This window comes from Triticum urartu, chromosome 3, assembly GCF_003073215.2.
Source record: "Triticum urartu cultivar G1812 chromosome 3, Tu2.1, whole genome shotgun sequence".
Lineage (NCBI taxonomy): Eukaryota > Viridiplantae > Streptophyta > Magnoliopsida > Poales > Poaceae > Triticum > Triticum urartu.
In genome coordinates this window covers 289458224-289530312 of record NC_053024.1, presented here as the reverse complement: position 1 = coordinate 289530312, position 72089 = coordinate 289458224, and positions in this window count along the sequence as shown.

Genomic DNA, 72089 nt, shown 5'->3' with positions numbered 1-72089 from the left:
AGTGTGACGTAAGAATGAAGTATCATCTATCAAATGTCTTTCTCCAAGATCTGTCAAAACCTTTTCATCGTTGGTTCAACCTTTCTATTTTTCATTTCGGAGTATCTCAACAATTCACGGTGGTGTTTCTCGTCGTCATTCTCAGATTTTGAAGACCGAAGAAGAGTTTTTCCTCCATATCTTATCCGTTCTCTCAAAGATTCGTCATTCTAGCTTGTTGCCATCCTCTCATAGTTGTTTTTGGATTGTGAGAATTCTTTTCACCTATCCAGAGCAATTCAAGATTATTTTTAGTTTGTTTCTTCGGAGCCCATCATCTCAGAATTTATTCATTCTCAGCTTTCAGCTCTCGTTCTCCAAATTTTTACTGGTGCATCATTCAAGTGATCTCTAATCAGTTCGTGAGCCCTTCGTTCTCATGTATTTAGATTGTCCCAAGTATGTTCGTTCATTTGCTAATTCTTACCCGGTGATAAATCCCTTTTGAAAAGGATCGATATGGTTGACTAGAGGGGGGTGAATAGGCAACTAACAATTTTTAGCTTTTCTTTAACAGTTTAAACTTTGCACCAAAGTAGGTTGTCTAGATATGCAACTAGGTGAGCAACCTATATGATGCAATGAGGATAGGTACACAAGCAAGCAAGAGATATGAAACAAGTAAGCTTGCTCAAATAAAGGCACGAGATAACAAAGAGTGGAGACGGTGGAGATGAGGATGTGTTGCCGAAGTTCCTTCCCTTTGAGAGTAAGTACGTCTCCGTTGGAGCGGTGTGGAGGCACAATGCTCCCCAAGAAGCCACTAGGGCCACCGTATTCTCCTCACGCCCTCACACAATGAGAGATGCCGTGATTCCACTATTGGTGCCCTTGAAGGCGGCGACCGAACCTTTACAAACAAGGTTGGGGCTCTCTCCACAACTTAATTGGAGGCTCCCAACAAAAACCACAAAGCTTCACCACAATGGAATATGGCTCCGAGGTGACCTCAACCGTCTAGGGTGCTCAAACACCCAAGAGTAACAAAATCCACACAAGAAAGTATGGGGGAAGCAAATATCCTTTGGTGGAAGTGTAGATCTAGGTCTCCTCCTTCAATCCCTAGCAAATCAACAAGTTTGAGTGGCTAGAGAGAGAGATCGGGCAAGAGAGCTTGAAGGGCATTAATGGTGGAGTGAGAGAGGTCAAAGGTAGGAGTGGTAGGTGGGAGAAGCCTCCTTAAATAGTCACCCACATTTCCAACCGTTACTGCGTTTTTTGCACTGCAGCGGTACAACCAGTCCTCGTCCCGGTACAACCGGGACTCACGGTGTAATTGCAGAACCCTACCAAGCGGTACAACCGGACATGCAGGCAGTAGTACCGGCTAAGAGAAATAACCAGACTAACCGCCTGGCTACCGCACAACCACCGCATCAAAACAGGAGCTTGACCGGTACTTGGGCGGTGCCTGGCCGGAACAACCGCATGGCCTTGAGCTCTTGGGCGGCTAAGTACTGAGCGGAAGAACCGCTCGGACCACCGGTGGTACCGGTCATCGTGGAACGACCGGACCAACCGGGCCACTACCGCCCAAGAACCGCATCAAACCAGAAGCGAGAGCGGTACTTGAGCGGTGCATGGACGGAACCACCGCCCCAGCTATTGCAGAGCATGGTGGCGGTACCACCGCCCGGAGGCAGCGGTACAGCCGCTCGAGCAAAGTTAGTGAGCGACAAGACCCAGCGGTACAACCGCTGGGCAGACACAGTGAGCATAAAAGAGGGGAAGAGGCAAGGAAAACTCCCTCTCCCACACACACCTGAGGAAGGCAAAGAGAGGGTGAGAAAAGTGTACGTGAACTGATTCCCCCAGAGCTTCCTAATGAGGATTCCCTCTTGATAGTACGGGTACTCTACGACGAAAGAAAATAAAAGCGTAGAGGACACGTCTTCGATCTTTTCCTTCGAGAGGCAATAGGGTAGGATCTAGAAGTAGATGTGTCTAGAGGGGGGTGATTAGACACTGTGCTAAAGTTGCAATTTTTAAGCTTTTTCGGTTTGAGTGGAGTTTAAGCACAATTTCAATACACACAATACATATCAAGCAAGCATGCCAAGAGTATATGAGCAGCGGATTGTAAAGCATGCAACTTGCAAGAATGTAAAGGGAAGGGTTTGGAGATTTCAAACGCAATTGGAGACACAGATGTTTTTCCCGTGGTTCGGATAGGTGGTGCTATCCTACATCCACATTGATGGAGACTTCGACCCACGAAGGGTAACGGTTGCGCGAGTCCACACAGGGCTCCACCCAAGGGCAATGGTTGCGCGAGTCCACGAAGGGCTCCACCCACGAAGGGTCCACGAAGAAGCAACCACCCACAAAGGGTCCATGAAGAAGCAACCTTGTCTATCCCACCATGGCCATCGCCCACGAAGGACTTGCCTCACTAGCGGTAGATCTTCACGAAGTAGGCGATCTCCTTGCCCTTACAAACTCCTTGGTTCAACTCCACAATTTTGTCGGAGGCTCCCAAGTGACACCTAGCCAATCTAGGAGACACCACTCTCCAAGAAGTAACAAATGGTGTGTAGGTAATGAACTCCTTGCTCTTGTGCTTCAAATGATAGTCTCCCCAACACTCAACTCTCTCTCATAGGATTTGGATTTGGTGGAAAGAAGATTTGAGTGGAAAGCAACTTGGGAAGGCTAGAAATCAAGATTCATATGGTAGGAATGGAATGTCTTGATCTCAACACATGAGTAGGTGGTTTTCTCTCAGAACATATGAGTAGGAATGGTGTGTGTGTTCTGATGGCTCTCTCATCGAATGAGAAGGAGGTGGAGGGGTATATATAGCCTCCACTCAAAATCCAACCGTTACACACAATTTACCAATCTCGGTGGGACCGAATTAGAAAACTCGGTCGGACCAAAATGGTAAACCTAGTGACCGTTAGGAATTTCGGTGGGACTGACATGCAACTCGGTAGGACCGATTCGGTTAGGGTTTGGGCATAACGTAATCTCAGTGAGACCGATTACACAAACTCGGTGAGACCGAGTTTGGTAATTAGCTAACCAGAGAGTTGGTCAGGCAAACTCGGTGGGACCGATTTGCTCTTTCGGTGAGACCGAGTGGTACTCGGTGAGACCGAAAAGTTACAAAGGGGAAACACTGAGTTTACATTGCAATCTCGGTGGGACCGATTACACAAACTCGGTGGGACCGAGAATAGTGCAATGGGTAACAGAGAGTTTGCAACCCCATCTCGGTGGGACCGAGATCCTTATCGGTAGAACCGAATTGCTAGGGTTTGTCAGTGGCTAATGACAAGTGAAACTCGGTGGCGCCGGATAGGAAAAATCGGTAGGACCGAGTTTGGCTTAGAGTTTAGGTCATATGTGGATGTGGGAAAGTAGTTGAGGATTTTGGAGCATATCATTAAGCACATGAAGCAAGAGGCTCATTAAGCAACACCTCATCCCTCCTTGATAGTATTGGCTTTTCCTATGGACTCAATGTGATCTTGGATCACTAAAATATAAAATGAAGAGTCCTGAGCTTTTGAGCTTGAGCCAATCCTTTGTCCTTAGCATTTGAGGGTTCCACTTTCACATCCATGCCATGCCATTGTTGAACTTATCTGAAACATGCTAGATAGAAGTGTTAGTCCAACAAGAGATATGTTGTCATCAATTATCAAAACCACTTAGGGAGCACTTGTGCTTTCAATCTCCCCCTTTTTGGTAATTGATGGCAACATACATCAAAGCTTTAGATAAAGATATAAAGAACAACAATTAAAGCTTTGGAAGGACATGTAACAAGCATAGGCTCCCCCTACATGTATGAACTCATGTAAATATGAAATATAGAGGCATGTGAGAGCATAAACATGACAGAGCAGGCAATGTGTTACATGTATCTTGGCCATATGCATCAGAGCAAAAGATTATCAAGAAAAATACCTTCATGCTCATGAGTCCTTCTTGCAAACAGTATGTACATAAGCAAGAACTCCTCATACTCATGATTTTGATGCATATACTTACCTTGTGGTCTCGAGTTGGCTTAGAATGGAATGAACCTGCACAAACAAGGTTAGATAACACATGTACGTCCACTAGCCAGAGCAAAAAAGAGAAACCACAAGAATACCAAGATTGGGATGACATGTGGAGAGTGAGTACAAGGTACCACATTGGATTCAACATGTCCCCACGAATAAAGATATGCAATGAATTTGGCTGATTTCTTCTCCTTTAGGTGTCTTGCTCCCCCTGAATCTTACATGGGATATTGGGAGAAGATAGGAGACAGAAAATCAGAGCTGAATAGAACTAAATTCAAATGAGTTCATATGAACATGTCTTTCCCCCAAAAAGACATGTGGCATCTCTCCTCTTGAACATCTAGCATCTGGGATCCTTGAGTATTTTTCTCTCCCCCTTAACAACATCTGGGATCCTTGAGACTTTCTCTCCCCCTTAATACTTTTTCCCTCTTGATGTGATCTCTCTTTCCTACAGGCTTTGATGTGATCTCTCTCTCCCCCTTTGACATCAATTTCCAAGAAGATTTTTCCTGGAATCCGTCGAATAGGTTTGGTCCTTGAGATTCAGCACAAAGCAGAGGATAAAATTGTGATGCTTGTAGAGGACAAGATTCATTGAGTGGAGCTGGATCTGAAGAAATGTAGAATAAGTGGCAAAGTGGCTTTCTGATTGCAAAGTCGGTGGCACCGAGTGGCATATTTCGGTGGTACCGAAATATTCGGTTGGACCGAAATTTGCAAGTCGGTGGTACCGAGTTTACGCATAGAAACACACTTGTCACCTCAGCTCACTAGACAAGTAAGATCTCACAAAGATTTGCAATGAATTACCTGAAGGATTTGCAAGGAATTAAATGCAGAAAATGCAGAACAAAAACAAAGAGAAAAGAGAAGAAACTGAAAGATCTAGATGAAGTTTTTTTTTGTTAAAGAAAAGAAACTTAAACATGCATGAGACAACTGCAATAACACAGAAAGGAACACAAGAGAACTTCATCTAGAGTTGGGCAGTGACATAGTCACCTATGTTAGAGTATATTGACTTAGGAGTCAAGTGAGGACACTTGATCATAGGTCATACTCATCGTTTAAGCTCAAAATGGGGTTACCATTTTTCGTTTAAGCATCTTGATGTATTCACATCTTGTTGAGTTGCTTTGACTCATGTCTTGGAGTAAAGCTTCTCTAAGATGGAATAACATACCTTGGGTGGTGGTGTGGTTCTTGCTCATGTAGTTGAACTTGTGTGGGTGCTCAAGGTTGATGTAGCTCATCAAGAGTTGGGAGAACCACTTGGAGTTTGAGTTCATCTACCTACATGGGTTAGTTCTTGCAAGGAAGAGCACTTGTGTATCCAAAAAAATGACAATCATGAAGCTCAACATAGAATTTGTCAAAGGATATGTTTGAATGGTTTTGTGCTTCCTTGTCTTCAACCACCATTGTGTAGAGTCTTGGTGATATAGAGGTTGCTCAAGATGTGAGTGAGTCGCAATCTCATGGAATTAGATTCAACCAAGCACCTACATGGGTTAGACAACATGCAAGGTACAAATATATCCAAGACATAAGATAGTTATCATAAGAGATATATCATGGATTAGTCATAAGCTCATGTCTTGCATGTATCCAATGGAGTTTCTACTCCAAGTTCGAAGCATCAATGATGTTCAATTCTCCTCTCAACCTGCAAAACACTTTCTCATCAAGCGGTTTAGTGAATATATCCGCCAATTGTTTATCGGTGCGAACATGCTTAAGATTGATGTCACCCTTAGCAACATGATCTCGAATGAAATGATGACGAACTTCAATATGCTTAGTTCGAGAATGTTGTACAGGATTATGACCAATTTTGATAGCACTTTCATTGTCACAAAGCAGTGGAACATGTTTCACATAAATCCCATAATCTTTAAGAGTTTGGGTCATCCAAAGTAATTGAGCACAACATGAACCAGCGGCAATGTATTCCGCTTCGGCGGTGGATAAGGATACCGAGTTTTGTTTCTTGGAAGACCAAGACACAAGAGATCTACCAAGAAATTGACAAGTACCCGAAGTGGACTTTCTATCAACCTTGTCTCCGGCATAATCTGAGTCGGAATAGCCAACAAGATCAAAAGAAGACCTCTTAGGATACCAAATGCCAAAATTTGGTGTATGGATTAAATATCTCACTATCCTTTTCACAGCCTTAAGATGACAATCTTTAGGAGCAGCTTGATATCGAGCACACATGCACACACTTAGCATAATATCCGGACGTGAAGCACATAGGTATAACAATGAACCAATCATAGAGCGATAAACCTTTTGATCAACGGGTTCACCATCTTTGGTCAAATCATTATGTCCACTAGTAGGCATTGGTGTAGACATACCTTTGCATTCTTGCATGTTGAACTTGTTGAATAAGTCCTTGGTGTACTTTGTTTGAGAGACAAATGTACCTTCTTTAGTTTGCTTGATTTGCAACCCGAGAAAGAATTTGAGTTCACTTATCATAGACATCTCAAACTTCTCTGACATTAGCTTTCCAAACTTTTCACTAAAGAGAGGGTTAGTTGAACCAAATATGATGTCATCAACATAAATTTGGCATACAAAAAGTTCTCCATTAACCTTTTTAGTGAAAAGAGTAGAGTCAATTTTACCAATTTCAAAACCACTTGTAGTAAGGAACTTGGTCAAGCATTTATACCATGCTCTAGGAGCTTGTTTAAGACCATAAAGGGCTTTGTGAAATTGTAAACATGATTTGGTTTCTTAGGATTGACAAAGCCGGGAGGCTGTTTGACATAAACTTCCTCCTCTATTTCTCCATTTAGAAAAGCACTTTTAATGTCCATTTGGTACAAGGTGATATTATGGTGATTAGGATAGGCAAGTAAGATGCGAATGGACTCAAGTCTAGCAACGGGAGCATATGTCTCACCATAGTCCATACCTTCGACTTGTGTGTATCCTTGGGCGACGAGGCGTGCTTTGTTACAAACCACTTGTCCATCTTCATCTTGCTTTTTGCGAAACACCCATTTGGTACCAATGATGTTGTGGTTGTTGTCGGGCTTCTCAACCAATGTCCAAACTTGGTTTCTCTCAAAATTATGTAGCTCTTCATGCATAGCGTTTATCCAATCCGGATCTTCCAATGCTTCTTCAACCTTCATTGGTTCAATGCTCGAGATGAATGAATAGTTTTCACAAAAGTTAGCTAAACGAGTTTTTGAGCGAGTGATTCTCCCGGTTTGTATATCATTGAGAATTTGCTCGACGGGATGATCTTTGGCAATTCTTGCTCGAACTCGTGAGAGCTTTTGCTTGGGTCTTTGTTGAGCATCTTCTTCATCTTGTTCTTCTTCTTGGCCTTCTTCATTGTTGACGTCGTCGTTCTCTTGTCGTGGTGGAGAAGGAGGTTGTTGATGTTCATCTTGACGTACTTCCTCGTTTTCTTCATCTTGGTGTGTCCCACTTGTGGATGCTTCCGTGTCGATTCTTGGTTCACCTTGTTGTGAAGTAGAAGCTTCCACTTGGACGGATGAAGTACTCTCCTTCACCTCCATTGGACGAATTTTGCCAATGGACAAATCTTGAATTTCTTCTGAAGGGTCTTTGTCTCCTACATCAATTGGCAATTGCTCTACTTGCGAGCCATTAGATTCATCAACTTCACATCTACCGTCTCTTCAACCTTTCGGGTGAAATTGTTGTAGACACGATAAGTGTGAGAGTTTGAGCCATAACCAAGTAGAAAACCTTCATGAGATTTAGGAGCAAACTTTGAACGACGATGCTTATCAAGAATGTAGCACTTTGAGCCGAATACTCGAAAGTATCCAACTTGAGTCTTGTTACCGGTGAGGAGCTCGTATGCTGTCTTGCCGAGTAGCTTGTGAAGGTATAAGCGATTTGTTGCATGACAAGCTGTCTCAACCGCTTCTGCCCAAAAGTGCTTTGGCGTCTTGTATTCATCAAGCATTGTCCTTGCCATTTCAATGAGCGTCCGGTTCTTCCTCTCAACAACTCCATTTTGTTGAGGTGTGTATGTAGCCGAGAACTCGTGTGAAATCCCTTCTTCGTAAAGAAAGGAGTCCACATTTGCGTTCTTGAACTCTGTTCCGTTGTCACTCCAAACCTTCCTGATCTTCACATCAAACTGATTTTGGGCTTTCCTAGCGAAGTTTCTGAAGATCTTCTGGACCTGCGATTTTTCATTGAGGAAAAACACCCACATATATCTTGAAAAATCATCAACTATAACTAGACCAAAGGAATTTCCACCGAGACTCTTGTAGGCATTGGGACCAAAAAGATCCATGTGAAGTAGCTCAAGTGGCCTCCTTGTGGTCATGATGTTCTTCACTGGATGTCTTCCTCCAACCTGTTTACCTGCTTGACAAGCACTGCAAAGTCTATCCTTATCAAATATGACATCGTTAACTCCAAGGATATGATTTCCTTTAATAAGCTTGTCAAGGTTTCTCATGCCAACGTGACCTAGTCGTCTATGCCACAACCAACCTTTTGAGGATTTAGCAACAAAGCAAGTTTTAGGTTGTGCCTTTTTAGAGAAATCGACAATGTAAAGATCACCTCTACGCATACCAGTAAAGACCATTTTATGATTGTCCCGACGAAATACTTGGCAATCTACCTCGGTAAATAGGACATTCAAACCGAAATCAGCAAGTCTAGATACAGAAAGTAAGTTATAGCCAAGAGATTCAACGAGCATGACATTTTGAATGGAACTATCATGTGAGATGGCCACCTTACCAAGGCCAACCACTTTACCCTTTGAATTATCACCAAAGGTGACATATTTTCGAGGGCCGTTGTTTTCAGCAAGCTCACGAAACATCTCTTCATCTCCGGTCATATGATCATTACATCCACTATCAAGAACCCATTCCTTTCCTCCTGATTCATATCCCCGAAGATTTGCCATAAGACCAAAATGTCTCATTGCATCGTCGAGATCGAAGTCACTATCATCATCATCATAATATTCATGTTCATCATGATCTTGTGACTCGTCATTTCCTAGAGAGGGCAATTCATTAGATACATGATCAAAGTGGTTACTTTTATGAATTCTCATAGCTTTGAGTATGATATCATTAATGATTCCAACATCCCCTTTAGCATGCTTAAGATTGGCGAGTTCAAGAAGACATTTACCAAAACTAGGATCACTAGAGTTCATCTTACTCAAGGCAATGGATTTATGGAGAATTTCATCTAAAGTTTTCAAGGAGTGATTGGGAAATCGTTCCTCAAGAAATTTCCATATAGTATAGGCACAATCTTGAGTAGGCAAACTAGCAATCAGATTTTTGGGCAATCCTCTAATGATGAGCTCAATAGTTCTAAGATTGCGAATCATGTCAATATCTTCATCTAGGGTAGGATGCAAGGGATCAATATGGGGTGCACAAGGGCTAGCAATATACTTGTTCAAATGATATTGATTGAAGATTACAAGCATCTCATTTTTCCACTCATGAAAGTACTTTCCATCAAAAATAGGCACTCTATGTCTAAGACTCCCTAGAGTAGACACATCCATCTTCCTCCAATGGTGATTAAACCAAGGCAATGGAGACCAAAGCTCTGATACCACTTGTAGGATCTAGAAGTAGATGTGTCTAGAGGGGGGTGATTAGACACTTTGTGCTAAAGTTGAAATTTTTAAGCTTTTTCGGTTTGAGTGGAGTTTAAGCACAATTTCAATACACACAATACATATCAAGCAAGCATGCAAAGAGTATATGAGCAGCGGAATGTAAAGCATGCAACTTGCAAGAATGTAAAGGGAAGGGTTTGGGGATTTCAAACGCAATTGGAGACACGGATGTTTTTCCCGTGGTTCGGATAGGTGGTGCTATCCTACATCCACGTTGATGGAGAATTCAACCCATGAAGGGTAACGGTTGCGCGAGTCCACACAGGGCTCCACCCAAGGGCAATGGTTGCACGAGTCCACGAAGGGCTCCACCCACGAAGGGTCCACGAAGAAGCAACCACCCACAAAGGGTCCATGAAGAAGCAACCTTGTCTATCCCACCATGGCCATCGCCCACGAAGGACTTGCCTCACTAGCGGTAGATCTTCACGAAGTAGGCGATCTCCTTGCCCTTACAAATTCCTTGGTTCAACTCCACAATTTTGTCGGAGGCTCCCAAGTGACACCTAGCCAATCTAGGAGACACCACTCTCCAAGAAGTAACAAATGGTGTGTAGGTAATGAACTCCTTGCTCTTGTGCTTCAAATGATAGTCTCCCCAACACTCAACTCTCTCTCATAGGATTTGGATTTGGTGGAAAGAAGATTTGAGTGGAAAGCAACTTGGGAAGGCTAGAAATCAAGATTCATATGGTAGGAATGGAATGTCTTGATCTCAACACATGAGTAGGTGGTTTTCTCTCAGAACATATGAGTAGGAATGGTGTGTGTGTTCTGATGGCTCTCTCATCGAATGAGAAGGAGGTGGAGGGGTATATATAGCCTCCACTCAAAATCCAACCGTTACACACAATTTACCAATCTCGGTGGGACCGAATCAGAATACTCGGTCGGACCAAAATGGTAAACCTAGTGACCGTTAGGAATTTCGGTGGGACTGACATGCAACTCGGTAGGACCGATTCGGTTAGGGTTTGGGCATAACGTAATCTCAGTGAGACCGATTACACAAACTCGGTGAGACCGAGTTTGGTAATTAGCTAACCAGAGAGTTGGTCAGGCAAACTTGGTGGGACCGATTTGCTCTTTCGGTGAGACCGAGTGGAACTCGGTGAGACCGAAAAGTTACAAAGGGGAAACACTGAGTTTACATTGCAATCTCGGTGGGACCGATTACACAAACTCGGTGGGACCGAGAATAGTGCAATGGGTAACAGAGAGTTTGCAACCCCATCTCGGTGGGACCGAGATCCTTATCGGTAGAACCGAATTGCTAGGGTTTGGCAGTGGCTTATGACAAGTGAAACTCGGTGGCGCCGGATAGGAAAAATCGGTAGGACCGAGTTTGGCTTAGAGTTTAGGTCATATGTGGATGTGGGAAAGTAGTTGAGGATTTTGGAGCATATCATTAAGCACATGAAGCAAGAGGCTCATTAAGCAACACCTCATCCCTCCTTGATAGTATTGGCTTTTCCTATGGACTCAATGTGATCTTGGATCACTAAAATATGAAATGAAGAGTCTTGAGCTTTTGAGCTTGAGCCAATCCTTTGTCCTTAGCATTTTGAGGGTTCCACTTTCACATCCATGCCATGCCATTGTTGAACTTATCTGAAACATGCTAGATAGAAGTGTTAGTCCAACAAGAGATATGTTGTCATCAATTATCAAAACCACTTAGGGAGCACTTGTGCTTTCAAATAGCAATCCGATGTAAGCCTAAGCATCGAGAACCTGAAACATATAGCACACGATTAGACCACAAAGGGTTGTCATCATCATCCAAAACATAAAGTAGGGAAATGCCCTTTCAATCTCCCCCTTTTTGGTGGATGATGACAACAACACGATTTGCAAGAGATAAGTCAATGAAATCTAGACGGAACTCCCCCTGAATGTGTGCCCCAACAAGTACTAGCTGATAGAAATCATGGGCACACTTTCAGGACTAGACTCCCCCTATATTTTATATACTCATCACTCTGAGCTCAAAAGGATAGACAATATAATACTTAGAGGCAATAATAATGATAAAGACCTACGAACGGAAAGGTAAACGGAGTAACAAGTCTCACACACAGCACGGAACGAAACAGGTCCACAAACAAACACAAAACACGAGAACAAGAGAAAAACCCAAGCAAATCCCCGAGACCTATAGAACACTCTCCCCCTTTGGCAACAAGACACCAAAAAGAAAAAGAGCGAAGCTAGTGACCCAAAGCTTAGGTGTCCTCCTCTGACTCCTCGGTTGCATCTGGATCTTCATCATCAGAGTCGTCATCGTCGTCGTGATCAGATTCTTCCATGGCATTGTCAGCTGCTGCAAACGAGGATGATGGCTGGGGAGGGGCTTCATCATCAGTCCAGGTGCTATGGGTAGAGATCCAACGCTCCTCTAGGGTGATGCTCTTCTCAGAGCCACTCTGAACCTGCATGTTGAGGTGCTTCATCATTGCAATTTGGCGATGCCGTGCAAGCTTCTCATTGACATGTGCCTCATACATCTTCTTCTGGATGTCAGCCTGGAGACAAAAGGTCTTCTTCACCTTGGCAGTAAGTTTGGCCACCCACGAAGGCTGGGCCCCTGGCTCCAGCTCAAAGTCCTCATCGTCAGAAGTAGCATAGACATCCTCAGGAGCATGTTCAGGGAAGCGAGGCTCGGCATGCTTCTTCTTCTTAAGGATCTTGACCTCATGAACATTGAGGTTGTCTGGAGAAGTGAGGAGCTCTCTAGGACGACGAACAGCCCACACAGAGTTCAGAAAGCACATGACAAACGGAGCGTAGATTGGGACTTTACGGTAGATGACCATGTTGTACATCTCATGCCACAGCCAATTTGACACATCAAACGTTGCCCCTGTCCCCACCATGGTCTTCATAGCAACCATCAAATCAACCAGATAGCCATGAATCTCATCTTGATTGCCCACCTTGGGCAAGAGCACATTGCGGAACACTCGGTGCATGATGTCATAGACCTTCTCCAAATCCTTGGATTCTCCAATAATCCCACAGCCCCGAATGTACAGAGGGGCAAGCTTCTCCTTAGGAATGGACTCAGGAAAATCATGAGGGACGGCACAACTCGGTACCAGCGGTAGAACTGCTCCTGGTACCGGTTGTACCGCCCGACCACCTAAGCCCAAGCCAAGATCAAATGAGTGCAATCCAAAGGGAGGAAGAAACAGGAGAGAAACAACACCCTAGGAGAACCTATCACAAAGAGCAAAGATAGAAAGAGAGAAAACAACACGAGAACAACAAGGCTAACTCCAACCTCCCGAAGAGAGGACGGTGGCCGAGGCCACCTATGTTTGAGTCAATTGGTATGGCACCGCGAAGAATTATCCTTGGGTCCATGACCAAAACTCGTCTTTGAAGCACAAGTACCATCAAATATGGCTAATGTGAAAGACACAATCAATTTATGCATAATGGGGGGAGGGAGAGTTCATTGAGAGAACAACACTCCCCCTATGTCCATGCCTACACCTAAACTAGACAACAAATTGAGCGTGGTAGGGTGTGCAAGGGTTCAAGCCACATTGCTCAAATCAATGATATTTAGCTCATGCCTTAACTCACGAAATCTTGCTTCATCCAAGGGCTTCGTGAAAATATCTGCAAGGTTGTCATGAGTGTTGACATAGTTGAGCTCGATCTCTCCTCGTCTAATGTGATCCCGGATGAAGTGATACCGGATCTCAATATGCTTCGTCTTGAAATGTTGCACCGGATTGAGAGAGATCTTGATGGCACTTCCATTGTCACACCAAAGAGGCACTTTGTCACAAGTGACACCGTAATCCTTTAAAGTTTGCCTCATCCATAGGAGTTGAGCACAACAACTACCGGCGGCAATATACTCCGCCCCAGTGGATGAGAGAGACACACAACTTTGCTTTGTGAAAGACCAACTTACCAAAGAGCAACCAAGGAATTGGCACCCTCCAGAAGTGGACTTCCTATCCACTTTGTCTCCCACCCAATCGGAATTCGAGTACCCTACAAGCTTGAAGTTTGATCCTCTAGGGTACCATAGGCCAAAGTTTGGGGTATGAGCCAAATATCAAAAGATTCGTTTGACCGCCACATAGTGACTTTCCTTAGGTGCGGCTTGAAACCGTGCACAAATTCCCACACTCAACATGATGTCCGGTCTAGATGCACAAAGGTAAAGCAAGGATCCAATCATGGAACGATATACCTTTTGATCCACCACTTTACCATTGGGATCTAAGTCAAGTTGGCACTTGGTGGGCATTGGAGTGGAAGCCGGCTTGACGTCACTTAGCTTGAATCTCTTGAGCATGTCTTGAGTGTATTTGGATTGATTGATGAAGGTTCCTTCTCTTCTTTGCTTCACTTCGAACCCTAGAAAGAACTTCAACTCTCCCATGGAGGACATCTCGAACTTTGAGGTCATGAGAGCGGCAAATTCCTCATTGAAAGCTTTGTTAGGAGAACCAAAGATAATATCATCAACATATAATTGGCACACAAACAACTCCCCTTTGAACTTCTTAGTAAAAAGAGTGGGATCGATTAGCCCAACTTCAAAACCACGGTCTTGTAACAATTCGGTAAGGTGGTCATACCACGCACGTGGGGCTTGTTTAAGGCCATAGAGTGCCTTATCGAGTTGATGCACATGATCGGGAAAGTAGAGATCCTCGAATACGGGGAGTTGCTTGACGTAAACCAATTCATTAATGAGACCATTAAGAAAAGCACTCTTCACATCCATTTGTTGTAACTTAAAATTATGATGAGAAGCATATGCAATCAACATGCGAATGGATTCAAGACGAGCAACGGGAGCAAAGGTTTCACCGTAGTCGATACCCTCGACTTGGGAGTAGCCTTGTGCTACCAAACGAGCCTTGTTGCGAATGATAATCCCATGGGCATCTTGCTTGTTCTTGAATATCCACTTGGTTCCAATGACATTGTGGTTCCCCGTTGGCCTTGGCACCAATCTCTACACTTTGTTGCACTCGAAGTTGTTGAGTTCTTCGTGCATGGCATTGAGCCAATCCGGATCTTCTAGCGCCTCATAGACCTTGTGGGGTTCCACACAAGAGACAAACACGTGATGCTCACAATAATTTGATAATTGTCTACGAGTGCTTACCCCCTTTCTTAAGCTTCCAAGCACATTCGTCATGAGATGATCCTTGGTGGAGAGCTTGGATGCAATCTTGGCAGCACGACACTCTAATTCCTCCTCGGTGGTGAGTTGAGGAGCGGTTACTTGATCATCTTGAGTGCCGTCATGAACTTGTTCTTGATCTTGAACTTGCTTGGGGGAGAGAACTTGACCTTGGGCATCACTTGGTGTGTCAACACCGTCTTGAGTATGATCTTGCCCTTGGTCTTGTTCATGAGGTTGAGGGCCTTCACTTTGTTCTTCGGAAGCGTGTGGGCCTTGGGTTGGTGATGGCTCCACTTGAGTGGAGCATTGTCCTTCTCCTTCGGCCACAAGGGGTTCCTCAATGGGTAGGATAAAACCAACACCCATTCTTCTTATGGCTTGAGGAGGAATTTCATCACCTACATCACAAGTGCCACTTTGCTCCACTTGGGAGCCGTTATTCTCATCAAACTCCATGTTACACGTCTCCTCAATAAGTCCCGTGGATTTATTGAGGACACGGTAAGCATGAGAGTTTGTAGCATAACCAACAAATATGCCCTCATGAGCTCTAGCCTCAAATTTGGACAACCGAACACCTTTCTTGAGAATGAAACACTTACACCCGAATACCCGGAAGTACTTGAGGTTGGGCTTGTTACCGGTGAGTATCTCATATGGAGTCTTGTTCAAGCCCTTGCGGAGGTAGAGCCGATTGGATGCATGACACGCGGTGTTGATGGCTTCGGCCCAAAAGTTGTACGGAGACTTGAACTCCGCCATCATGGTCCTTGCCGCATCCATCAACGTCCGGTTCTTCCTCTCCGCAACACCGTTTTGTTGAGGGGTGTATGGTGCGGAATATTGATGCTTGATTCCCTCATCACTAAGAAATTCATCCAAGGTGTAGTTCTTGAACTCGGTGCCATTGTCACTTCTTATTGTCAAGATCTTTGCATTGTGTTGACGTTGTGCTTCATTTGCAAAGTCAATGACGGTTTGTTGGGTCTCGCTCTTCCTCTTGAAGAAATACACCCACGTGTACCTTGAGTAGTCATCCACAATCACCAAGCAATACTTCCTACCTCCAAGACTATCGAAGGATGGAGGCCCAAAGAGATCCATGTGAAGGAGCTCCAAAGGCCTCTTTGAATAAATGATAGTCGTGGGAGGGTGAGCCTTCTCATGTAGCTTTCCTTCGATACAGGCACTGCAAGCACGATCTTTAGCAAAACTAACATTCGTCAGTCCACGGACATGGTCCCCCTTGAGGAGACTTTGCAAAGATCTCATATTGACATGGGCTAAACGGCGATGCCAAAGCCATCCCACATCAACTTTTAGCCATTAGGCATGTCGCGGTCTTAGTGGGTCACTCCGAAAAGTTAATCACATATAGACCGTTCTCAACATGCCCAACAAAGGCTACTTTAAGAGTCTTGCTCCACAAGAGGGCCACGGTATCGATATCAAAGAAAGTGGCAAAGCCCATGATTGCAAGTTGACGAACGGAAAGTAAATTGTATGCAAGGGACTCAACAAGCATGACCTTCTCGGTCGTGAGATCATGAGAGATGGCCACCTTGCCAAGTCCCAATACCTTAGAAGATGAGGCGTCACCCCACTCGACATTGGTGGGCACAGATGGAACCTTGTGCACGTCCACCACCAAGTCCTTGCTTCCGATCATATGATCTGTAGCTCCGCTATTGAGCAACCATGATCCACCACCGGAAGCAAACACCTACAAGAGATCAATGCTTGGTTTTAGGTACCCATTTTGTAATGGGTCCTTTGATGTTAGTAACAAGGGTCTTAGGAACCCAAATAGACCATTCAATGTATTCATGAAGAGAACCAACAAATTTGGCATAAACATGCCCATCACTAGCACGGCATAACACATAAGAAGGATTAAAATCGCCAGCTTTGTTGGGAGGGGTGACATTGCCCTTCTTGACATTGTTCTTCTTCTTCTCCTCGGGGGCACTCTCTCTCTCCCTCACAAAGGTTTGCATGAGAGGAGGAGGTCGTTTGGTCTTGTCATTCTTCTTCTTGTTCTTGGAGTCGGGCACGTACCCAACCCCTTCCTTGGCCACAACTCCCTTTTGGTTGATCAAGAGATCGTTGAGGTTCTTCTTGCCTTGTATGCAAGTCGCAAGACCTCTCTCAAGTTGCTCCTTCAACTTAGCATTTTCCTCAACAAGATGTATATGCTCACAACACGGGTTAGTAGCATTTGCATTATCAATTAAAACCATATGAGGAAAAGTTGCTTTCTCCTTAGTTAGCTTCACTTGGAGTTGATCATGAGACTCCTTGAGACTAGCGTGAATACCCTTCAAGGCCTTGTGGGCCTTGTCAAGTATATCAAACTCCTCTTTGAGTCTAGCAAGATCAACCCCGAGTTTGGCCTTCTAAGAATTTAGCACACGAGAAACAATGAGGTCATGATCATAATCATTCTTTAACTTAGCATGATCAACGTTATGTGACTCCTCAAGAGCCAAACGAAGACCACGCTCTTCCTCAAGAGCATTAGAAAGATCCGAGATCTCATCGGCAGTCACGACTATGCCCTTCCATCTTAGAGATGGTGTCCTCGTGAGCCTCGATCATGTCATTGGCTTCACCAAGTTGTTCCAAGAGAGCAAGAAAGTGCTTCTTGGATTTTCCCTTGAGTTTGCCCATAAAGGCCTCAAACTCGTTGGCCTCCACATTAGCTCCCTCAAGTTAATTAATGCAATCCGTCGGGGAAGGATGATTAATGATGGTAGTTTTGATGTTGGAGGTTACCTTGTTGGTGGCTTTAGCCATGAGGCACTTGGCGGTGATGCTCTCGTTGGGTGAGTCGAAGAGAGACACCCGTGACATTGTTGCAATGGCAACAGAGGCCATGGCAACCGACTCATCATCTTCATCATCGTCATCATCCTCATTGTACTCTTCTTGCACAACCAAAGCCTTGGGAGGAGTCTTCTTGGAGAAGTTGTTCTTTTTGGGGAACGACTTGGCCTTGTCCTTTTGGATGAGCTTGCCACCATTGTCTTCCCTCTTCTCATACGGGCATTCCGCAACGAAATGACTCACGTTGCTGCAATTGTAGCAAGTCCTTACACGTTGCTTGCCCCTTGTATCACTCGAGTTGTTTTTGCTAAAGTTTGGCCTCGAGTTTTTCTTGCTCCAAAATTGCCTTGAAGCAAGTGCCATGTGTTCATGATATGCATACTTCGTATCTTCGGGGTTGCTCTCCTCTTCTTCCTCTTCTTCGTCTTCCACGATGAGCTTGGCCTTCAATGCAAGGTTAGGCTTCTTTGCCCGTTGAGAACGGAGCACCGCATTGTCGGCGATCTTGTCCAAAATGTTCATGGCCACAAACTCATCCAACACTTCGCTTGAGGTCAAAGTGTGGAAGTCCGATCTTTGACGAATGACGGAGGACATGGCCTTGTGATAGGGCATCATTGCCTTGAGGAATTTGCGCTTGATCCAATTGTCATCCGTGTCCTTACTCCCGTGATCTCGTAGTGAGACCACGAGTTTGGTTACTCTCCGATAGAGCTCACGAGGTTCTTCATATTCCTTCATTGCAAACTCATCGGCCTCATTTTGTACCACTTCATAGTTGGAGCATTGAATGCTTGCGCTTCCTCGGTAGAGAGACACGACACAATGCCATGCATCTTTGGCCAAGGCGAAAGGACAAAGATGAGGTAGGTCTTCAGGTGGAATTGCATCTTGAATGATGAAGAGAGCATTCTCATTGAATTGATTGTCCGCGGCTTCTCGAGGAGTGAAGTTGCTTGGATCATGTGGATAGAAACCTTCTTCAATGATTCTCCAAAGGTTAGTGTTCACATGATTTAAATGACGTTTAAAGCGGTAAACCCAAGAATCAAAATCCTCATTTTTCACAATCTTAGGGGGAGGACCAGCATGATTCAAATGAGTGGAAGGAACCGGTCCACCATAAACAAGTGGTGGTTCCACATGGGCAAAGATGCCGGTGCCATTCTTGCCACTAGAAGAAGGAACCTTTTCACTACTAGCTTCCCCCTTGTCGGGGATAGCATCCGTCACCTTGTTGGCGGGATCACCCAATTTCAACGGTGCGGTGGATAGTTTAAGCCCCTCAAGAAATTTAGTAAACATGCTTTCGACTTCGGTCATCATGGAGGTTTTCAATGTCTCCAAGGCCACATTGAACTCCTCACGAGAGACCGAAGTTCCCCCATCTCCCGTAGACGAGATCGGATTCACACCGGAGTGTTCCTCCACACCGTCTACGATATCAACCATACTCTTTGGACGGTAAAGTCCTTAATAAAGAGACGAGGCTCTGATACCAATTGAAAAGGATCGATATGGTTGACTAGAGGGGGGGTGAATAGGCAACTAACAATTTTTAGCTTTTCTTTAACAATTTAAACTTTGCATCAAAGTAGGTTGTCTAGATATGCAACTAGGTGAGCAACCTATATGATGCAACGAGGATAGGTACACAAGCAAGCAAGAGATATGAAACAAGTAAGCTTGCTCAAATAAAGGCACGAGATAACCAAGAGTGGAGACGATGGAGATGAGGATGTGTTGCCGAAGTTCCTTCCCTTTGAGAGGAAGTACGTCTCCGTTGGAGCGGTGTGGAGGCACAATGCTCCCCAAGAAGCCACTAGGGCCACCGTATTCTCCTCACGCCCTCACACAATGCGAGATGCCGTGATTCCACTATTGGTGCCCTTGAAGGCGGTGACCGAACCTTTACAAAAATGGTTGGGGCTCTCTCCACAACTTAATTGGAGGCTCCCAACAAAAACCACGAAGCTTCACCACAATGGAATATGGCTCCGAGGTGACCTCAACCGTCTAGGGTGCTCAAACACCCAAGAGTAACAAAATCCACACAAGAAAGTATGGGGGAAGCAAATATCCTTTGGTGGAAGTGTAGATCTAGGTCTCCTCCTTCAATCCCTAGCAAATCAATAAGTTTGAGTGGCTAGAGAGAGAGATCGGGCAAGATAGCTTGAAGGGCATTAATGGTGGAGTGAGAGAGGTCAAAGGTAGGAGTGGTAGGTGGGAGAAGCCCCCTTAAATAGTCACCCACATTTCCAACCGTTACTGCGTTTTTTGCACTGCAGCGGTACAACCGGTCCTCGTCCCGGTACAACCGGGACTCACGGTGTAACTGCATAACCCTACCAAGCGGTACAACCGGACAGGCGGGCGGTAGTACCGGCTAAGAGAAATAACCGGACTAACCGCCTGGCTACCGCACAACCACCGCATCAAAACAGGAGCTTGACCGGTACTTGGGCGGTGCCTGGCCGGAACAACCGCATGGCCTTGAGCTCTTGTGCGGCTAAGTACTGAGCGGAAGAACCGCTCGGACCACCGGTGGTACCGGTCATCATGGAACGACCGGACCAACCGGGCCACTACCGCCCAAGAACCGCATCAAACCAGAAGCAAGAGCGGTACTTGAGCGGTGCATGGACGGAACCACCGCCCCAGCTGTTGCAGAGCATGGTGGCGGTACCACCGCCCGGAGGCAGCGGTACAACCGCTCGAGCAAAGCTGGTGAGTGACAAGACCCAGTGTTACAACCGCTCCAGAGAGCGGCACAACTGCTGGGCAGACACAGTGAGCAGAAAAGAGGGGAAGAGGCAAGGAAAACTCTCTCTCCCACACACACCTGAGGAAGGCAAAGAGAGGGTGAGAAAAGTGTACGTGAACTGATTCTGCCAGAGCTTCCTAATGAGAATTCCCTCTTGATAGTACGGGTACTCTACGACCAAAGAAAATAAAAGCGTAGAGGACACGTCTTCGATCTTTTCCTTCGAGAGGCAATAGCAATCCGATGTAAGCCTAAGCATCGAGAACCTGAAACATATAGCACACGATTAGACCACAAAGGGTTGTCATCATCATCCAAAACATAAAGTAGGGAAATGCCCTTTCACCTTTACTTCGTTCATTTTTGAATTCATACGGTGGTTCGTCCAAGAGCTCTATTCTTGGGTTATCATATCAATTTATTCGTTGTTTCAGCCCTTCTGGTGGACCGTCGAAGACCTTTCCAAGGTTGTGCAATATTATCTTAATCCTTTCTTCAAGAATAAGTAATATGTAAAATCCGTTGCTTGTCATCAATTTAAATTGGTGAAGGATACGCATAACGTAATTCTTATTCTTATTCATCCAAGTGATTAATTCCTTATTCCGGAGGTTCATCAAAATTCTTGATCTCATTTGTTCATCTTTCTTTCCCGGAGTTCCAAGCTCTAATTTATCACGGAGATCCATCTAAATCATTGCAAGGATTCACCTTGTGTTTTCAATTTCTCTTTCTTTACATTCCTTTGTTTACCGAAGTTCTTCATGGAGGTTCTACATGATGGTTCATCAAGGATTTAATTCCTTCTCAAAGTGTTCATCAAGATTATTTTCAGAGGAGCTCAAGCATTCTTCATCTTGCAATCCGGAGTGCAATTTCTTTCTACCGTATCTTTGGAGGTGGTATTATGTCATTCTTGATAATTTGAGTTCATGTTTCATGATTCATATGTTATTAAGAATGAGGTTTTAAATCCATCAATCTCGTCACTGGAGTTACCTTGGGTTATATTTCACCTAAAGCTATCCCTAAGGAGTGTTGCTATTATGGTGCTTATAAAGGACCCAAGTTCTTCTTTATCCTCCCGGTGAAATACTTTCTCGTCTCCTTGTTAATATCAATCCAATTCTTTTCCCATGAGTAGCAGGTTGTCACCTCATAATTTGAGATGTATTCCATAAGCCCACAACAAGCTTACTCTTTTTCGTTGTTGATTTCCCAACAACTCCGTTCGACCCTTCTCCTAAGGATGCCTTTTCAAGCTCTTTCGTCACAGAAGTTGGCATTTTCTTCTCCATTATCCTATTTGAATTATCTATCTTCTATTCTTTTGTTTCGGACGCATTGTGATGTTTCTCTTTCCAACCCATCTTCTTGTTTTGTCATGATAGTGTTCTTTTCTTTGTTTATCCATTCAACCGGAGTGTCGTGTTTTCCTTCGAGCTCTCTCATCTTATCAAATTTTGCATCCCTTCTCAACCGCAGTGCTGTCCAAATTATATCATTCTTATTCCTTCTCTATCTCATTTTAACCGGAGTGTTGTGACCTTTTGCTCAAGTTCTTTTCGCCTTATCAAGTCTTTCATCTCTTTTCAACCGAAGTGATACCCGAATCGGCTCTTTCTTTTCCTCTTTCTTAACGGAGTGCTTTCAACTTCGTTCATCTCCGTTGTATTCTTTTCTCGAAATGGCTTAACCTTTTCAAGGTTCTTTGGTTTCACTCGTTTGTCAAAAGAAGAAACTTAGTTTTACCTCTTCCCTTTCTCTTCCGTTTTTTCCTCCGGTGCCATTCTAGATCTCAGGACGAGATCCTCTCGTAGTGGTGGAGTGATGTAACGCCCCAAGACCGATGTGCCAGGTGTCCTCCAGTTATTTGTTGTTGTCTGCCTTGTCATTGCTTGCGTGTCATGCATTGCATATCATGTCATCATGCGCATTTCATTTTCATACATGTTCGTCTCATGCATCCGAGCATTTTCCCCGTTGTTCGTTTTGTAATCCGGCGCTCCTATGTCACCCGATGTCCCTTTCTACCTCTTTTCGTGTGCGGGTGTTAAACGTTTTCGGATTGGACCGAGACTTGTCATGCGGCCTTAGTCTACTACCGGTAGACCGCCTGTCAAGTTTCGTGCCATTTGGACTTCGTTTGATACTCCAACGGTTAACCGAGGGACCGAAAAGGCCTTGTATGTGCTGCAGCCCAACACCCCTCCAAAATGGCCCAAAAACCCACGTAAACCTCCTCCATCATCTCGGTCGTTCGATCACGATTGCGTGGCCGCAAACCGCACCTCATTTGGACTCTCGTAGCTCCCTCTACCTATAAATATGTGTGCATCCCCGAAATTTCACGCAGTCTAACCCTGGATCCAACTCCCACCGCGTCGTCGGACATGTCCGTCCGCACCGGACGCGTCCACCCCCGCCGCCACATCGTTCCGACCAATCGGCGGCCGCCACGTCGTCACCGCCGCCTCCCTCATACACTCGCGCGCCGCCATGTTGCGCTGCCTCCCTCCTCCAGTGCGTGGCCCGGGGAAGCCCATCGCGGACCCGTCCGGGCCCGGATCTGCGCGCCGCCGCCTGGATCTTGCCGCCCATTGCCCGTTCGTCGCCGATGTTCACCGGTGCCTCCCTGTGCCGAGATCCTTCGCCCCGCCGCCGTCCAAGTTCGCCGCCGGTGAACTACTCCGCCGCCTTGTGCCGCCCTCCGGCCACCGCGCGTCCCCTGCCGGTCCCTCTCCACCTCGCCGGCCTCCGTAGAACGCCGGATTAGGATGAGCTCCTCCGGATCTGCTCTTCTCCGGTCTTCTCCTCTCACCGAGCAGTCCACTGTCGCCGGAGCTCCGATGTGCGCCGCCACCGTCGTGCGGGATCGGGAGGAGCCCCGATCCGCCATCGCTGTTGATCGCGGTCCCGTGCTGGGCCAGGCCAGATCCCGCGCCCGCCGGCCCACTCTTCTTCCCCTTCTAACCGGGCCGAAGCCCAGGGTGAGATTCTTCTAAATCCCGCCCGAGCGTCCTGTAGCTATCCTCCGCTCACCTATTTTTCTGCCAAGTCCCGAGGATTTCAGTATTTTATGCATTTTTATCGCGTCGTAACTCTGCATTTGTGGGTCCGATTCGCGCGTGTGGCATATCAAAATGTTCGTCTCGACGAGTACATCATTTCATATCGTTGCATCATTTTCATTTGAGCTCATCTTTTTACCCGAAATGTTGTTGGAAGAGGGCTATGTGATGAATTTGTCAGATCTGTTTCATCAAATAGATATTTGTCATTTTTGCCATGTTTAATGTGTGCATGATATGATCCTGAGCTCTACATGTGTTTTGTTATATGCCATGCCATCTTTATAGAGGTGCTTGCCATGTATTTTTGTGACATGTGTGGTGACTAGCACAAGCTTGCAAAGTAGCATAATCGGTAATGCTGATTTCAGGGACTTAGAATTTCACTAAGTCCTTGTCCTGATTTTGACGTTATGCCATATGTTCATGTTGTTTCCTAGTGATCTGTGCCTCTTTTGAGGATGATCAGTAAGGATGATTTGTTAACGTTGTGGTGCTCTATCCATCCATGTCTTTGTTTGCAATTATGGAGCACCGTAGCTTGTGTCAATCGAGCTCTACTTTTGCTATAAAGTGAATCCTGGCAGATTGTTGACATGTTTAGCGATTTTGCCGAGGTTGTTGCTATCGATCTGTGCATGCTATGTTGTTATCCTTGCCATGTCTAGCTTCTATGCCATGTCTTCTTGATGGGTGTATGCTTAGTTTGGCATGCCATGCTCTGTAGTGAGTGCATCATGCTCGTAACATGCCTACTCGTTAACTGATTTGCATGCTCCAGTTTTTCACAAAGTCTGAGATCTGTTTATGTTTTTGCCATGTTCACATGCTTGCAATTATATTTTCTGATCCCTTTTGGCTCAAGGTCACTAAGGAACTTTTGTTAAGTGCTTTGAGTAGCTTCATGACATGCCTTGCTTTTCCATGTTAAGTTCCTGTAGCCTGTAGTTTTCATGCTCCAAAGTATGCTTCCTGATGATAAATTCCAGACTTGTGTTAATTTCACTAAGTCTGAAACCTGTTATCGTTTGCTCTTTTGCCATGCTTGTTTGAACCTGTTAATGGATGAATTAGACGTAGCTCAGTGTTCATATTTTGTCAAGCATCATGAGTCGATCCCCACCAAGTATTTTGTTGCTATGTTTGAGTGCTGTAGCATATTTATCTTGATGCATTTAGAAGGCTACTTGTTTATCGCAGACCAGTGCCATACTTGTTTTGCTTGCCATTTCCAAACCGTGCATCCGATTCCGGTGATCTTTATATCGATTTAGACCGGAATCACCTCACCTTTCCAGTGACACTCTTGGATTTCCAAGCTAAGGCCAGGTTCTATCATTCCTTATCAAATCAGGCATACGCATCACATACCGCATCCCGCATATCATACCATGTTCATGGGTTGGTTATTTACTATGCTGTGTGCTTCTTTCCGGTGTTGCTTCTTCGGGTTGGTTCCGAGAACGTCGCGTTTGTGAGGACCCATTCGACTACGTCTGTTTGTCTTCTTCATGGACTCGTTCTTCTTCCTTGCAGGATTTCAGGCAAGATGACCATACCCTCGAAATCACTTCTATCTTTGCTTGCTAGTTGCTCGCTCTGTTGCTATGCCTATGCTATGATACCTACCACTTGCTTATCATGCCTCCCATATTGTTAAGCCAAGCCTCTAACCCACCTTGTCCTAGCAAACTGTTGTTTGGCTATATTACCACTTTGCTCAGCCCCTCTTGTAGCATTGTTAGTTGCAGGTGAAGATTGAAGTTTGTTCCTTGTTGGAACATGGAGATGATGTTCCTTGTTGGAACATGTTTACTTGTTGGGATATCACAATATCTCTTATTTAATTAATGCATCTATATACTTGGTAAATGGTGGAAGGCTCGGCCTTATGCCTGGTGTTTTGTTCCACTCTTGTCGCCCTAGTTTCCGTCATATCGGTGTTATGTTCCCGGATTTTGCGTTCCTTACGCGATTGGGTTATAATGGGAACCCCTTGACAGTTCGCCTTGAATAAAACTCTTCCAGCAATGCCCAACATTGGTTTTACCATTCGACACCTAGCCTCTTTTTCCCTTGGAAGTCGCGCTCCTGAGGGTCATCATTATTTACCCCCCCCCCCCGGCCCAGTGCTCCTCTGAGTGTTGGTCCAAACTAGAGCCCTGTGCAGCACCCCCTCGGGGAAACTCGAGATTTGGTTTTAGTTGTATGGAGCGCTCATCTGAGTGTGCCCTGAGAACGAGATATGTGCAGCTCCTATCGGGATTTGTCGGCACATTCGGGCGGTGTTGCTAGACTTGTTTTACCATTGTCGAGGATGTCTTGTAACCGGGATTCCGAGTCTGATCGGGTCTTCCCGCTAGAAGGAATATCCTTCATTGACCGTGAGAGCTTGTGATGGGCTAAGTTGTGACACCCCTGCAGGGATTTGAACTTTCGAAAGCCGTGCCCGTGGTTATGGGCAAATGGGAATTTGTTAATGTCCGATTGTAGAAAACCTGAAGTTGACCTTAATTAAAATACATCAACCGCGTGCGTAACCGTGATGGTCTCTTCTCGGCGGGGTCCGGGAAGTGAACACGGTGTTGGAGTTATGCTTGATGTAGGTTGTTCTAGGATCACTTCTTGATCATAGTTGTTCGACCGTGCTTTTGCCTTCTCTTCTCGCTCTCTTTTGCGAATAGGTTAGCCACCATATATGCTAGTCGCTTGCTGCAGCTCCACCTCATACCTTTACCTTACCCATAAGCTTAAATAGTCTTCATCTCAAGGGTGTGAGATTGCTAAGTCCCCGTGACTCAGAGATACTTCCAAAACCAGTTTGCAGGTGCCGATGATACCGTGCAGGAGACTCAACCAAACTCAAGGAGGAGCTCGATGAAGATCTTGTCCTTTGTGTTTTTTCATTCTAGTTGATCAGTAGTGGAGCCCAGTTGGGGTCGATCGGGGATTTGTGTAGCATTTGGGGTAGTATTCTTTTATTTTGGTTCCGTAGTCGGACCTTGATTGTATCTGGATGATGTAATGCTTTATTCATGTATTGTGTGAAGTGGCGATTGTAAGCCAACTATGTATCTCTTTCCCTTTATGTATTACATGGGTTGTGTGAAGATTACCTCACTTACGACATTGCTTTCAATGCGGTTATGCCTCTAAGTCGTGCTTCGACACGTGGGAGATATAGCCGCATCGAGGGTGTTATATCTGATCAGACCGAGTTCGTCTCCATGGGGTTGTGGTGTTCTTTTTGTCAAGAAGAAGGATGGAACGGAACGACTCTGGGTCGACTACCGTCCATTGAACAAGAAGACAATAAAGAACAAGTATCCACTTCCTAACATCAATGAGCTTTTCGAGCAACTTAAAGGTGCTCAAGTATTCTCCAAGCATGACCTCCATATGGGTTATCATCAGATTCACATTCGTGAACAAGATATCCCCAAGATAGCATTCAGAACAAGCTATGGTTCGTATGAATATACGGTCATTTCTTTCGGCCTTGTCAATGCTCTTCCAATGTTCTCTCGCATGATGAACTTCATCTTCAACCCTTACACAAATGATTTCGTCTTGGTGTATCTCAATGATATTTTGGTCTTTTCCAAGAATAAGGAGGATCATGCCAAGCATTTGAGATTGGTACTCGACAAACTCAGAGAGCATCAATTCTATGCGATGTTTTCCAAGTGTGAGTTCTGGCTTGACGAAGTTCTTTACCTTGGTCATATCATCTCCGCCAAAGGCATCGCTGTTAATCCCGAGAAGGTGTCTGCAATTGTGAATTGGGAACCGCCTCAGAATGTCAAGCAACTCCGCCATTTTCTTGGGCTTGCAAGCTATTGTCGAAGATTCGTTGAGAATTTCTATAAGATTGCAAAGCCTCTTTCCAACCTCCTCCAGAAGCATGTTAAGTATGTCTGGACGCCTGAATGTGACGTTGCTTTCAACACCCTGAAAAAGAAGTTAGTCACAGCTCCTGTCTTGACTCCTCCTAATGAATCCAACCCATTCGAAATTTTCTGTGATGCCTCTCTGCAAGGTTTCGGTGCTGTGTTAATGCAAGAGAAGAAAGTTGTGGCTTATACCTCTCGTTAGTTGAAGACCAACGAAAGGAACTACCCCACTCATGACCTCGAGTTGGCGGTAGTTGTCCAGGCATTATTAACGTGGAGACATCTCTTGTTGGGAAGGAAAGTGGACATATTCACTGATCATAAGAGCCTCAAGTACATCTTCACTCAGCCCAACCTCAACCTCAGCAGACTTGTTGGGTCGAAAGGATTCAAGAATAAAATCCAAGTATTGAATATATTCCAAGCAAGGCCAATGTCATTGCAGATGCTTTGAGCAGGAAGGCTTACTGCAACAGCTTAATTCTCAAGCCCTTCCAACCGGACCTTTGTGAAGCATTCCGCAAACTGAATCTCCAATTTGTTCCTCAAGGCTTTCTTGCCAACCTCCAAGTCTCTCCTACTTTGGAAGATCAAATTCGTGAGGCACAACTCCTGGATTCCATGGTGAAGAAGGTGAAAAATGGGATTGCCAAGAGCCAACCCAAATACAAGTGCTATCGCATTGATGACAAAGACACTCTATTCTTCGAGGATCGAATTGTGGTTCCTAAAGGTGATCTAAGGAAAGTCATTATGAACGAGGCGCACAATTCCCTTCTATCCATTCATCCTGGAAGTACAAAGATGTACCATGACCTCAAGCAGTCGTATTGGTGGACTCGAATGAAGCGAGAAATTGCTCAATTCGTGAATGAATGTGATGTCTGCAGAAGAGTGAAAGCAGAACACCAATGGCCAGCTGGTCTCCTCCAACCTCTTGCTATTCCTGAATGGAAGTTTGACTATATTGAGATGTACTTCGTGACTGGATTTCCCAAGTCCAAGCGTGGAAATGATGCTATCTTCGTTGTCATCGACAAGCTTACTAAAGTGGCTCATTTCCTTCCAATCAAAGAATCTATCACAGCAACTCAGTTGGCAGAGCTATGCACCTCCAGGATTGTCTCCTTGCACGGCATTCCGCAATTGATATCTTCAGATCGTGGAAGCATCTTCACTTCTAAGTTATGGAACTCCTTCCAGAAGGCCATGGGCACCAACATTCGCTTCAGCACAACCTTCCATCCTCAAACTAGTGGCCAAGTCGAGCGAGTCAATCAAATCCTTGAAGATATGCTCAGGGCTTGTGTCATTTCCTTCGGTATGAAGTGGGAAGATTGTCTTCCATATGCCAAGTTATCCTACAACAACAGCTTCCAAGCGAGTTCGGGCAAGGCCCCATTCGAAATTCTCTATGGCAGAAAGTGTCGTACTCCTCTCAATTGGTCAAAGACTTGTGAACGCCAACTTCTTGGCAATGACTTAATCACAGAAGCTGAAGAAATGTGCAAAGTCCTACGTGAAAATCTCAAAGCCGCGCAATCGCGCCAGAAGAGTTATTATGATAGCAAGCACCGTGACTTGGCTTTCGAGATTGAAGACCATGTCTACCTCCGCGTCTCTCTAATGTAAGGCACTCATCACTTCGGTATCAAAGGGAATCTTGCCCCTAGATACGTGGGTCCTTTCAAGATCATTGGTAAAAGAGGCGATCTCACCTATCAACTTGAGCTTCCGTCCAACTTCGCAAATGTGCACGACGTGTTTCACATGTCACAACTTCGCAAGTGCTTCAAGACTCCTGAGTGCACCATCAACTTCGAAGAGATTGATCTCCAAGAAGACATGTCTTATCATGAGCATCCCGTTGCTAATCTTGAAGAAACCGAGCGCAAGACTCGCAACAAGTCTATCAAATTCCTGAAAGTGAAGTGGTCACACCATTCCGACCGAGAAGCCACCTGGGAATGCGAGGATCACCTCCGTTCTGAATATCCGGAGTTCTTTGAGTCCTAGATCTTGGGACGAGATCCTTTCGTAGTGGAGGAGTGTTGTAACACCCCGGATGTAACTTGCCATAATTGTAACTCCGACTCTTGCCATTTCCGGCTTTAAGTTATCAGATTCCCTTCATGGTTGGGTTTTGTCTTCGTTTTGCATTTTGTTCATGTCATGCATTTCATATCATGTCATCATGTGAATCGCATTTGCATACGTGTTCGTCTCTTGCATCCGAGCATTTTCCCCGTTGTCCGTTTTGCAATCCGACACTCCTACGTGCACTGGCGTACCCCTTTTGTCTCTTTTCATGAGCGGGTGTTCAACGTTCTCGGAATGGACCGATATTTTCCAAGTGGCCTTGGTACACCACCGGTAGACTGCCTGTCAAATTTTGTTCCATTTGGAGTCCGTTTGATACTCCAACGGTTAACCGGGTAACCGTGAAGGCCTCTTTTGTGTTGCAGCCCAACACCCCTCCAAAACGGCCCAATAACCCATCCAAACGTCTTCCATGTACTCTGTCATTGGATCACGATCGTGTGGCCGAAAACTACACTCCATTTGGACACTCCTACCTCCTCCTACCTATAAATATGTGCACTCCTCCGAAATTTCGGGTCCAAAACCCTAGCAAAAGTCCCTCCGCGCCGCCGGACACGTCCGGCCATCGCTGGACGAAACCGCCACTACACCCGCACCACTCCAAGAGCGCCACATGGCACTCCCCGCCGCCGGTCGTCCCGGCCCGGCGAGCCCGGATCGGGCCTGCCCGGCCCATCGCCGCCACCGCACCCCCGTGTGTCCCCGCCGCTCCTCTCGTGCGCCCGGCTGCCACCCGCCGCCTCGCCGGCCGGCTCCGCCGAGCTCTTCCGCTGCGCCGCCCGCGCTCCGACGACCCCACCGCTCGGCTCCGCCACCACCGCCGCCTTGCCGTGCTCCGGCGACCCCGCCGCCCTCCTCCGGCCTCGTCCTCCTCCTCCTCGGATCTGCCCCCTCGAACCTCGCCGGCGTCTTCTCCGTCCAGCTCCACTGGCGTCTTCTCCGGTGAGAGCTCGGATCCGGCCTCGGTTCGCGTGCCACGAAGAACCCTAGATCTGGGAGTTTGTTTTTTTCATCCAAGTCCTTTCCCCCCTGCAACATTTCATGCCCTGTTCATTACCTTGTATATCCGTGACCGTAGCTCCGTTTCATGCATATGATGAATCAAAATGTTCATTGTGAGATGCTCTTAATTTAATTCCATTGTGGCATACTTGTTTGAGTTCATCTTGATGCCCTAATCATTGATGTAAGAGTGCTATAAAATGTTTACTGCTGCTACTTATCAGATTATGATGATTTGTCATTTTTGCCACATTTGATGCGTGCTTCATATGGGCATGAGCTCTACATGTGTTTTGAACTATGTCATGCCATCTTTACAGGAGTGCTTATCTTGCATTTTTTTTGATCAATGTGGTGACTAGCACAAGCATGCAAAGTAGCCTTCGTGATATTGCTGTTTTCAGGGACTTAGGATTTTGCTAAGTCCTTTTCCTGCTGTTATTTTTATGCCATGTAAACATGATGCTACAATGAGATCCATGGTTGTTTTGAGTTGCTTCGGTAAGGATGTTTTGAACATATGGTTATGCTCTATCAATCCATGCCCCTGTTTTCAATTATGGAGTGCCCTAGCATGTCTTAATCTTGCTCTACTTTTGCTATAAAATGTTCCTGGCAGAATGTTAACATGTTAATCAATTTTGCCATGGTTGTTGCTAGTGTTCCATGCATGTTAGGAACTTTCTGTTGCCATGGTTAGCTTCATGAACATGTCATCTTGCTTTCGCTATGCTTGTTTTGTCATGCAAGGATTCGTGGTGAGTGATTTGAGCTCGCAAAGATGCCTTCATAATTCTGTTTATGCCATGCTCTGTTTTCTGCTAAGTCTGAAACTGTTAATAAATCTTGCTATGTTTACATGGGTGCCATTATATCTTCTGTGTCTTTTTGGCTCATGATAAGTAAGAGACTTTTGTTCTATGCATTTAGTAGAATCATGCCATGCCTTGTTTTGCTATGATATGTTCCTGTAGAATGTTGTTTGCTTGCTCTAAACATTGCTTCCTGATGTTATTTATGGCATGTTAGTATTTTCACTAAGTCTGTGAAGCTCATATCTTTTGCACTTTTGTCATGCTTGTTTGAACCTGCTCTTGTGTGATTTAGCCATAGCTCACTGTTCATGTTTTGTCAAGCATCACTTGTACAACACTGCCATATGCTTTGTTGCTATGTTGGAATGCAGTAGCTTAGTTTCTCGTTGCATTCTAGATGGCATCGTGCTGTTAATCGCAGAATTGTGCCATCCTTGTTTTGCTTGCCATTTGCAAACCGTGCATCCGTTTCTGGCGATCTTTATATCTATTTCGCCCGAAATCATCTCATCTTTCCAGCGGCACACTTGGTTTGCCAAGTTGATGCATTTATCAATCTTTTACTTCTGGAGCACGCATATGCATTGCATATCATGTCTTGCATATCATGCCATGTTTTGCATCTTGCTGCTTGTGCATTGCACCGTGGTTGATTGTTGTTCCTTTGCTTGTGTTCTTGCTTTGGGTAGAGCCGGGAGACGAGTATGTGATTGAGGAACCTATTGAGTACGCTAACGAGGATCAAGCTTTCGACAACTCTGGGAACATTGGAGGCAAGACGACCATACCCTCGAAATCACTTCTATCTTTGCTTGCTAGTTGTTCTCTCTATTGCTATGCCGTGCTACCTACCACTTTCTATATCATGCCTCCCATATTGCCATGTCAATCCTCTAACCCACTTTTCCTAGCAAACCGTTGTTTGGCTATGTTACCGCTTTGCTCAACCCCTCTTATAGTGTTGCTAGTTGCAGGTGAAGATGCAGTTTGTTCCTTGTTGGAACATGGATATTGTTGGGATATCATTATTATCTCTTATTTACTTTAATGCGTCTATATACTTGGTAAAGGGTGGAAGGCTTGGCCTTATGCCTGGTGTTTTGTTCCACTCTTGCCGCCCTAGTTTCCGTCATAGCGGTGTTATGTTCCTTGATTTTGTGTTCCTTACGCGGTTGGGTGTTATGTGAACCCCTTGACAGTTCGCTTTGAATAAAACTCCTCCAGCAAGGCCCAACCTTGGTTTTACCATTTGCCTACCTACCACCATATACCTTTCCCTTGGGTTCTGCAGACTCAAGGGTCATCTTTATTTTAAACCCCCCGGGCCAGTGCTCCTCTGAGTGTTGGTCCAAACCGAGCTGCCTACGGGGCCACCTCGGGGAAACTTGAGGGTTGGTTTTACTCGTAGCTAGTCTCATCTGGTGTTGCTCTGAGAACAAGATACGTGCGACTCCTATCGGGATTTGTCGGCACATCGGGTGGCTTTGTTGGTCTTGTTTTACTATTGTTGAGATGTCTTGTAACCGGGATTCCGAGACTGGTCGGGTCTTCCTGGGAGAAGGAATATCCTTCGTTGACCGTGAGAGCTTGTGATGGGCTAAGTTGGGACACCCCTTCAGGGTTTGAACTTTCGAAAGCCGCGCCCGCGGTTATGTGGCAGATGGGAATTTGTTAATATCCGGTTGTAGAGAACTTGACACTTAACTTAATTAAAATGATTCAACCGCGTGTGTAGCCGTGATGGTCTCTTTTTGTCGGAGTCCGGGAAGAGAGCACGGTCTCGTGTTATGCTTGAACGTAAGTAGCTTCAGGATCACTTCTTTATCACTATTAGCTTCTGGACCGTGTGTTGCTTCTCTTCTCGCTCTCTTTTGCGTAAGTTAGCCACCATATATGCTTAGTGCTTTGCTGCAGCTCCACCTCACTACCTTTTCCTACCCTTACGCTTAAATAGTCTTGACCTCGCGGGTGTGAGATTGCTGAGTCCCCGTGACTCACAGATACTTCCAAACAGATGCAGGTGCCGATGATGCCAGTGCAGGGGACGCTACCGAACTAAAGTGGGAGTTCGACAAGGATTCGGGCCGTTACTATGTTTCTTTTTCGGATGATCAGTAGAGGAGCCCAGTTGGGACGATCGGGGATCTAGCATTTGGGGTTGTCTTCTTTATTTTGGTTCCGTAGTCGAACCTTTGTTTGTACCTTGGATGATGTATTTATTATTTATGTATTGTGTGAAGTGGCGATTGTAAGCCGACTCTTTATCCCTTTCTTATTCAGTACATGGGATGTGTAAAGATTACCCCTCTTGCGACATGCCTACCATGCGGTTATGCATCTAAGTCGTGCCCCGACACGTGGGAGATATAGCCGCATTGTGGGTGTCACACCGCCCCTCCCTCCGGAGCCCTCGGCTCGGGCGTACAGAGGTAGCGGATACCCCGGAGGTGGCCGCTCGCACCAGGGCCTCGACACCTCTGGCATCACGACTATGGGACAACCTCTTCTTTGGCGAAAGTGGCTCAGGCTCGTTGAGGCGGGGGGGGGGGGGTCTTTCCCTTCTCCGTAGCTGAGAACCTCCGTATCAGCACCATGGTCGATGCAGCAAGCGAGGAAGCGAGGAAGAAGAAGGAGCGAGAGAAGCGAAGGAAGAGATGGGTGACGAGAGCTTCGCTCCCCTCTTCCCATTTATAGCCAAGGGGTGGCCAACCGCCGGCCTCCACGACCTAAGGTAATAATGATCTTTTTCTGCATGCATCAAGGACTCGTCAAATCGAGAAGTTGCCGAGGCAGTGTGGGGAAGCGGAGGCGCCCACGACCAATCATCCGCCACGCGTCAACCGAGGCCACAGGACCGAGGCAGTGTGGGGAAGCGGAGGCGCCCATGACTAATCATCCGCCACGCGTCAACCGAGGCCACAGGCTGTTGGGGCCCGCGGCGCTCCGCACTTGCCCCTTGGCTTCGCCTCGACGCCAAGCCCGAGCACGCCTTGGGCCCAGGGGCTACTGTCGACGTCCTGGGAACGGGGGTCCCCAGACTTGCCTGCCTGCGGCCCACCGTGTGGCTCCACCAGTGGCCCTGTACGGCCCGTCTTCACCAGCAAACACTCAAGACCCTCGCGAGGGGCCAAGCCTCACAAGGCGGACGATGCAAGACCTCCTCAGGGGTGGCCTCACCAGGATGACTCGCGAGGGGCGGAGAGATCAAGGCAAGGGGAACCTCGCGAGGTTCCTGTGACGTAAGCCATGACGACCAAGGCCAGGCGGGTGCCAGCACGCGCAGTGTCCTCGTTTCCTATTTGGTGCCAAAGAGGCAAGCGCAGGCACAGAGTCCCGAGGCATCAAGCAAAGGTTTCCATATCGGTGCAACGAGACCAAGACCAGCAGGACGGCCGGACGGAGGTCACCGTGGAGCCCAGGACAACATCACCACTACAGCCTTTGGCAGGTGAAGACCATCTTTTGTCAGGATAGCTTGTACTAGTTGTCCCCTTCAAACTGGCCGTTGTGGGATCCTTTCCCGCCTAATATTTGGGGAGAGGACCCGGGCCTCTATAAATAGGACTATCCACCACCTTAGAAGAAGGATGATCCTGGCCGGCATCAACTCACCAAGCACAAGAGCACCTCTCCTCAAGAGGCTGTTCTTCCCTTGTAACTGTTCATCCTCAGCCCAAGAGGCAATCCACCACACCACACTGGAGTAGGGTATTACACCACATATGTTGCCCGAACCAGTATAAATCTTGTGTCCCTTGTTCTGCGGGTTTGACGCGCGAAGACTTGAGATTGTGGTGAGGGTGTGAGCTAGAGGGGGAGAGATCTTCATGCACACCCCAGTGTTCGAACCTCAAGGGTTTTGCCGGAACCCGAAATTCGACAATATGTGCAACATATAGTCTTCACAATAACCATTCGAACAGAGGTTGAATGAATGCATTCCAAAGTTAACAATACACGACCATTAAGGTGAGAAGCCACCTAGACAAAGGTTGATGGATGAAACAAGGTACGACCTGGAACAAATAAATGGTAAGGATTACCCAATCCCATACCAATTATCTGCCGGAATAATAACTAAGAGCTACTTGAATTCCCACCTATTAACTCCCGAAACTTTCTGGTTATGCAATATGGTGTTGGGGATACAAGCAGGCACAATATATATATATCACACAACTAACAAGGCCTACGCTCCAATGTATCCATCCGTCAACACATAACCAAGAAAACTCTAGAAATCATGTACCCCAACCTTTGAAAAGCATCTATTATACTAGTTGTGGCAATACTCCCGAACTCCCTCCCCAGTACTGGGTGGCGTCGAGGTTATTTCACCACTAACTGCATAAAAGAGATTTTCGATGTTGGCAAGCTCAGGTATTCCAGAACCGCAACGATAAAATTGTGACAACAACACCTCGGAGCTCAACTCCCCGGGACACTGCCACAACCCCTGAATGTCAGGAGGCACCAAGAACAATGTTCTCATCACAACAATATCAGAACGATTCCAAGATACCTGCGTGATCCTAATTTTTTTAGTTAAAATGAGGAGAGAGGAGTAAAAACATCTACGTCAGGAGTCCTTACCAGAGCAATGAAGGGGGATGAGGAGTAAAAAGAATCCTACTCTCTGATATATATATATATAATCCTAAGACTCAAAAAATTTTTGTTCTAGACTCAACAACATCCACGATTCGATCAAGCAGGGAGCTCCTAAGTCAGGATGGCTCTGATTACCAACTTTTAACGCCCAAGATGCGGCTATATCTCCCACGTGTTGAGGCATGACTTAGAGGCATAACCGCATTTTAGTATGATCGCAAGAAGGGTCATCTTCACACAATCCCATGTAAATGAACAAGGAAGTAAATTGTTGGCTTATAATCTCCATGTCACACAATGATCAAATTATTCATACATCAATTAGAGTACACTAAAGGTCTGACTACGGACGGGTCCAAATGAAAAGAAGACAACCCCCAATGCTAAGTCCCGATCGTCCCTACTGGGCACCACTACTGATCATCCGGAAAGGAAACATAGTAACGACCAAGGTCTTTGTCGAACTCCCACTTGAGCTCGGTGGCATCACCTGCATTAGTATCATCGGCACCTGCAACTGTTTTGGTAGTATCTGTGAGTCACAAGGACTCAGCAATCTCAAAACCCGCAAGATCAAGATTATTTAAGCTTATAGGTGGGATGTGGTTATGAGGTGGAGTTCTAGCAAGCACTAAGCAAATATGGTGGCTAACATATGAGTACAAGACTAAGATGAGAAACTACGCAACAGACGCAGAGCTAGAAGTGATCCTGAACTATTTACGTTGAAACATAACCCCACCGTGTTCTCTTCCTAAATCTCATCGAAAAGAGACCATCATGGTTACACACGCGGTTGGTGTATTTTAATCAAGTCAAGTGTCAAGTTCTCTACAACCGGATATTAATAAATTCTCATCTGCCACATAACCGTGGGCATGACTCTCGAAAGTTTAAACCATGCAGTGGTATCCCAAGTCCCAACTCAGCCCATGACAAGCTCACGATTTGCGGAGACAATCCTCCATCGCGGGACCCTCGGATCAGACTCGGAATCTCGGTGCACAAGACATTTTGATAAAGGTAAAACAAGTCCAGCAAGACCTCTCGACGTGCCAACACCCAGATAGTAGCCATGCGTATCTCATCTCAGGCCACGGCGATTGAGCGACGTGTACAGGTGCCAAAATAACCCAAGTTGCCCTGGGGCGGCCCGGCACAGTGCTCTAGGTTGGACCAACACTCATGAGGAGCATTGGCCCCGGGGGTTGATTATTAATCCTCGGGTTAATTACTCCCTATGCAAAATTTTAGTTGTTATTAGGAAAATGGTAAAACCAATGTTGGGCCTTGCAGGAAGAGTTTTATTCAAAGCGAACTGTCAAGAGGGGCCCATAAACCCTCACTGTGTTAGGGACGCAAAATCAAGGAACATAACTCCGGTATGACGGAAACTAAGGCGGAAAGAGTGGAACAAAACACCGAGCAAAAGTCCAAGCCTTGCACCCTTTGCCAAGTATATAGATGCATTAATTAAATAAGAGATATTGTGATATCCCAACATATCCATGTTCCGGCATGGAACAACCTGCACTGCACCTGCAACTAGCAACGCTATAGGAGGGGCTGAGCAAAAGCGGCAACATAGCCAAACAACGGTTTGCTAGGAAGGTGGGTTAGAGGCTTGACATGGCAATATGGGAGGCTTCATAAAAAAGTGGTAGGTAGCACGACATAGCGATAGAACGAACAACTAGCAAGCAAAGATAGAAGTGATATCGGGGGTAATGATCATCTTGCATGCAAAGTTCTCAGGGTTGTCGAAAGCTTGCTCCTCGTAAACATACTCGACAGGTTCCTCGTTCACGAACTCGTCTCCTGGCTCTACCCAAAGCAAGAACACAAGCAATGAAACAACAATCAATCATGGTGCAATGTGCAAGCAACATGATGCAAGACATAGCATAGGATGCAAGATATGATGTGCAACGCATATGGTACTCCGGAAGGGGAAGGATGATCATGGCATCAACTTGGCAAACCAAGCATGCCACTGGATAGGTTGGGATATTTTGAATGAAATCGATATGAAGATCACCGGAAACGGATGCACGGTTTGCAAATGACAAGCAAAACAAGATGTGATGCAATCTGCTCTTAACAGCAACATAGCACTTAAGATACATCATCAAAATATGCTACAACACTCTAACATAAAAATAAAACACATGGCAGTGAAGTACAGGTGAAGCTCTACAAATCATGAACACTGAGCTACTACTAGAAACCCCTAGAACAAGTCTGAAACAGCATGGCAAAAATGCAAAAGTTAACAGTTTATCAGACTTAGCAGAAATTCATGTATCATGACAGAAACACAATCAGGTAGCAAAGTTTATGCATTGCAAACTATATGCTACAGGAATATATTACATTGCACAAGATCATGGCATGATAGTACTAAATGCACTTAATAAAACTCCCTTACCAAACTTGTCCCAAAAACCTACGGAAAAGATGGTAGCATCAATGCAAACATGGCAAATGATATGAACAGATCTTAGACTTGGAAGAAATCATGGCATGATGTAAATAGATTCGTGATAGCAACTTTGCAAGCTTGTGGCACTCATCACAATGCACTAAATGGCATGAAATAAAATCTAGCGTGAAGTAGACATGAAAATGAAGCTATCCATGTGCAAAACGACCTCATAGCATGCTTGAATTAAATCACCCAAAAAATGGCAAAACAGTAACATGATGTAAAATGACATGGTCATGAACTTGCTCAAATGCAAAAAAATAATGCCACCACTAGATTGGTGGGATTTTTCTACCCCAAAAACATATATAATATGTTAGGGTTCTTATAGAAAAATCTTCACAAAAGCCGTAAGATGAAACCTGCCTAAAATAGCATTAAACAGATATGGCCACTGCCATATTCGGAAACGTCCAGAAATGGACTTGCCTGAAATGGAAAGATTCCTATTATAGAAATGGAATATTCCCTGGGACAAAAAATAAATAAAAGAAAAAAACAAATAAAGGGGGGTTGTGTCTATGGCAGGTGGGGCCCCGTGGTCAGAGAGAGAGAGTGCAAGGGAAAAATGATGGGGAGAACAATGCGCCCGACGGGATTCGAGCCCGGGTCTCCCTGGTAGAACCTCATCGCCCGATCCACTAAGTTGCTGCTGCTGCTATTGGCAGGAAGGGGCACGGCTCCTATTGATCTAGCTCCTCTGCAACATAGAAGACACCGATAGCAGGCGGGCAACGGTGAAACGGCGGGGCCTAGGAGGCGACGGCGGGTGTGCGAGAGTAGGAGGGGAGGTTCGACTCGCGCAAGCCGAGCCGAGGGCTGCGGGGCGCTCGAGCTCGAGCTTAGCTCGACTCGGGCCATGGCGAGCGCGGCGAGCAAGGAAGCAAGCATAGCACGGCGAGGCAAAGCAGGCAGCACGCGAGCGTGCGAGGCGAGCTGCGCGTGTGGATGTGATCTGCGGTGTTGTGGCATTTGGATCAGCGATGAGAGCAACGACATGAACACGAGCACGAGCTTGAGGCCGTCCATGCAGGACGAACTCGGGGCCATGTTGATCGGCGAAAACGCGGACAAACGACACCTTTGCGGCATGGGGAGGAGCCGAGATTCACCGTGGGGGTGTTGCTGGAGTCGTACGAGCTAGGCGGTGACCGTCGATGGCGAGGGAGATGTGCTGATCGGGGCGGAGGCGTCCGGTTGCGCGATGTAGAACGAAGCAGAGGAGGAGGACGCTGAGGAGGAAGCTCCCGGGGTCCCTGTGGAAGCGTGCGTAGGCAAGGAAGACGATGGTGATGCTTGTGTCACTGCCGAGGAAGAAGACAGTGGCTGCGGGCTGGATCACACCGGAGAAGAGCTCGGGCTCTTCTCGGCCATGGCGATGGCTATGGCGTGGACAGGTCTCGCCTGGCGGAGGAAAGGGAAGGAGAGGGGCAGAACAGAGGGAGGAGGAGGACTAGGGCTCCGAGGCATATCTTATAGGGCGCAGGGAGCGACTACGGCCGTCAAATCACCCCGGCTGTCGACGTGGCTCCGGTGGATGGTCTGCCGTATGGGAGGAAGGGGACGATGAACAGGGGTTGCGCTGGATGGGCTGCTGGTGCGCAGCTGGGCCGGTCCGGGAGGGAGGAGGCCCAGGTGGCTGCGGTGCGGGTCTGCTGCTGCTGGGCTACGATGGCTTGCGCGTAGGGAGGCCGGCCCAGGTAAGCCCTTCTCCTTTTTAAAACTTTTTGCTAAATTAGTTAGACAGATGAAAGAAAATGAAAAAGGCGAGGGGATAGGAGAAGCATTTGGCAGATATAAAAATATTCCCAAGCTCATGAAGATGTGCACTTTTTAATAAAATTGGTTTGGGGAGTTTTAAAGGAAGTAAAATAATTCAAGTTTGAATTAAATTCAAACTTGAACCATTTTAAACCCTAACCAAAACAACTTAGATAGGACTGAGATTTGACAGAGAGGTTTAGGACACGGTGACTGAATAGTGAGGAAGTTTTGAACATTAATGGAGTAGGGAAAATGGCACTTGCCAAATAAAAGAAAGAGGAGGAGGGATGAGGAGGATTTCATGCATGGATCACACATGGGTCAAGCCACAAAATAACATGCATAAATACACAATGCACATGGTGAGGATAAGAATGCAAGATGACATAAGCACCACACAACGTGATATGAACATGATGCAAACATGTTATGGCAAAATGGATAGACAAGAATATCAAGGCAAAGCAATAAGTAGCAAGAAAAACCCCAAAATGGAACCAACAAGGAGGAGAACACTTGAGATTGAACATGACAAGGTTGGATACATTGCCAAATATGGAAGTTTTACATCTGGGGTGTTACAACCATCGTCTCTCCTCCCATCTTCGAAAGCTAGCACTGGAACTCTCATAAGGACATCTATGGAGAGGATGCAGCAACGAATCGGGAAGATTGTAGGCGGCAGTCACGAAATAATGGTGAGGACCATGTGGCAATGTATGCGAAAGAGCGAGACAATGGCGATGAGGGCGGCGATGTACTCCCCGGCGGTAGTCGCGCCATAGTCTTTCGAGTTCATTGAGTATCTCCTCTGGATGATGGAGCAGACAGATTCACCTGAGGCGAAAGTTAGGTGGAGGTGGTGGGCGTACAGGTCGAAGGTCGAGCATCTAGAGGATAATGAATCGATCGAGTACGGTGTGTCGCTTGTGAGGATGCAGTGCCAGCCAGAGCCACAGGAGTATTCGTTCTCCCATCGCAAGAGGAGGCCGAATGGTGCGACGTTGCTTCCCCGCCGTTTTCCACGGTTCCCTCACCGCTCACCTCATTTCAACGGTGGAGATAGGGTTTAAGTTGAAGCTTCACACTAACCTAATCTTCCATCTGCTCATGCTTACAATCAGTGTGACAGCTAATGAAAATCATGCTTACAATCAGTCTCCGAGTACTACGCCAATCACCCTAAAATAGCTCTGGACCAAAAACAAAGTTGTGACACTGTGTACAAATAAAGAACAATCGATTGGTTCTTCTTTCAGAAAAAAGTACTCCCTAGAAAAGTGCCAAAATAAGCTACTAGTATTTGATTAGAGGATTTGTTGCCGAGAAAGATCCGTCCACAAAGAGCATCACCCATCCAACCTGTGGTGGATGGCAATGCTTAGATGGAGCATGGTTGGTGTCAGTAATTTTTACTTGGCACCTCGCACTCTGCATATATGTCGGTTCCATCCGTACATTTGTGCAGTTCCACCAAAATGCAACTGAATAACCCTGCTTGCACAGATAATGAAAAAGCATGATTAATTATAGTGGCACTAGTTGATGAAACATACACTAACAAATAGAAGAAACTTCATTTTCTTAATGGGAAAATATTGCGATAATATCACAGTATGTCATGCTGTGAGGGCGAGATGGGCCCTACGATGCCTCATACGGTAGGCCTCATACTGGAAATCGACCCAATTCTCCCCGATACACCTTCTTCCAGTGATGAACATTAGTGTACAATGGTAGTACAAGGAGGGGCCTTGAGACATTCCAATCTCTATTTTTGTGCAGATCAACTAAAATTCAGCAGCACAGTTTGCAGAAACACTTAAACATTAACAATGGGACTAGTTGATGAAACATATACTAACAAAGAGAAGCACTTTCTTTATCACATTGGAAATGAAATGATAGAGAGGACATGTAACATCCCAATTTTCAATTTGGATATTATTCATTAGGTCATCATATGCACCCATATTTTGTGCATTTTGAATTTGTTTTATTTGGACCCTTGGTCCTAGAAACCTTAAGCAACTCAAGGAACAATTGAGAGAGTTGGCGGTTTTCACGAAAATCCAATTTTGAATTTTCAATATTGGCAAATTGGATCAAAGTGATTTTATTCGAAATTATTTTTCCAATTATTTCAAATAAATAAAATAATGAGAGAATATAATATGACTTCTTCAAAACAGCTAGGAAATATTGGAAATTTAATTTTGAATAAAAATATATTTATTTGATTTTTATTTGCAATTTTATTCGGTTGCATTTTATTAAATTAGGGAAAAAGTTGCATTTTTAAAAAATGCATTTAGTCCAGAAAAATGTGCACATTGTCACAAATATTAGGAGGGGATGGTGAAAATTGTTTCTGGAATTTTAGGATTTTTATTTTATTTTTATTCGGATTTTTCTTCGCGGCACTATTCAGAGAGTCCTGGATTAGGGGGTCCTCGGACATCCGGACTGTATACTTTGGCCAGACTGTTGGACTGTGAAGATACAAGATTGAAGGCTTTGTCCCGTGTCCGGGTGGGACTCTCCTTTGCGTGGAAGGCAAGCTTGGCGATTCGGATATGTAGATATCCTTCTCTGTAACCGACTCTGTGTAACCCTAGCCCCCTCCGGTGTCTATATAAACCGGAGGGTTTAGTCCGTAGGACAACAACAATCATAACCATAGGCTAGCTTCTAGGGTTTAGCCTCTACGATCTCCTGGTAGATCAACTCTTGTAATACTCATATCATCAAGATCAATCAAGCAGGAAGTAGGGTATTACCTCCATCGAGAGGGCCCGAACCTGGGTAAACATTGTGTCCCCCGCCTCCTGTTACCATCAGCCTTAGACGCACAGTTCGGGACCCCCTACCCGAGATCTGCTGGTTTTGACATCGACATTGGTGCTTTCATTGAGAGTTCCACTGTGCCGTCACGATAAAGGCTTGATGGCTCCTTCGATCATCGGCAACGATGCGATCCAGGGTGAGGTTTTTCTCCCCGGACAGATCTTCGTATTCAGTGGCTTCATACGGCGGGCCAACTCGCTTGGCCATCTGGAGCAGATCAAGAGCTACGCTCCTGGCCATCAGGTCAGGTTTGGAAGCTTGAACTATATTGCCGACATCCGCGGAGACTTGATCTTTGATGGATTCGAGCGCATGTCAGGTGCGCCGCACAGTCACGACGAGCATGACTTAGCTCTGCCGTCGGACGGTGTTCGGGAGATCACACATGTGGCTACTCCGGCCCTCAATCCGGAGCAGATCGTACCGTCCGAGGACGGGTGGATGGACCCCGCCACGGAGGCCGCACACTCATCGGCGATAGAGCTGAATACTGACTTCACCTCCTATTAGACCTGTGTTACCGGACCCTTGGATTCGTCCCCGGCCATAGGCTCCGAACCGCTTGCGTCCATGTATATCGAATCTGATTGGGTACCGATCATGGAGTTTACCGCCGCGTATATCTTTCAGCACTCGCCCTTGGGCGACGTGCTAAATTCATTGAGGTCTCTCTCCTTGTCAGGAGACCCTTGGCCGAACTATGTCCGGCTTGAGTGGGAAGCGGGCGACGAAGAAATTCATTCCCCACCCACCACCCACTTAATAGCCACTATCGACGACTTAACCAACATGCTTGATTTCGGCTTCGAAGACATCGACGGTATGGACGATGATGCAGGAGAAGAACAGGAACCACCGCCCATAGGGCACTGGGCAGCCACCTCATCATATGATATATACATGGTGGACACCCCCAAAGAAAGCAATGGCAATAAGGTAACGGAGGATAATCCCTTGAGAAGCAATCTAAGCACCGGCGTCATCGACGCCGCTCTAAGCCCCGCCATAGCAAAAGCAGCGATACCGGCACAAGAGACAATAACGCTGCGGACAGTGTCGAAGACGAAGACAATCCCCTCCAGCCAGGCTTTGAGCGGGAGGATGGGCAAGCCAGCCCTAAGGAACAGGCGACAGACGGAGAATCAGGGGATGACAATTACATGCCCCTCCCCGAAGACGAGGTGAGCCTTGGCGACGAAGAATTCACCGTGCCTGAGGATCCTGTCGAGTAGGAGCGCTTCAAGCGCCGGGTTATAGCCATAGCAAAAAGCCTGAAGAAACAACAACAGCAGCTTCAAGCTGATCAAGATATGCTAGCGGATAGATGGACCGAGGTCCTGGCAGCCGAGGAATAGGAACTCGAGCGCCCAACCAAAAGTTACCCAAAGTGCAGGTTGCTACCCCAACTCAGGAGGAAGCATTAAAGCCTACACTACCAGCGTATGATGCGGCGGACCGGCCACCTCATGGCCGAGACAAAGCGGCGTATCAGCCCGAAGTCCAGCCCAGACCCCATCGCTAGTTAAACAAAAACACCAAGGCCCAGGGCTACACGCAGGACCTGCGAGACGTACTGGAAAACAAAGCAGGACATACAAGATCGATCTACAGATCACGGGGGCGCGCCCCAACACGTGACGACGACCGTCACGCCGGATATACTAAAAGCAAATCCGGCCTGGCCGAATACAACAGACAAGACTCGTATGAACTGCGTCGTGATATAGCCCGACACAGAGGCTCCGCACACCCCCTATGCTTCACCAACGAAGTAATGGATCATGAATTCCCAGAAGGGTTTAAACCCGTGAACATTGAATCATATGATGGTACTAGAGACCCCGCGGTATGGATAGAGGATTTCTTCCTCCACATTCACATGGCCTGCGTGGATGATCTACATGCCATCAAGTATCTCCCACTAAAACTCAAAGGGCCGGCTCGGCATTGGCCAAATAGCTTGCTGGAAAGCTCCATCGGAAGTTGGGAGAACCTGGCAGATGCATTCTTGGACAACTTCCAGGGCACTTATGTGCGACCACCGGATGCTGATAATTTAAGTCACATAACCCAATAGCCCGGAGAGTCAAGCAGGAAAATTCTGGACTCGGTTCCTAACTAAAAAGAACCAAAGTGTCGATTGTTCGGATGCCGAAGCCCTAGCGGCCTTTAAACACAACATCCGTGACGAGTGGCTTGACCGACATCTCAGCCAAGAGAAGCCAAAATCTATGGCAGCCCTCACGACACTCATGACCCGCTTTTACGCGGGCGAGGATAGCTGGTTGGCCCGTAGCAACAACACAGCAAGCAATCCTAGCACATCAGAGGCCAGAAATAGCAACGGCAAACCCCGACGCAATAAACACAAGCGTCGCATAAATGGTGGTAACGCCGAAGATACGGCAGTCAATGCCGGATTTAGTGGCGCATGGTCAGCGGAAAAGGCCATTCAAAAATGACAATTCAGGCCCGTCCAGTCTGGACCGCATACTCGACCGTCCATGCCAAATTCATGGCACCCCAGGAACACCAGCCAATCATACCAACAGAGAATGCTGGGTCTTCAAACAAGCCGGCAGGTCAGGTGCCGAAAACAAGGAGAAGGGGTCTCAAAGCAATGATGGAGACGAGGAGCCCAGATCACCGAATACAGGAGGGCAAAAGAAATTTCCCCCGCAAATCCAGACGGTGAACGTGGTAAATGCCACCCACACTCCCAACCCGGACCGGATGCGCACCCTTAGGGATGTCGACTTAACAGAACCAGTCGCCCCACAATATAAACTAGGGCCGATCAGCTTCAACCACACAGATCGTTCGGTTAATACCAATCAAGGCAATTCAACCGCACTAGTCCTCGACCCAATAATTGACGGGTTCCACCTCGCACAAGTCCTTATGGACGGAGGCAGTAGTCTAAACCTGCTTTACCAGGACAAAGTGCGCAAGATGGGCATCGATCATTCGATGATCAAGCCCACTAAAGCCACCTTTAAAGGTATTATACCAGGTGTGGAGGCCAGCTGTACAGGCTCCATTGACCTTGAGGTAGTCTTCGGATCACCGGGCAATTACCGTGCCGAAGAGTTAATCTTTGACATCATCCCCTTTCGTAGTGATTATCAGGCACTGCTCGGACGAACCACGTTCGCTTGATTCAACGCGGTGCCACATTATGCCTACCATAAGCTCAAGATGCCCGGTCCGCGCAGCGTCATCACGGTTAATGGCAAGGCCGAACTCCCCCTCGGTACCAAAGAGTATACCGCTGCTTTAACAGTAGAAGCAACGAGTGGCACCTTTCAATCAGACCTCGATTCGACGGCCAAGCTCCCGGACACCGCCAAAGGACTCCGAACTACTTCGCAGCAGGATAGCCCGGCTCGTCCAGAGCTCAATTAAACACTCCGGTGAAATCCAGGACATGCCACATACTTCGGCTCAACCGCTCTGTGGCACACAAACAGTTCCTTCATTTTCTTTATAGGTTCATTTTTTGCCCAGGCCAGGACCGGCGATACGGAAACAGCTCAAACGAGCAAGGGAATCTTTAGATACTCCCCTCGATGACCATCCGACTACACTCCGGATCCGCACACATCTTCTTCCCGCCTGGTCTCAGTATGTTCCGCAGTCACTTTCTCTTTTATTACATCACATGTACTCATATGCATCGACGTATTAATCAAATACAACATGTGGATTTGTACGACGCTTATCTGCCGTTATCTCCTATTGAAACTCTTTTGTCAAATGGCATCCGTACACCGCGATATGCCTTAATATGCCAGGGGCTTCGTTTTACCCATAATACGACAATAAAGTCCGAACACCTTCATGGTAGTTCAACACCGCGAACTTATAGCATTATATGCATCAGCTCCGAATCATGTCTTGGGTCAAATGTTGGGTTTGCCCGGCTCCCATGTTTTGCTCCCTTACGTTCCGCTATATCGGCTAAGGCGGCACATGGAGAACTACTGCGATTGTGTCCCGGTTCTTTCGGACGAGCACCTCAGTAGAGAAAGCCGAAAACTGACTGTCATGATATGCTGGTCAGCTGTTCGAGAAGTTGTAAAATCTTTAAGGATCCATCCCGCATAATGCCATAACCAATGCAGCGTGCGATGGATCGGCTTTTCTTCCGATCAGGTGCTTATAGAGCCCCTCGTGCGGTCTTCCGAACACCAGGGGCTGCGCCTACCTTCCTTTTTCTAAAGGTCCTATGGCTATAAGTGAGAGTGATAAAGCCCTATCGTCCAACTACCTGGTTCGCTGTGCTGAACACCTCCTTCGAAGGACCTAAAACTGGGATAAAGAGTGATCAGGTTTATCCTGAACACCCCCGTACTTCCTACATGGGGGCAAAAGCCGATGACTGGCCAACTCTCAGCATTAATATATAAAATGGTTGTGCAGGAGGATAAACTTTCATATAACAGGCAATAAATAATAGAAATTGCCTTGTTCAAAATTACAATGGACAACATGATTGTATTCATGGAAATATAATGTCCTTGGTGTATTGCTCCGCCGCAAGGCAGGAAACTTTTAGGACACTTTCATAATATAATTCAGGCTTGCGATGCTCCTTTCCCTCCAGCGGTCCCTCGGTCACCAGCTTTTCAGCATCCATCTTCCCCCAGTGCACCTTTGCGTGGGCGAAGGCCATTCACGCACCCTCTATACAGACCGACCGCTTGACGACGTGCAGTCGAGGGCAGGCACTCGCAGGCCGCTTCACGAGCCTAAAGTAGCTGCTTGGAATCGGCTCAGCGGGCCATAGCCGGATAATCAAATCCTTCATGGCTAGCTCGGCCGCCTTCTGCAGTTCGATCAGCTGTTTCAGTTGATCGGCAAAAGGCACCAGATAATTCGGTGCCAGATACTGTGACCAGAAGAGCTTATCCGCAGTGTTCCTTTCTTCGGCTCAGTAGAATTGTGCGGCATCAGATATGCTGCGTGGCAGCTCTGCAAATATCCCTAGAGAAATCCGAACTCAAGATTAGAAACATGATTTTCTCCCCAAATACTTGCCTTACATGGAACAAGCTTTACCCGCCGCGATCTTCCTCGCCTCTTGGATCTCCTGCAGGGCACCTTGGGTTTCCCCCTGGGCATCGCATGCAGCCTGATGAGCCTTGGTAAGTTCGGATTCTTTCTCCATTAGACTCTACTCCAAGGCCTCGCATCTTCTCACGACCTCTTGAAGCTCTTGCTCAGGTTCAATAACCCTGGCCTCATGCTTCTCATGAAGAGCCCGCTCTGTGGCTGCCTTTCTCTCGGCCTCGGCAACAGCCTTCTTAAGAGCCTCGAGTTCGGTGTCTGGTGTCTTTGTGTGAGGAGCCAAAGAGCTCTCGCAGGGTCTGGTGCTTGGCCGGGTCGAATTCCCATAAATTGCAAGCCCGGTGTTGACAAGGAAGGATCCGGCGAACTAACATCACCTGGACTACATTGACAAGTTTGATATTCTTGTCTTCCATATTCTTGACGCGCGTTTGGAGCACCGATAACTCGTCGGACGAAGACCAATCCGGGCCCTTCTTAGGCCAGGACGTAAGCCATAGGGGGGCTCCGGATCAGAATTAAGGAGCAGCGGCCCATTTCGTGTTGCGCGGCTCAGTGATGTAAAACCACTGCTGCTGCCACCCTTTGTTGAAATCATTGAAAGTACCTGTTGGCCATGTGACTTTGGGCATCTTGCTCACCATGGTGCCTCCGCACTCGGCGTGCTCATCGCCCACTACCTTGGGCTTCACATTAAAGATCTTCAGCCATAAGCCGAAGTGTGGCGAGATGCGTAGAAAGGCCTCGCACATGACAATGAACGTCGAGATGTTGAGGAAGGAATTGGGGGATAGATCATGAAAATCGATCCCATAGTAATACATGATGCCGCGAACGAATGGGTGGAGGGCAAACCCCAGCCCGCGGAAAAAATGCGGGAGGAAAACAACCCACTTGTGGGGTTCCGGAGTAGGAACGATCTGTCCTGCCGTCGGGAGACGGTGGTTGATTTTCTGGGCTAGGTACCTGGCCTCCCGAAGCTTTTTGATATCATTCTCTCGGACGGTAGAGGCCATCCATTTGCCTCCTGCCCCGGGTCCAGACATTTTCGGAAGGCCTTTGTGGCCGGAGGGGACGAACTCTTGGGCGCTGGGGCTCGAGCAGAGGGGAATGGATAAGCAAAAGAAGAAGGCGTGAGTGAAAAAGGGGAGTCCTTATCTCCTTATAAAGGCGTAGGGATCCAGCGCCTCCCCACTTGCCCGGAAAACTCGCTTATTCCCCAAGCGTCACGCTAAAGACGCGGTTGGATTACCCATACCCGTATTGATGAGAATCCCGAGATAGGGGGACATGATCTCTTCTTTGATAAACATGCCCATAAAACCGCCTCGCGACATGCGTAGTAGCTGGTTAGGGAGAACGGTTCGAATAAAGACCGGATCACGGCATGGTGTCACGTTAGGAAAAGTTGTCAGCGGATTAGATTTATGGAATATTGTACTCTCTGCGGTGGTATGTGGAATTTGTTTTGCAGAGCCGGACACGATCCTTGTGTTCAAAATCTTCTATGGAGTATTCGGAGAAGGAACCCGCCTTGCAAAGCTGAAGACAATCTGCGCGCCGGACTCATCGTCATTGAAGCCTGGTTCAGGGGCTACCAAGGGAGTCCTGGATTAGGGGGTCCTCGGACAGCAGGACTATATACTTTGGCTGGACTGTTGGAGTATGAAGATACAAGATTGAATGCTTCGTCCCGTGTCTGGGTGGGACTCTCCTTTGCGTGGAAGGCAAGCTTGGCGATTCGGATATGTAGATCTCCTTCTCTATAACCGACTCTGTGTAACCCTAGCCCCCTCCGGTGTCTATATAAACCGGAGGGTTTAGTCCATAGGACAACAACAATCATAATCATATGCTAGTTTCTAGGGTTTAGCCTCTACGATCTCGTGGTAGATCAACTCTTGTAATAGTCATATCATCAAGATCAATCAAGCAGGAAGTAGGGTATTACCTCCATCGAGAGGGCCCGAACCTGGGTAAACATTGTGTCCCCCGCCTCCTGTTACCATCAGCCTTAGATGCACAGTTCGGGACCCCCTACTCAAGATCCGCCGGTTTTGACACCGATAGCTATTTTTTTTTAAAATTCTTCGGACCGACTGGGCCGAAGCCCAGCCGACCCAGCGCCCGCGTCGCCCCGACCACAAGGCGGACTCCCCCTGCCACACGGCATCGCCGCCACCGTCGTGACCGAGGGGGACTCCCCTCGGCTTGCCCCTCCTCCATGGCCGCCGCACCCCTCCCCCTTATAAGCCGCCACACTGCCGCCCTCTTCCCTCATCAGCCGCCGCCGCCGTCTCGCAGCAGCAGCAAGCCGCCGCCGTCGACGCCGCACCGCCCGCTTAGCCACCGTCGCCTGAAGCGCTGCCCCGCGCCACCACCGTCTGTCGCCGAAGCCGCTGTCCCCGCCCATTGCAGGAGCTGTCGTCCCCTCCTCACCCGAGTCCGCAACCGCCGCCGCCGTCATCGGAGTTCTTCGCCGTCGATGAAAAACCATCAAAAACCGCCGATACAACCGCCGAGTCGTCCCGATTTATTTTGGTTTTTTCCTTTGGTTTTATTTTAATAACCCCATTGGTTTTAATTAATGAATGTTTGTTCATTTAGATCTGTCAACGAACATTTTCATTCGTTAGTCTCTGTTAGCAGACGTTCGTCCAGTAGATTTTCCCTTTTCTGTTTATTTTCGGCCAGGGGCCTACCTGAGTTATTTTCTTTGCAGATTAGTCCATGATCTTTAAACGATCACAACTTTTTGCTCGTTTATGCAAATCCAACGAAGCCAATGCCAAATTCTACGTTACGATCCCCTCTGTTCAGATAATCAACTTAAACCTATTTTTGAAAGTTTAAAATTTGGTTTCAAACAGATTTGAATTCGAACTTCTTTTGATCGTAACTTGAGTTTCGTATCTCTGATTTGATTGATTCTTTTTGCAAATCGAAGCTCTTCACTTGAACTTTTTGTTTAGATCTTTTTATTTGGTTTCACCTTTACCTCTTATGCTTGAGTGCTTATGAATGCTATTGTTTTTCTATGATAGATTTTCCAGACTGAGAAGCTTGGTACTACGAGTCTCTAGGGTTTTCCGTACGTCAGTAAGGCAAGTTAGACATTGATCATATCCCTTTATTACCAAGTTTTTATGCATTAGTTTCAACCCTCAAACGTTGCATGAGTAGGTTTGGGAACATGTGGTTAAGTAGTTGATGAGGTAGGAACCTAATACCCTTTTTTCAACCCCGAGATTATACGTTTTGTTACTTATTGCTTAGCCATGCTTGTAGACGTGGATTGGTATGTGTGGTTCATGAAAGTTGTGAGATATGATAACTAAGGGAAACTTAAGGTGGATACTTTAATACACATCTGGGTGGATTGGTTGCGGGCACTTGGAGAATCCAGTGTTTTGCTAGGTTATCCCGGAGTACCTTTGCGATCATCCTATGGAATGCCACCCAGGCTCAAAGGGATCATAAGACTATTCATGCTAGAAACTTTCATGTGCAGCCACAAGCCATTATGGGCTCTGGCATAGTTGAGTAAGTTGTGTGACCTCTTTCAGTGGTAGGCTAGCAGATGTAGGGGAAATTAGGTAGTACTGTCTACCCAGAGTAAAGAGTTAATGCTTCAGAAAGACTATATCTCGATCTTTCGATCATGGATGTGATCGAGTCTTGTGGGGAAAAGTGCGCTAACCTCTACAAAGTGTATAAACTAATCATGGTTAGCCGTGTCCCTGGTTATGGACATCTTGAGTATCTATTATTTGAATTATTGATTGATCTCATCACTTTACTTAATGAATTTGTTGGTTTAATTTTGTTACATGGTAATTTGGAATTGAGTTGGGGGAACCTTCTCAATAATGGCATAAACTTAGTAGTTGAATAAAATCTATTGCTTTGTTGTAGGGAAGAATTAGCTTTATGCAAATGATAAACTTAGAGCCTCCACCAGCCAAATATGCATGTAGTGATAGCTATTATTCCATCATTTTCTCTATAGTGTGATCTTGCCAGCATATTCCATGTGCTGACCTACACGGCTGCAGCGTATTATGTTGTAGAATTTTCAGATGAAGAGTAAGGTGCGATAGGTCATTGTCATGCACTCAGTTTTGTCGTGGAGTTGGATGGACTCATTTATCTTCGAAGCTTCCGTAGTTATTTAGATGGCCTTCAGCCATATTATTGTAATAAGTACTCTTTTTGAGACACTCGATGTAATAAGTGTGTGATTGAACTCTGTTATAAATCCTCGAGTACTGTGTGTGTCAGCAATACCGATCCAGGGATGACACTTAAGCACAGAGACTATATTCCATTGGGATCGGGTCACTACAAGATCGTATCAGAGCATATGCTGACTGTAGGACGCGACCACTAGGAAAAGCCACAAAGTACTCTTCTCTACTCATTTCAAACTCTTCTCTATTTCTACACTATAGATGTCGAACCCAAGGAACAAGTTCACTCAACCGGCTGCCGACACCCCTTTCGGACGACACTTGAAGGAAGTCACTAGGTACCTGAACATCGGCATACCCAGCTTCACCAGAACCTTCACCGCCACTTTACGAGAAGAGGAGCGCTGGACGATTCAAGTTCGTGTTCCAAGAAGGACTTCTGCACCAATTACCGAGCCCATCAAGTTTTCCTCTGATGCACCAACCTGGAGTTTAGGGAAGAGCGTGGCCGCCCACATCGCCATTGGATGCATAGGAGAGGTGTACAACAAGGATCTTAAAGACACCACCTACCAAATATGTGGACGGCAAGATGAGCAACGGGAGATGATTCGCACTAGGAAGGATAAATCTATTGCAGCCTACATACATGAGTTGAACCAGCACATTCGTCATTATGAGAACCAGATGTGCGCTAACATGATAGATATAAAGAAGGTGATGACCTAGAATATGGAGCTAGAAGAGGAACTCAAGGCTACATGTGATGGATATGAACAAGAAATTGCTATACTACTAGAGAAGAATGAAGACCTGAGGAGGAAGCTCGGAATACCCATGGTGAAGCCTGAGCCTGGAGTGGACATTCGTTCTGAAGACTACGTCATACTAGACGACACATACACAGACCCCGATAGCGATGATGAAGACAATGATGATTATGAAGACGAAGTTGGAGCAGATATTATGGAGTCTTCCACCGATCAAAATTTCTAGTCAACCACCATATCAGTATTAGTATTCTTCCAAGTAGTTAGAAATCGTTGCGAGATCTTGTAAGAGTAGCTTAGGTCAATTGTATGAATCTTGTTTGAATTGAGTGGTGTGAATTGAATATGTTTATCTCATGTGCATATGGGTAGTAAAATATCTCTTTAGACCCTATTCTATTATGTTCTCACCCCTCTAAACCTATCAGATACCTCCGAGACATGACCCCGGATTCGTATTCCCGCCGGAGCTCACTCAGTTGATCCAGGAGCAGAATGCCTTGATGTAGTTGCTAGTCCAGAACTAAGGCAACAACAACAATAACCCACTGCCACCATCCCCAGTTGACAACTTACCCCGTTTCCTAAGGTTGAATCCGCTGGTGTTCTCTAGCAGCACCGAGCCGATTGTTGCTGATGATTGGCTCCGAAAGATTGGAAGGGAGCTGACCACCGTAGGTTGCACTGATGCTGAGAAGGCGCGCTTTGCCGCACACCAACTGGATGGACCCGCAACCTCATGGTGGGAGAACTACACCGCCAATTCCCCCGTGGCCAATGTTACCTGGGATCAGTTTCAACATGCCTTCCACACTACACATGTCTCAGCTTGAGCCATGAGTATGAAGAAGAGTGAGTTTCGCAACTTACGCCAAGGGAATCATATTGTGGCGCAGTACGTGGATGAGTTCAGCAAGTTAGCACGCTACGCCCCAGATGATGTGGCCACAGATGCCGGGAAGTAGGAGAAGTTTCTTGAGGGACTGAATGATGAGCTGAGTATGCAGTTGATGGTGGCAACATTCACCAACTACCAGGAGTTAGTAGACAGGGACCTCATGATTTTAGGCAAGCAGCAGTAGATAGAGAACCGCAAACGAAAGTATGGATAGGGGAAGTACAACTCTGGAGCTCAGCAGAAGCCTCGCTATTCCCCGTACTCGGGAGGACACACTCATACCCATGGAGGACATAACCATGGAGGCCATTCCACAATGGAGGAAATTCACACAACCACAGTGTCCCTAAGAATAGTAATGGGAGTGGAGGAAACAACAGTCAGTGCCGTTCCAACCCCGCTACACCCGCCAAGAAGGATCTGAGTCACATTACTTGTTTCAAGTGCGGGAAGACTGGACACTCTGCCACCAAGTGTGCTGAAGCAAAGAATGGTAATGGTAATGGAAGCTCAGGGAAGAAGCCAAATCCCTTCACCAGAAGTCAGGTGAACCACATCAACATGGAGGAAGTTGAAGAGCAGCCTGATGCAGTCATTGGTAAGTTTTTGATTAAGTCATTTACAGCACTTGTTCTTTTTGACACTGGTGCATCGCATACTACTAGGGAAAACCGTAGTAGTAGCGCGGGTTTAATGCCCACTAGTAGCGCGGGACACCGCACTACTAATAAGGCGCTACAGCTATTACTTAGCAGTAGCGCGTGCGACACGCGCTACTGCTAAGACACATAGCCGCAGCGTTTGTTCTCTCCCGCGCTGCTGCTAATCTAGCTAGTAGCAGCGTGTTTACTATCCATCTCTACTAGTATTCTTTTTTTCATTTTTTTATTTTGAGTGTATTTATACGCTGTTATACAAATTTTGGTACAATACCAATTATGAGGTTTATATCATTATGTCCATAACAGTGTGTCAAATGAAGGTGGATTAGGTTCAAGGGGAGGCAATATGTGGTGCATGTCAAAGTATACTACTAATCCAAACTTGATCTAGTTTGGACTAGTAGTACTTTCGATGTGCACCACATGTTGCCTCCACTTGAATCTAATCCGCTAGCACAAGCTATTTAATCATCATCATAGTCATTACCACCAATAGTAGTTATTTAATCATCATAGTCATAGTGTAGCACATCATCATCTTCAAACTCATTCTAGCTAGCTAATCACCACCAACACTAGCTGCGGTAGCTATCTAATCACCACCAACACTAGCTATTTAATCGTCATAGTCATTACCACCAACACTAGCTATTTAATCGTCATAGTCATAGTGTAGCACATCATCATCTTCAAACTCATTTCTAGCTAGCTAATCACTCCTGCTGCTCTCTCTCAGGTAAAATAACATAAAACATGTTTAGCACTCCTGCTTCATCAAGTTGGAGCATGCAGATGAACCTGTCTTTGCGCTGCGCTTCTGATTGCTGCCCCCTAGTACTTCTCTGCAATTGTTCACAATTTTTCTCCAGTCTTTCACTATTAAGCATTCCTCGCTATTAGAAATCCTGAATGCACTAAAGTGCATTGTAGGATATCTTGGCCGTAAGCTAACAATTCTCATGCGACCTTTAGTCTTGATCCAATGAGGCACAACATTCATCGGGAGTCCCTGTTGAAGAACATTGTATAGTAACATACTTAGCAATGAAGTTTATCTTAAAAATAATGTATGCAAAAGATGCACTGAGGACAAATAGTAAAAATCTTACCATCTTTCCTAAATAGATGTGACCGTAGTTCAGTAAAAACACTATTGGTCACACGTTTTGAGTACTAAGATTTTTAAGTCCAGAAAAATAATTTGTCTTGATAGTATGAAGATCCTCAAGCCATGAAACGTAATGAATTATCTCCTCGCAGTTTAGTTCAGCCCCGGGACAGTAGTAGGTCCTGTCTACCAAGCGCTGGACATGTTTGCTTGAACGGAAATAAGCTGTCAATAGAAATTAGTTGTCAACTATTTTTGAATAAACAATATCAAAGACATAAATATGGTTGAGAAACTCACATAATGGTATAACTGGAGGCGTCTGCACATCGACCCAGATGTCGATATTACCTTCAATATCATCTTCCGGACGAATATCAAAGGTGATAACCATATCAAGCTCAAATGCATAAGTCTTGCATAGTGCTAGCTAAGTTTTGCATCCAAAATAGGTGTGGGTGTCTGCGTTGTATAATTTTGTGTGGAAAATACAACCATGCTCGGTCTTCAAGTAAACTCTCTTTACCTCCATAGTAGTTTTCATACGACTGAAACCTATCTTATCCAAGACAAAAACTCTTGCATGGCAGGGGATATGCTAGTAGAATAGTAAAAAAATTAAATTATAAGTTGAAGCAAATGAAGTATATGTCATGCTTAATTACAAAAAAAGACTTGTCGTCGTGACTTACTGTATCTAGTTCGAAGTTCTCGTCTAGCTTGATGCTGAAGTGCCAATCATCATCTAGGAAGATTCTGTCGCACAGGCCGCGCTCGTCTTCGCAATATTTGCAAATACCGAAATCCTTTGTGTCGTCAGACATTTCCTATGTTCATAGTTGAAACATTAATTGAAAATCGATCGAAGACAACTACCAGGATACTCAACACACAAATCCGGGGCACTCGATATTTCCTACATATTCTGGCACAAGTCATGCCAAGATTCACGGAAAAATCCAGCATGACCTTTGCTAAAATAGGACATATCGAGCACCTGAAATTTGCCGGAATGAAAATGAATCAATACTCCGGCAAAACATAAGCCACTCGGAGGTGTAACCTGCAAGCATGACCGGCCACTTGGGCAAGCACAAATCGTATTTGAGCAACACAAGATATACATTTAAGAATATCTTATAGGACTCATATTGACATGACCATTCAATAAGAAAAACCAAATCGTAAAATAAATAAGTATTCAAATTAGCATGCATTCAATAAGCAAAAGTAAATAATCTCTTGCGTCCGTACATCGTCGAATATTATCACTAATACATCCCGAATAGTATCATACATATAACATCACTAATACAACTAAAACCCTAGCGAACGACGGGTATCGGCACGGGCGGTGGACACCCAAAGAGAAGGAACCATCACATGATCATAGCTCTAGTGAGATCCCTAGAGAACCTGCTAGGTATTGGAGAACATGTGCTCCAGCGCAACCAAGTAGCGACGAACGTGCGCGTCCTCCTCGCTGACACGGTGACGTACCACCTCCGCAGGGTCCTCAAGCCTCTCGACCGTCACTGGCCCACGCGACCGCCACCAAAGAAGGTTCGGGTCAATGACGGGCTGACTCCTCACCAAGCTGCATCCCCAGTAGGTAGCGCCTCCCAGTACCAGCCCGGCGGAACCCAGTCCCGGACATGGCCCATCTGGTCAAGCAGGCATCCTCCACCGAGTCGACGACGACAATGCGGGATAGGCATCATCGACGTCGATGCGGGAAAAATTGCTTTAACTAAAAAATAACAAAAATGTAACATGTTCAACTAGTTCTTACTAAAAATAAACTTACTATAAATAAAAATAAACTAGTACCTAATTACTACCTAGTTCTTACTAACTAATTAGTACCTAGGAACTACTGCCCTAATTACCATCTAATTTGATGAACGTAGGGGTGGAAAGTGGTAGCAGATATTCCAATTATCCAACTTAAAAGTGAAATAAGTGGTCAAATTTTACTCGTTTTATTATGCATTACAATAGTGTTTATTCATCATCTAAGAAAACATCCGAGCCGCATCTGTATCCGATAACATCCGCATCTGATTCGTTTCCACCCATAGATGAACCCTAACTAATTTGATGCAACTAAAATTTGAAGAACCCTAGGCAGAGGTAGGGGAGGGGGAGGAGCAGGCGTGCTCACCTTAGGTCCCTGCGGCGAGGGAGGGGCAGGCGGCGTCGAGGTCGGGGTCGGGGCTCGGGCGCGCGCGGAGGGCGGCGTCGAGGTCGGGGTCAGGGGCGGCATTGAATCCGGGGTCGGGGGCGGCATCGAGGGTGTGCGGAGAGCGACGGGAGAGCACGCAGCAGCCGACGGGTGACGGCGGCAACGACAGCGGAGGAGTTGGATTTGGGGAAAGTGGCCGTGGGGAAGAATGAACCGCACGGTTAAGTCAGAAGTAGCAGTAGCGCGTTCCAGGAAGTGCGCTACTGCTAAGCTAGCTATAGCGCGTTCCTCGATATGCGCTACTACTATTCCTTTCTCTTTCCCCCCTTTTTCATTTATTTTTCTTTAAATTTTATTTTTTCCCTTTCACCTTTTTCTATTTCTTTCAGTTTCATTTACTTTTCTATTTGCTTTCCATTTAATTTTATTTCCTTTAGCAGTAGCGCCTTTCAGCATAAACGCGCTGCTACAAAGCAAGTAGCGGTAGCGCGGTTCGACGTAGATCACTATTACTATGTGTAGCCTATCGGCTAAGCCATGGGAATTTTACTAGTAGCGCTTTTATCTTCAGGCGCGCTACTGCTACAACTATATCTGTAGCACCGTTTACATCAGCGCACTACTGCTACTTAGCACCAGCGTGCTTTTTTAACACGCGCTACTGCTAAAGTTCTGTGTATAAGGTTTTCCCTAGTAGTTTCATACATATCAAGGGGATTTGTGGATAAGTTTGAGTTGCCAACCATAGCCATTAGGTCACCCATGTTAGTGAGCTCATCAGGAGCGGAATATATGGCTAGCCGATGGTGTTATCAGTTTCCATTGACCATAGGTAAGCATGTTTTCCCCTCAGACCTCATTATTTTGGAATCACAAGGATTGGATGTAATACTATTGAGGAAACATCGATTGTGCTAGTAAGTCAATTCTTCTCACCACCTCAGAGGGGAAACGAATCAAGTTTGTGTCTAGGCATGCGCCAAGGAGGACTCAAGTAAATTCACTCTTGGGAGTTGTTCAAGAGGAAGTGCCAGTTGTGAAGGATTATCCCGATGTATTTCGGGAGGAATTACCAGGCATGCCACCAGAACGAGATATAGAGTTCTTGATCGAGTTGTTGCTAGGCACCGGACCAATATCTAAGAGACCGTATCATATGCCCGCAAATGATCTGGAGGAGATTAAGAAGCAGATTATGGAGTAATTGGAGAAAGGTTATATTATATCAAGTTCATCACCGTGGGGAGCCCCAGCGCTCCTAGTTGAGAAGAAGGATGGATCCTTGAGAATGGTTGTTGATTATCGTGCATTAAATGAGGTGACGATCAAGAACAAATACCCTCTACCGATGATCAATGATTTTTTTGACCAACTGCAGGGAGCTAAAGTATTCTCCAAGATCGATCTTCGATCAGGATATCACCAGCTGAAGATCTGAGAATAGGATATACCCAAGACAGCTTTTACCACAAGGTATGGGCTATATGAGTACACGGTCATGTCTTTTGGTTTGACTAACGCCTCTGCCTACTTTATGAGTATGATGAATAAGGTGTTCATGGAGTTCTTGGATAAGTTTGTGGTCGTGTTCATTGATGATATATTGGTGTACTCGAAGAATGAAGAAGAACACAAGGAACATTTGCGCTTGGTTCTCGAAAAGCTTAGGGAACATCAGTTATATGCCAAGTTCAACAAATGTGAGTTTTGGTTGAAGGAAGTGAGATTTCTCGGACATGTTATATCTGGAGAAGGTATAGCAGTAGACCCTTCAAAGGTCCATTCTATCACCGAGTGGTTGGCACCCACCTCAGTTGGAGAGATACATAGTTTCCTTGGACTCGTAGGACATTATCGGAGATTCATTGAGAATTTTTAAAAGATTGCGAAGCCCATGACGGAGTTATTGAAGAAGGACACCAAGTTCAAATGGACCGAGGAATGTGAGGCAAGTTTTCAGGAGTTCATGAAACGTTTAGTTACAACCCCAGTGCTAATTCTCCCGAATATACGCAAGGATTTCCAAGTATATTGCGACGCTTCTCGTTAGGGACTTGGAGGTGTTCTTATGCAAGAAGGAAGAGATGTTTCATATGCCTCACGACAACTTCGACCTCATGAGTTGAATTATGCCACACATGACTTGGAGTTAGCAGCCGTAGTGCACGCGCTCAAGACCTGGAGACATTTTCTTATTGGAAATCGTTGGAATGTTTACACAGATCATAAGAGTTTGAAGTACATCTTCGCACAGAAGGAGTTGAACCTCAGGCAGAGGAGATGGTTGGAGCTCATAAAGTATTATGACATGAAACTGCATTATCATCCAGGAAAGGCCAATGTTGTAGCAGACGCGTTGAGCCGCAAGAGTTATGTTAATACCCTCATAACCGGAGGATTACCCCAGGAGTTAGCCGATGATCTCAGAGAACTTCAAATGGAGATAGTTCCGAGAGGTTTTGTTGTAGCGTTGGAAGTTCAGAACACGTTGTTGGGAAAGATTCGAGAAGCTTAGAAGAGTGATAAGGAGATTGCGGAGATAAAGGAAAAGATTAGTAAAGGAAAGGCCAAAGGTTTTCATGAGGATGAACACGAAAATTTAAGGTTTGAGGATCGTATCTATGTGCCAAATGATCCAAAGATCAGGAAGTTAATTCTTCAGGAAGCTCATGATTCGCCATACTCAATTCACCCAGGCAACACCAAGATGTATTTGGATTTGAAGGAACATTTCTGGTGGACAGGTATGAATAAGGATATTGCCGAGTACGTAGCAGTATGTGACGTATGTCAGAGAGTTAAGACAGAGCATCAAAAGCCAGCAGGATTACTTCAGCCTTTGCCGATACCTGAATGGAGGTGGGATAAGCTTGGCATGGATTTCATCACTGGATTACCCAGGACACGATCAGGATATGACTCCATCTGGGTAGTAGTTGATCGCTTAACCAAAGTGGCTCACTTCATCACCGTGAAAACCACTTATACGAGTGCGAAGTTGGCCAAGATATATATGACCAGGAACGTATGTCTGCATGGAGTTCCGAGGACCATCGTATCAGATAGAGGAGCACAGTTTACCTCGAAGTTTTGGAATCACTTACACCAGACTTTGGGTACTAGGCTAGAGTTCAGTACAACCTTTCATCCACAGACAGATGGACAGACCGAGAGAGTCAACCGTATTCTAGAGGACATGTTGAGAGCTTGTGCGCTAGATTATGGATCTAGTTGGGATGATAATTTGCCTTACACAGAGTTCTCGTACAACAACAACTACCAAGATAGTTTGAAGATGGCGCCTTTCGAAGCCTTGTATGGATGGAGGTGCAGGACACCATTGATGTGGGATGAAGTTGGAGACCAACAATTTTTCGGGCCAGATTTAATCAGAGAGTCTGAGGAGAAGGTCAAGTTGATTCGTGATAGACTCAAGGTAGCTCAGTCCAGGCAGAAGAGTTATGCCGATACTAAACGCAAGGAGGTAGCCTATGAAGCCGGAGACAGAGCATATCTTCATGTGTCACCACTTACAGGAGTTAAACGATTTGGAGTCAAAGGAAAGTTAGCACCAAGATTTGTAGGGCCATACCGAGTTATGGAACATATGGGTGAAGTTTCCTACAAGTTGGAGTTACCCGAAGGTTTGTCAGGAGTTCATGATGTGTTTCACGTTTCCCAATTGAAGAAGTGCCATGCAGAGATGGCCGATATTCCTCTGAGAGATACAATGCCCCTGGAAGCAATTCAGTTGGAGAGTGACCTAACCTATGATGAGAAACCCATCAAGATTCTCGAGTTCGCCAACCGAGTTACACGCAGCAAGGTCATCAAGTTTTGCAAAGTTCAGTGGAGCCACCATACCGAGGAGAAAGCCACCTGGGAGTGAGAAGAAGACCTCCAGAAAGACCACCCACACCTTTTTGCTAGTCAACCCGAATCTCGAGGGCGAGATTCATCTTAAGGGGGGTAGGTTTGTAACATCCCAATTTTCAATTTGGATGTTATTCATTAGGTCATCATATGCATCCATATTTTGTGCATTTTGAATTTGTTTTATTTGGACTCTTGATCCTAGAAACCTTAAGCAACTCAAGGACCAATTGAGAGAGTTGGAGGCTTTCACAAAAATCCATTTTTGAATTTTCAAAATTGGCAAACTGGATCAAAGTGATTTTATTCGAAATTATTTTTACAATTATTTCAAATAAATAAAATAATGAGAGAAGATAATATGACTTCTTCAAAACAGCTAGGAAATATTGGAAATTTAATTTTGAATAAAATATATTTATTTGATATTTATTTGCAATTTTATTCGGTTGCATTTTATTAAATTAGGGAAAAAGTTGCATTTTAAAAATTGCATTTAGTCCAGAAAAATGTTCACATTGTCCCAAATATTAGGAGGGGATGGTGAAAATTGTTTCTGGAATTTTAGGATTTTATTTTATTTTTATTCGGATTTTTCTTCATGGTGCTATTTAAAAGAAAACTTCATCGAACGACTGGGCCGAAGCCCAGCTAGCCCAGCGCCCGCGTCGCCCCGACCGCGAGGTGGACTCCCGCCGCCGCACGGCATCGCCACCACCGCTGTGACCGAGGGGGACTCCCCTCGGCTTGCCCCCTCCTCCAAGGCCGCCGCACCCGTCCCCCTTATAAGCCGCCACCCCGCCGCCCTCTCCCCTCATCAGCCGCCGCCGCCATCTCGTAGTACCACCAAGCCGCCGCCACAAGTGCCTCCGCCGATGCCACCGCAGCCACACCACCCACTTAGCCACCGCCGCCTGCCGCGCCGCCCTGCGCCACCACCGCCCGTCGTCGGAGCAGCCGTCCTCGCTCATCGCTGGATCCGCCGTCCCCGCCCCGCCCGAGTCCGCAACCGCCGCCGCTGCCGTCGCCGGTGTACGTCGCCGTTGACGAAAAACCGTCGAAAACCGCCGGTACAACCGCCGAGCCGTCCCGATTTATTTTGGTTTTTTCCTTCGATTTTATTTTAATAACCCAATTGGTTTTAATTAGCAAACGTTCGTTCATTTAGATCTATCAATGAAAATTTTTGTTCGTTAGTCTCTGTTAGCGGACGTTCATCTGATAGATTTTTCTTTTTCTGTTTATTTTCAGCCAGGGGCCTATCCGTAGTTATTTTTTTCGCAGATCAGTCCCTGATCTTTAAATGATCACAACATTTTGCTCGTTTATCTAAATCCAACGAAACCAACGCCAAATTATTCATTATGATCCCCTTTGTTCAGATAATCAACTTAAACATGTTTTTGAAAGCTTAAAATTGGTTTCAAACATATTTGAATTCAAACTTCTTTTGATCGCAACTTGAGTTTCGTATCTCTGATTTGATTGATTCTTTTTTTGCAAATCAGAGCTCTTCACTTGAACTTTCTGTTTAGATCTTTTTATTTGGTTTTACCTTTGCCTCTTATGCTTAAGTGCTTATGAATGCTATTGTTTGTCTACGATAGATTTTCTAGACTGAGAAGCTTGGTACTACGAATCTCTAGGGTTTTCCGAACGTCAGCAAGGCAAGTTACACCTTGATTATATCCCTTTATTACCCAGTTTTATGCATTAGTTTCAACCCTCAAACGTTGCATGAGTAGGTTTGGGAACATGTGGTTATGTAGTTGTAACGCCCCGAGACCGATGTGCCAGGTGTCGTTCAGTTATTCGTTGTCGTTGCCGTGTCATTTGCTTGCGTGTTGCATCTTATCATGTCATCATGTGCATTGCATCATCATGTTTTTAAAACTTGCATCCGTCCCGGCCTCCTCGTCCTCTCTGTTGTCCGTTCTGAGCCCAGACACACTTGCACGCGCCCGCGACACGTCCGAAATATTATTTTATAAGTGGCCGGAAAATGTTCTCAGAATGGGATGAGATTTGACGTGTGGTCTTATTATAGTGTAGATAGACCGCCTGTCAAATTTCATCGCATTCGGAGTTCGTTTGATGCCCCAATGGTTAAATATAGCGGCAATAGTAGCCGGTTTAACGTCGGACGTTTTCGGTCTCCGGAAACTGTTGTCGGGTTTTCCCTCTCTTCTCTTCTCTCAGCTCGAGACCGTCTTCACAACTCACTACCTACCGCCAGGTCCAACCTATCCTCTCTCGTCAGCCCGCGGCCCTCCTCGCGCACGTCCGAAAGCTGTCCCGGACCCGACTCAGGCTGTCGCTACCGTTGTGTCCGGATCATCCCCGAACATCTGCAAAACGTCACCGTTTTCTCATTTGGTCTCCCTAAGCTTTTATTTCACGACCGTCCGTTTAAGATCGGAGGGACCAAATGCCCCTATCCAAAAATCCAGCGCTCTATATATAGACCAATCCCCTAGGCAGCAACCCTAAATTCTAGCCCTCTTGTCCCATCGCGCCGCCACCTACCTTTCTTCCTCGGGTTCTTCCCTGATCCAGATCCACCTCGTTTCCTGCAGCCTCCTCCCTCCTCGGATCAGCCGCCGCCACCCATCAAATCCGTGCATCCGCAGCGCCACCCACCCCCCTCGTTTTCTTCACTGGACCAATCCCGCAGCCTCCTCCCGATTCACCAATCAGCCACCACCATAATCTCAAATCCATCGATCCACCCAACCACGCATCTTGCTCCTCCTGTGCACCCCGCCTTCGCCCGCCGTGCCTCGTCGGACCGGCCTTGCCGGAGACCAGCACAGCTCACGCCTCCAGCCATCCCCGTCGAGCCGTCGGCGTCCTCCAGCAGAGCCGCGCCCTTCCTCTCCAACCTCCCCTCGTCTAGGAGCCGAGCTCCTCGATCCATCCTCACGCCCGAGGCCTCCCAGCCGACCCCGCCTCCTCTGCTTGCCCCTCGTCTGCCCGAGCACCGCCGCGCCGGCTGGCGAGCCGACGCAGACGAGCACCAGTAGGACGCCCTCGTCGCCCCTGTCCTCCTTCTTCCCCTTCTCCTTTCCTCCTTCCCTCACATGCCTCTCTCTCTCTGTGTGACTTGCCGCAGCAGGGAACCGCCGCCGCCCGAGGCTTCCTCGACCCCGTCACCGACCAGATCCGTGACTGCCTTCGCCGCCGGAGACCAAGCAGCGCCGCCCCGCCTGCATCACGCCTCTCCCCATGCCTGGATCTGCCGCCGCACGCACCTGGGCCGCCTCCTCTTCCACCGTTGACCGCGGCCCCCGCACCCCCTCGCTCGATCCAGGCGGGATCGAGGAGCGGGACGAGCCCAGGCCTCAACCGCCTCCCAGGCCCAGATCGCGCCGCCCCCGCCTCGGCCTGCCTCCTCTCCACGTCCGGGCCAAGAGCCCAATGGGTGAGCCACACCCCAGCGCCCGCCTCTGTATTTTTTTCCCTTCCTGCTGTGGGCTTGCACCAGATTCAGCCCGTTGTGTATTTTTTTTTCTCCAGCCCTGCGAATTTAGTAATTATCCAGAGTTTGCCAGTTTTGCAGATTAGTCCCCCTTGTTCATGCATTTAATAACTCATGAACCATGCATCGGATTAAAATGTTTTATATATGAAACTTGCTCAGAATTTTGTGTAGATTAATAATATCCAACTTTCACCCATGTTTAAAATGTTTAAAATGTTGTTTGCATTAATTTTCCCCTATGCCATGCTAAAATGATTTATTTCATAACTAAATAACCGTAACTCCGATTTTAATAAACTTTATATGTAAATGGGGTAGAATTTTGCCTAGTTTAACATGGTGGCCTCATCTTGCATGTTTAAAAAACTCTAAAATATTGTTTAGGGCAGAACAGTACCAAACCTTAAAATATGCATATGAGGATTTTCCGGAATTGTTGTTCGTTGCTTCCGGCCTCATTTAAACTTGACTAGTTGGGTAGTGTTCATTTGCTTCACCTTCTTGCCATGTTTAACAACATTTAATATTGTTGGGTACATAAACGAGAGAGAACTAACTAATTGATGTGGTGTTTTGTCAATATGCATCCCGATGCATATTGGGCTCCACTTAAATTTGTAGGTTTGTTTGTGCACTTTGCCATGCCTTGCTTCATTAAACCGGTCATGCATCATACTTGCTTGCGCATCATGCCATGTCTATGTCGTGGTTGTTTACTATGTTGTTTGCTTCTTTCCGGTGTGCTTCTTTGGGTTGTATCCGGTAACGTCGTGATTGTGAGGATCCGTTCGTCTACGTCCGTTTGTCTTCTTCATGGACTCGTTCTTCTTCCTTGCGGGATTTCAGGCAAGATGATCATACCCTCGAAATCACTACTATCTTTGCTATGCTAGTTTGCTCGCTCTTTGCTATGCCAATGCTACGATGCCTACCTTTTGCTTGTCAGCCTCCCAAGTTGCCATGTCAAACCTCTAATCCACCATGTCCTAGCAAACCGTTGATTGGCTATGTTACCGCTTTGCTCAGCCCCTCTTATAGCGTTGTTAGTTGTAGGTGAAGATTGGAGGTCGTTCCTTGTTGGAACATTTACTTACTTGTTGGGATATCACAATATATCTTATTTAATTAATGCATCTATATACTTGGTAAAGGGTGGAAGGCTCGGCCTTATGCCTGGTGTTTTGTTCCACTCTTGCCGCCCTAGTTTCCGTCATATCGGTGTTATGTTCCCGGATTTTGCGTCCCTTACGCGGTTGGGCTATAATGGGAACCCCTTGGCAGTTCGCCTTAAGTAAAGCTTTTCCAGCAATGCCCAACATTGGTTTTACCATTTGCCACCTAGCCTTTTTCCCTTGGGAGTCGCGCATCCCGAGGGTCATCTTTATTTTAACCCCCCCCGGGCCAGTGCTTGTCTAAGTGTTGGTCCGAACTAGAGTCCTTTGCAGCGCCACCTCAGGGAAACTTGAGGGCTGGTATTTAGTTGTACGGAGCGCTCATCCGGTGTTGCCCTGAGAACGAGATATGTGCAGCTCTTGTCAGGATGTCGGCGCATCGGGCGGTATTGCTGGTTTAGTTTTACCCTGTCGAAATTTCTTGTTGTACCGGGATACCGAGCCTGATCGAAACGTCTCGGGTGGAGGTCTATTCCTTCGTTGACCGTGAGAGCTTGTTATGGGCTAAGTTGGGACACCCCTACAGGGATTTGATCTTTCGAAAGCCGTGCCCGCGGTTATGGGCAGATGGGAATTTGTTAACGTCTGGTTGTAGAAAACCTGAACTTGACCTTAATTAAAATACATCAACCGCGTGTGTAACCGTGATGGTCTCTTTCCGGCAGAGTCCGGGAAGTGAACACGGTTGTTGGAGTTATGCTTGACGTAGTTAGTCCAGGATCACTTCTTGATCATACTTTTATCGACCGTGCTTTGCCTTCTCTTCTCGCTCTCTTTTGCGAATAGGTTAGCCACCATATATGCTAGTCGCTTGCTGCAGCTCCACCTCATACCTTTACCTTACCCATAAGCTTAAATAGTCTTGATCGCGAGGGTGCGAGATTGCTGAGTCCCTGTGGCTCACAGATACTTCCAAAACCAGTTTGCAGGTGCCGATGAGACTGTGCAGATGACGCAATCAAGCTCAGGAGGAGCTCGATGAAGATCTTGTCCTTTGTGTGGTTTCGTTCTAGTTGATCAGTAGTGGAGCCCAGTTGGGGTCGATCGGGGACCTTTGTCGCATTTGGGGTTCTTTCTTTTATTTTGGTTCCGTAGTCGGACCATGAGTGTATTTGATTGATGTAATGTTTTATTCATGTAATTGTGTGAAGTGGCGAGTGTAAGCCAACTATGTATCTCTTTCCCTTATGTATTACATGGGTTGTGTGAAGATTACCTCACTTGCGACATATGCCTTCAATGCGATTATGCCTCTAAGTCGTGCCTCGACACGTGGGAGATATAGTCGCATTGAGGGTGTTACAAGTTGGTATCAGAGCCTTCCCCGACCTTAGGAGCCCCATTGCTTGATCGTTATTAGTGGCCGAGTTGTGTCTAGAGAAATGTTTTGAGTCAATTAGGAATTATATATCGGAGAGTTTAGGAATTCTTTTTACTTCCCAGTCTCCTCATCGCTCTGGTAAGGCATCCTGACGTAGAGTTTTGACTCTTCTCTTCTCAAATTACACTAAAAAAAATTTAGGATCACGGGGGTATCTTGGAATCGTTCCGATGGTTTTATGATGAGAACATTGTCTTGGTGCCTCCTGTCAGGGGTTTTGTGGAAGTGTCCCGGGGAGTTGAGCTCTGAGGTGTTGTCGTCGTAATTTTATCGTTGCAGTTCTGAAATACCTGAGTTTAGTACGCCGACATCGAAAATCTCTTTTATGCAGTTCGTTGGTGAGATAACCTCGACGCCACCCAGTACTGGGGCGGGAGTTCGGGAGTATCGCCATAACTTGTATAACGGATGCTTTTCGAAGGTTGAGGTAGATGATTTCCGAAGGTTTCTTGGTTATGTGTTGAAGGATGGATACAGCTGGATGTAGGATTTGTTAGTTTTGGGTGAGATATTATGCTTCCCCTGTATCCCCAACACCTGATTGCATAACCGGAAAATTTCGGGAGTTTCATAGGTGGGAATTCAAGTAGCTCTTAGGATTTCTTTCCGACAGATCTATGATATGACATTGGGGTTTGACGTCTAGTGGTCCGCCTATTCACGGTCGGTTTTATAGTGGTCTCGTTGTGTCTTAAAGAGTCCTTGGCTATGCCGACTCGGGGACGCTTCGTATGTCATGTGCACTGCCTTGTACATGATGGTGCTGTATGATCGAGCCCGTGTAGGTCCCACCACGAAAACTTCGGACGAAATCTCTATCATATGTTTGTTCTGGCTGATTCTGTAAGCCAATCCTTTGTTTTGTTTTGAGTTGTGGTATTCGAGTTGCTTCGAAGTCAAATGTTGATTCCATACCTTTTTCCTAAGCGGTATTCTCATACTCCTATGCGAATACTAATCCTTCTTGGTCATCGAGATTGTCATCTAAAATTCTTTTCAACCGGCGTGTTTTCTCTTCAAGTGGATACAATCATTTCAACAACCGCAAGATCAATTATCACTTCTTCTCAACGATGTTCGTTTCATCTATTCTAGTTTGTCTTTGTTTTCTCCCACCCTCCCTCCCTTGTTTTCTCCCAGGATTCAGATTTCTTATTCAAGTATCCTTTTATTCATGTGAAGTCTCCCCATTCTTTTTCGTCAATATTCTTATCCGGTGATTCTCATGAAGATTCTAATGGAGTCTCAAGTTCATCATTCTTCATTCTTTTTCTTCTCCGGTGTTGTCAATTCAAGCTTTCGGGGTTGATCATATTCTTTTCCGTATTTCATTGCATTCTCATACCGGTGCACCTCATAGTAATTCACTTCTCACTATTCAATTGTTCCGGAGTGCTCAAGATATCTCGAAGATTCCTGTTTCCACTCTGCTTTTGTTCAAGATCTTTCGAGGATGTCACCTCATTCAAGCCATTTAATTCAACCGGTGCAACCTCTCTTTTAAATCATTTCAATGGTGCTTATTTTGAGTGGGCCCTAACCCACAGGTCTATTCCCAGGATCTTACCTAGCTCTTCTAATTTTTCCCGGAGCTATTCTCAAATCTTTTAAAGTTTGAAGTAGGAATGAATTGTCATCAGTCAAATGTTTTTCTCCAAGATCTTTCAAATTCTTATCATCGTTGGCTCAACTTTTCCATTCTTTATTCCGGAGTGTCTAAATAATTCATGGTGGTGTTTCTCGTGGTCATTCTCGGATTTTGAAGACCGAAGAAGAGTTTCTCTTTAATCTCGCTCCATTCTCTTCAAGATTCGTGATTCCACCTTGTTGCCATCCTCTCATAATTATATTCGATTGTGAGAATTCTTTTCACCCATCCGGAGCATTTCAAGGGTATTTTCAGTTTGATTATCCGGAGTCCATCATTTCAGAAGACTTGTTCATTCTCAGCTTTCAGCTCTCGTTCCCCAAATCTCACCGGTGCATCATTCAATATTCTCTAATCAGCTCATGATCTTTTGTTCTCGTGGATCTAATTTCCATCAAGTATTTTCATTCGTTCTCTAATTCTTCCCGGTGTTTCTTTATCTTTACTTCGTTCATTTCCAATTCTTACGGTGATTCGTTCAAGATTTCTCTTCCTTATCAATTTATTCGTTATTTCAATTCTACCGGTGGTTCGTTGAAGACCTTCCCAAGTTTGCGCTATATCTCTCTTAATCTTGTCTACGAGAATAAGTAATATGCCAAATCCGTTTGATTGTCATCTATTTAATTGGTGAAGGATAGGCATAATGTAATTCTTATTCTTGTTTCATCCAAGTGAGTAATTCCTTTTTCCGGAGTGGTTCATCATATCATATTCTCAGTTCGAGATGCCTTATCTTTTCTTTTCCGGAGTTCCAACCTCTTTCAATTATATTATCACAGAGATCTCTATCTAAATCATTGCGAGGCTTCAATCTTATTTTTTCCACCAGTCAATTATTTTGGATCATTCTTTTATTACCGGAGTTTTTCATGGAGTTCTACATGTTGGCTCATCAAGGATTTAATTCTTTCTCGAAGTTTTCTTCGAGATTCTTTTAAGAAGCTCAAGCTTTCTTCATATTGTAATCCGGAGTGCATTTCTGTCTATCGTATCTTTGGAGGTGATATTATGTCTTTCTTGATAATTTGAAGTCATGTTTTCTTGATTCACATGTTGTCAAGAATGAGATATTTTAAATCCTTCAATCTCGTCATTGGAATTATCTTGGGTTATATTTCACCTAAAGCTGTCCCTAAGGATTGTTGCTATTATGGTGCTCATAAAGGACCCAAGTTCTTCTTTATCCTCTCGGTGAGATAGTTTCTCGTCTTCTTGTTCTTGTCAATCCAATCTTGTTTGGCAGGTTGTCACCTCATAAGTTGAGATGCATTTCACAAGACCATATCAAGCTTATTCTTTTCGTTGTGGGTTTTCACAACAACTCCGTTCGACCCTTCTCCTAAGGATGCCTTCTCAAGATCTTTTATGGCAAAAGTTGGCATTTTCTTCTCCATTCCCCTGTCTCAACTGTCTATCTTCTATTCGTTTGTTCCGGAGGCATTGTGATGTTGCTCTCTTCTACCCATCTTCTTGTTGTGTCAAGATCATGTTCTTTTCATGATTGTCCATTTAACCGGAGTGTCGAGCCCTCTTTTCAAGTTCTATCACCTTATCAAGTTATTATTCAATTCCTTTTCTTTTCAACCGGAGTGCTGCCCGAATTTTGGTTTTCCTTGATCCCCTCCCTTAACCGGAGCGTTTTTTCAATATATATCTAGCCCTTCAACCTCAAGGGTTTTTTCGCAATGTTCTTTGTCCCTCTTTTCTAACGGAGTGGTTTTCAACTTTGTCATCTTCGTTGTATTCTTTTCTCGAAATGGTTTAACCTTTTCAAGGTTCATGGTTTCACTCGTTTGTCGAAGAAGCAACTTGGTTTTACCTATTCTCTTTCTCTTCCGTTTCCCCTCCGGTGCCATTCTAGATCTCGGGACGAGATCCTCTCATAGTGGTGGAGTGTTGTAACGCCCCGAGACCGATGTGCCAGGTGTCGTTCAGTTATTCGTTGTCGTTGCCGTGTCATTTGCTTGCATGTTGCATCTTATCATGTCATCATGTGCATTGCATCATCATGTTTTTAAAACTTGCATCCGTCCCGGCCTCCTCGTCCTCTCTGTTGTCCGTTCTGAGCCCAGACACACTTGCACGCGCCCGTGACACGTCCGAAATATTATTTTATAAGTGGCCGGAAAATGTTCTCGGAATGGGATGACATTTGACGTGTGGTCTTATTATAGTGTAGATAGACCGCCTGTCAAATTTCATCGCATTCGGAGTTCGTTTGATGCCCCAACGGTTAAATATAGCGGCAATAGTAGCCGGTTTAACGTCGGACGTTTTCGGTCTCCAGAAACTGTTGTCGGGTTTTCCCTCTCTTCTCTTCTCTCAGCTCGAGACCGTCTACACAACTCACTACCTACCGCCAGGTCCAACCTATCCTCTCTCGTCAGCCCGCGGCCCTCCTCGCGCACGTCCGAAAGCTGTCCCGGACCCGACTCAGGCTGTCGCTACCGTTGTGTCCGGATCATCCCCGAACATCTGCAAAACGTCACCGTTTTCTCATTTGGTCTCCCTAAGCTTTTATTTCACGACCGTCCGTTTAAGATCGGAGGGACCAAATGCCCCTATCCAAAAATCCAG